Source organism: Rissa tridactyla, chromosome 2 (genome assembly GCF_028500815.1).
Source record: "Rissa tridactyla isolate bRisTri1 chromosome 2, bRisTri1.patW.cur.20221130, whole genome shotgun sequence".
Classification (NCBI taxonomy): Eukaryota; Metazoa; Chordata; class Aves; order Charadriiformes; family Laridae; genus Rissa; species Rissa tridactyla.
This window is the reverse complement of record NC_071467.1, coordinates 15,303,886-15,375,974: the sequence shown is the minus strand read 5'-3', so window position 1 is coordinate 15,375,974 and position 72,089 is coordinate 15,303,886. Positions and strand designations below refer to the sequence as shown.

At 42.9% G+C, this 72,089-nt stretch overlaps 1 protein-coding gene across 1 annotated transcript; it reads left to right on the top strand.

Moving 5' to 3' along the window:
• The first annotated feature begins 37,682 nt into the window (after positions 1-37,682).
• Positions 37,683-58,071, top strand: COLEC10 (collectin subfamily member 10). The gene is made up of 6 exons (XM_054191671.1): positions 37,683-37,985; positions 49,674-49,745; positions 50,698-50,769; positions 52,780-52,833; positions 54,093-54,188; positions 55,660-58,071. Exons 1-6 carry the CDS (start codon positions 37,838-37,840, stop codon positions 56,049-56,051), a joined length of 834 nt encoding a protein of 277 aa, XP_054047646.1. The 5' UTR covers positions 37,683-37,837; the 3' UTR covers positions 56,052-58,071.
• Positions 58,072-72,089: the final 14,018 nt, after the last annotated feature.

Genomic DNA, 72,089 nt, shown 5'->3' with positions numbered 1-72,089 from the left:
AAAGAAAATGCAAGTGAAATGTAAAGGTAGGTAGGTTTCTGATCAAATAACATTTTTGTTTCTTTTAGTGTCGACCCTTCTGGAGATCCTTCGCTTTCTCACATGCTGGATGGTTGCCTGGGGCATGTCACTCTTTCTGAATTGTGTACGTTTGCGCACCATTGCATTTGTCCCAATGACTTTTCTGTGAAACCATAGCTTGTGGTACCTCCTAAGGGTATTCACAGTGAAAACTTTGTGCATCATTTTAGGGGTGTTGAAATGACTGAAATACAGTGAATAAGAGACATACAGGAATTTCCCTCACCAGCAGGAGATGAAGTAAACAAATAAGAAAATACCATTTCATCACAAACCCACGGAGGTCGGAGTTGGGTCACCATGTAAAGCAGTATAGAAAGAAGAGCTTGGTTTCCATGTTCATTAAATACTCCTCTCTGCTGAAACTGCAAGCAAGAATGCTAATTAGCACTTGCCACTCTACCTTGGAACAACATTGTGAGATGTCTAAATATTCATCTGGCTAAAAAACTGTAGTTTCTTGCGACCTAAGTTATTTCTGAAGCAATTATTTGGAGGTAAACAATTCTGCGTCCCCTTTTCAAAACCTCTCTCTCCATCTTAAGCTGTTCTAATTTTGCCAAAAATGCACAATTAATTCTTCTAAAAAATGCAATCTTTTATTGCTACAATAATGTCTAGCACGTTGCTCAAAGGATCACATGACAGCTTAAAATTTTGCACTGAAACTCTGAGCTGACTTCAAAGATCATGTGGACGTACATCTTGTTTTGTCTGTAAAATCACTCCCTGAAAACTTAAGGTGGTGTTCCACTGATTAATTACGAACAGCATAAAAAAAAAAAGTTTGGCCTATCTTGTCAGCACACGTATAGCATCAACTTCTCTTTTATGCCATGCAGTTCACAGAACACAGCTCTGCCACCTCAGTATTGAACCCAGCAGCTTTCGTCCACTTTTTCCAAAGAGACATCTACTCTGTATTCAAAGAAGTGGAGAATACACCAGTATTCTTGGTATTTTGTTCCAATGGTTAACCACCACCAAAATTATTTCCTGACTGTTTATTTTCAGTATCTTCTGATTTAAATTATGCAGACAGTTCTTCCTGATGTCATTTTGAACAACTGAAGCCTTAGTCCAACACCTATTTAAATCAAGGGAAACATTCCTATTGATTACAAAGAATATTGAACCAAGCTCTGAATTATATATAACACTTCTCTGTGGTTTATGAGATGAATGTTAAAGAAAGTGTCTCTTAATTTTCCAGCAGAAAGAGAATATAAATGATAGAGAGAATGCTGCCCTCTCATGGTTTTATGGATGAATGTGTTCTCATAATATATTAAAAATACAAAAATAATATTTTTAGGCTGCTACATGCTGATCTGCTCTCTTTTACCTATTGCACTGAAAGGCAAATTTGCAACAGGCATCGCTTTCTGCCACGATAAATGACATAAAAGCACTGAAAACACAGCCCATTAATGGCAGACGTGGAGGTAATGAAGCACAAGGAGAAAGGGTGAAGCAAGAGACAAGTTTAGGATCACTGTTTTCCAAACAGCTTTGTAAGCTGAAGCTGGCTGGGATGCAGCTGGGTACTCATTTTGTTCCCCCTTCCTGAAACTGGAACCTCGTATGTTCCCGGCATGAGGACTCATCCATTCTCCAGGTGAACTGTTTCACACACCATGCTTCTCCTGCTGGAGAAGTCCTGAGCAGGAGGTACAGGAAGAACTTTCCTAGTTTAAGAGCAAGTCAGTTCAGCCGTGTGTACCCAAATTACTGGAATCTTTTTCCCCTCCAAATGAGTAATCTCCTGTGCATGTATAAAGGAACAGAAATAGGTACAAAGTGACTGCAAGCTTCCTACACATCCTTGGTAGCTGTTGAGCAGTATGGAACGTATCCAGCCTACCCAACATATCCAGCGTATGCAAAGCCCAGGGCAGCTACAAAACTAACCACAAGACCAGAGCTGCTGTTGGTCTTCCGTGCCCTCCATGTGCACTCTCTGCCCCATTGATAATTTGACCTTTATTATCTTCATGACCAATTGAAATTTCACAATGGAAAGCATGACATCAAAGGAGAAGACCCCATGTCGTGATCTCCCTGGAAAAGGATTCCTGCAGCCTATTCAAAGAAGCCGCCTATTTTTTGGTAAGAACTGGTTATCATACCGTATAACCTCAGACCATGAGTTCAGTCATGTCCCACATTCTGCGGAGTCCTTCATGTGCAAAACCATGAAAGAAACCACATCAAGATGTGCAGACCATTGAAATCTTCAAGTAAGCATCACCCACATTTATCTATCACTTCCTTACTAGGAATAACAACATTCTATCTTGACTAACTACTAAACTATGTTAAATTGGAAAAAAAAAAGAAGCATGAAATAACTAGTTATATTTAAACAATTCATAGGCCAGAATATACCATTAGGTCATGTAGCCTTGTCTCCTGCATAACATGAGTCCTTATAGTTCACCTAATTACTGCCAACAATTTAGACTTGACTATAGCATAATCCTCCAGGAAAGCACTGGTGTGAAGATGTTGAGAATTTCCCTCTCCCTTTGGCAGTTTGTGAAGGTTAAATCTCTCTCATTCTTAAGTGCTTGAATATTTCTCCTTCACTTCTCACTGGAAGATATCTGTCTGTCTTTCAGTCAGCATTTTATAACCCCACTGACAAAGTATATCTTAATTTTACAGATGGATCTTCCCAACAGGTGTTACTCAAAGGATTTTTATTTTAATGGAGACTTTAAAAAAAAAAAAATAATGGCTTTGGCTCCACAATGGTATTTCTTAATAGTTAGAGGTGTAGTCATGACAACCTAATGTAAAATAAGCTTTATTTCCGATGGGGGGGGGTAACTCCTCAAGTTATTGCACTGAAAGGGGAACTTCACCCTTAGCACATTGTGAATGATACAACTTACCCATTTTGTCAAAACAGGACTGGGAAATTTCAGTCTGGTAATACTAAGGCTAAAACCCAAATCTGAGTATTCAACACATTTCAAAGTACTTTATTTTGGGGTAGGTTATAATGCTGTGGTGGGATGAACGGCAGCAGACTAATTCTGGTTTCCAGTTGGTCTCGGGGAGGAAAACCTTCTGTCACTTCTATCCCAGTGAACCAGATGCATCCCTCTGAGCGCAGACTGGATTTTACCACTCTTGAGTGTCCTGGAGAAAGTGAGAGTCCAGGCTTCCCCAGTCACTCATCTCTCTCTCTCTCTCTGGTGCCAACATTGTACGTTATGCTAAGCAACTTTAAAATGTCAGAATAAAGGTAGAATAAAAATACACTGTAAATATTTTTTCTCCTCCATTTCTCTGTAACAGTTTTCTGGGCTTCAGGAGTCAACTCACACATAAAACCATATTCAAAAGATCACTTGAACATATCCCTGTGTCCCTTCCCAAACCAATTGCATCAGAAAAGAAACAGGACAAGAAAAGCTTATGACTCTTAATATTGCTGTGTAGACCAAAGCAGGGTAAATATCTTCTTGGTACATGTCTGCACAAGAAGAAGATTCAGACTGGCTAAGCAAGTTTACCTTTTTAATCCCTCTCAAAAGACTCATGCGGAGTAGGTGTCTGGCAAAGTTATCAGGTAAGGCCCACTTTGGGGAAGATGAGAGACCTCGAATTTCCATTCTATGAAGAGATCTGATGGTGGTAAATAGAAAGATGCACCTGCAGAAAATCCACAGATCCAAAGGGAAATATTCCCAGATTTGCATCCTCTCTGACACGTATGATGGTGTAAGAGGCTTGTGACTCATTCAGACACGCGGCTTGCTAACAAGGCTATCTTGTTACCCACGTACTCTCGGTTGAAATTATAAATGTTTCCCTAATAGAGGGTTACACTGAAATATGACCAGTTTGCATTTCTCGTACTACACTGAAAATGCATATAAGCAATGATGCAAGTTAAATAATGTTTGTCAAAAACTACCCTGGCATTTTGATTCACCCAGTCTGCTGGTAAATGTTCTTTCTTCCTCTCCGCAGCTATGCTAAATACAGCATGGCACATTTTATATATTCGGGCTTGGAAAGCATTTAATTCTTTACATCTTCAGAGTCTTAACCAGAAATATACCTTGCCAAATATCTATATTTATGCCAGTGGCTAAACCTAATGTCACGGGGAACAGCTTCAGAAGGCCGTGCCATCCTAGCACATGATATGCAAGTTCTGCAGCCTGAAGCTTTAGAGAAGTGGCTTACGGGCCATATTACGGACTCTCCAACTTCCAGCGCTAGGTGTAGCCAGGCACAACTGCTACTACCAAAACCCAAGCTGATAAGGAGAATAAAAGATGTTGCTCCAGAACATAGTTGCAGTTAGTATTGTCTCAGGCCAATAAAATTTTGAGTCTGTTGCTGTAGAGGACGCTGAGATACCCCTGAAGGGGCTGAGGGGTTGATGCCACAGAGGCATCCACCACTGTACACAAACATAAGCTCTGAGCTAAAGTGAATGAAGAATGGGAAATGGCATTTACTCGTAGTTATCTTTGGGTGCACTGAGCCCCACTTTTCCCTCACTCTTGAGCACGGTGAGGTGCCAGAGAGCGTGCGGAGGAGACTGCACGCCAGTTGTACTAGACTCAGGTGCTCTCACTCTATTTCAGAGTTGCTGCTCTTCTCTGTGAAAATCTGTTTACTAAAATAGCTGTACTGCTGAAACAGCTCCAGAGCTACAAAACAGAGACTTAACCATCTCGTTTACACATGTTTTGTATTATCTGTGCCTTAGGCTTGTTTTTTTACCCATACCTCATCCTGCCTTATTAGTATGGATAAAGGAGATGATGACTACAGAGATTACAAGATTTTTATTCAGAATCCCTCAAGGGTCATTTTGAGCATTTTTGTAGCTATTTATCTACTCAAAACAGAAACCAAATGGACAAATGAAAGAGAGAGGAATGCAGCATTATGCAAAGAAAGGAACGAAAGAACAGGGATGACGTAGTCTGGAGAAGGGAGAAAGTCTCCTAAAAAAGTGAAAAGTAACAGCAAAATTAGCTGTTCCCTACCCATGCTGAGCACAGAAGAGGAAGAGATCAAGTAAAATGACAGCAAGAGAGATGTAGGCTGGACTCTGGAAAAATACTTTCTGCTTGGAAGAGAGTTAAATACTGGAAGAGACTGTGTGGAGAAGCTATGGCTTCAGTGTCATTAGGGTTGTGTGAGGAGAGGTTAGATAAACCTTTGTCAGCAACAGCTGATTTTATCTGGAGACAGCAGAAGGTCTCCACTGGCTTCTCAGGGTCCTTTCTAGGGAACAGCAGCAGTCCTGAACAAACTCCGTCAACTTCTGCTCCCCATCAACTGACGCTGAAATCACAAGAGCTGCAGTAGGTGTGAAAGCCTCAGGAAAGAACCAGGCAACATTTCCGAAAGGTTTAGGGAGAGCCTTTCCAAGTACACCTGAAGACTTTAGGCCTATTATACCCACTGCCACCACACTGGGAGAGAGGGTTAGCAGAGGTGGAGGGATGAAGTCATGTGGTTAGAGGACATTTGCTATTGGATGTTTACACCAGCAGACAGGAAACCAAATTAACAAACTTTTGGCAGAGTTACCAGGGGAGAGCTTTTTATTTATCATTTATATAGACGTATTGCTGTTTTCTCCTGCTAAGCCTGTGTACCTTATCCTCCCAATGCAGTTCCACCAGTCTCCTATAAATTCTTGTACTTGGTGGCAAAGATGTGTTGTGTGTTAGGGGCACATCAGGAGGGCACACAGTCTGGGGATGTTGGTTTCAAAAGGAAATCCACCCAAGAGCTATTTAAACCCGTCCCTTGTTTTTGCCAGTAACACCAGGAAGAAGGCTTACACACAGAAAATTACTTTCTCCTAATACTGGCCTGAGGCCTTTTTCAGAAAACAGAGAAGAAAAATCTCTCCTGGTAGAGCTTCTTTTCCTGTCTCCCTGACAGTGCTTGTGTACGAGGTATAAGAAGCAGCAAGTAGGTGCAGAATAGGTTTGAAATGCTTGATTAGATACAGGGGAAGTGGCAAAGCTCAGATTTTCAAGGAGCTTAAAGCGCAGGGCTGAGTTTGGGGTCTGTTCTCTATATGAACTTCATGAAGTTCAACAAGGCCAAGTGCAGGGTCCTGCACATAGGTTGGATCAACCCCCAGTATCAATATGGGCTGGGGGATGAAGGGTCTGAGAGTAGTCCTGCTGAGGACTTGGGGGCACTGGTGGTCGAAAAGCTGGACTTGAGCCAACAATGTTGTACATTCACAGCCCAGAGAGCCAACCATATCCTGGGCTGCATCAAAAGACACGTGGCCAGCAGGTTGAGGGAGGTGATTCTGCCCTTCTGTTGCGCTCTTGTGAGACCCCACCTGGAGTACTGCGTGCAGCTCTGGAGTCCTCAGCACAAGAAAGAAATGGACCTGTTGGAGCAGGTCCAGAGGAGGGCCACAAAAGTGATCAGAGGTCTGCAGCACTGATGAAGACAGGCTGAGAGAGTTGGGGTTGTTCAGCCTGAAGAATAGACAGCTTCAGGGAGACCTTATTGTGGCCTTTCAGTACCTAAAGGGGACTTATAAGAAAGATGGAGACAGACTTTTTAGCAGGGCCTGTAAAGGGGTAATGGTTTTAAACTAAAAGAGGGTAGATTTAGATTATATAAGGATGAAAAGTTTTACCATGAGGGTTTCCCAGAGAGGTGGTAGATGCCCCATCCCTGGAAACATTCAAGGTCAGGTTGGACGGGGCTCTGAGCAACCTGATCTAGTTGAAAATGTCCCTGCAGGGGAAGTTGGACTAGATGACCTTTAAAGGTCCCTTCCAACCCAAACTATTCTATGATTCTATGACTATTCTAAGAAAGTGGGGGAAGCATTCATGCCAACCAGGTGAGGAAGAGCAAGGGAATACACCTGTGGACTCTTATCACTATAAAATTAATGTGCTTAAATCCTCTGAGCAGCTTTGCAATGGCAGGGGAGCATCTTCTAATAGACCCTTTGTTCAGGGGAGGCCTTGAGAGGCTGAGAGAAACCCAGATGCACATCTGGAACAACAGTCTTTTCCCTGGCTACAGCAATCCCTTCTGGGGAATCAGGAAGCAAGTTCAAGCATGGTTGAGGCTCTTAAATACACCACAGTGCTTTTACCTAAGCAAGGCACATCCTCTGCCCATCCCACCGGCAGTATCAGGTACTAAATTTCCCAGCAATCATTTAGTGTCTGTCATTCTTAGCACACAATTTTTCTAGTGGACCTTTTCATCCTTTCTGAGTACTTTAAGGTAAGACTCAGCCTTTTGTTGCAGTCAGACGTCCCTTCCAACCATTTCTAGGATTCATCTCATGTGCGCTGCAGACGTGCTGTAGGCTCTGCTCCAAATTGTGTTTCAAGGACCATTTGTTTTAGTAATTTCTGGGTTAGTCTGTAACCTCCCAGCACAGCCTAGTCCAGGCACTTGCTCTCCCAACACAAAAGCGTATCACTGTGCCAAAACACTGTCTTCTCCACCCCTTCTCTCCTGGGTGAACTCACTGTCCCCAAATCATTTAATCTTCCCATTTGGCTGTGGGTTAGCAGCAGCCTCTTCCAATGAAACTAAAGCCACTGGCAACCAAAGCTTCATTCCTGGGAGAAACACCAAGAACAGTCCATCCGTCTGTTTCTTGATCATTTGAGGCTGTTTCTACCAAACAGTCAGAGACAGGAGATAGAAGGAAATGTGTTCTTCTGTCACAGGAAATTCAGGGGACAGGCTTGAGGAGAGGGGAAGTAACTCAAGAAGGGAAACAATAAAACATAAAATAAATGAAATGAAATGAAATGAAAAATAAAATAAAATAAAATAAAATAAAATAAAATAAAATAAAACAATAAAATAAAATAAAATAAAATAAAATAAAATAAAATAAAATAAAATAAAATCAGATGTTCAATGCCAGAATCTGAGTGGCATTTATGAGCGCACAGGAAAATACTTGCGTCCATGTGGCCTCAATGTTTTGTGAGTGCAATAAAGCTAAAATGGATTCAGTCCGATCTCGAAAATTCTGCCACAGCATGTTATTGCTAATTCTTGAAGATTAAAGCAGCCTCTGGCTCTCCCTCAGTGGCCCAGTACGTATTGCAGGCTGCCAGAAAATAAACAAGCAGTATTAATTGCCCTCTGTGGTGGTGTTTCTTCCAAGAATGGCTGGCAGTATCGCTGTAGCCATTGCAAGTTCTCGCCAATAGCCACAACTAAGAATTGGACGGGTAATTGTGGCCCCTTTTTTCTGGTTTACTACATTTGCCACAGTTCTAGCGCACCACAATGAATTTGGTACTAAAGATATTAAGACTGCATATAAAATGTTTCTCTTCAGGCATTCATTATCTACAAGTATTGAACAAGGTATCCCAAGGTTAAATTTCACCAGTAACGGTCAGGGATTTAAATTCATGAAACAGTGGAATTCACGCTGGAATCACAACAGCCTTCTCCTTTCCTGTGCAAAGTTTTGACTGATGACAGGGTTTTCCAGTAAAGAAACTTAATGGACCTTCAGTCTTTCCAGTTGAAGACTCTCTTAATTGTGAATCAACTCAGCTGCATTCCATGGAACTGGAGAGACAAATAAATGAAGATGATGCATTCCACTGCATTTTAAGAGGTTTGGTGTGTTGTTTTTTTCCTTTTTGTTTGTTTGTGTTTGTGGTTTTTTTTAATCAGTGCAGTTACCAGCTCAGAGACAAGTTCTCAGCCTTCTCAGTGTTCTTCATAATATATACCTTACAGGAAAACCCTAAGTGTGGTCTTGGATTCAGACTTTTTTATGCTTGTACTCTTTCCAATACTCAGGGGAAACGGGGCATTTCCAGAGCTCCTTCAATATTTATATTTTAGAGGTAATAACTGGTGTGTGAGATCATTGCACACACCCAGCCTTTTCACTTTGAGACTATTTGTGTAAGTTATAATAAAGACAACATGTTTTGCAAACTGCATTGTTTCCAGGTGCAACGATTATAATTGTTCACACTGTGGTTAGTACTTTACACATGTTTTCTCTGATCTTTAGAAAAAGTGGCAAGAGGATGCATTAGGTGGTGTGGAATATCGACATAATTTTCTGATGACAGAAGAAGGAAGGCTTGCGAATGAGATCTGACAGTTCTGAGAAATTATGTGGATAGAAGGGAGAATATGGATCAGAGTATTGAATTTCCATTGCATTCTATTTAAAATGTAAGGAAGAAAAAAGAAACTGCTGAGACACGTAAGCTGTTAATCATTGCCAACTACAGCACATGCAAAAACATTTGATTAGAAAAAAGGTGCAGCGTTTCTCCAATGTCACCAATAAACTTGAGTAAATAACTCAAAGTGTGCAGTATACTCAAGAAGGTAGTGTTCAGCAGGCTCTGTAAGAATGAACAGCGTTACATTATTGTATTTCAATTAGGAGATACCTGTATATTCTGGGAAAACGGTAATCAGGCCCTGTCCCATGAAATTTCAGCCTAATGATATTTAATAGCTGCCCGAGGGGGACAACAGGGGATGACAGACACTGCAGATCTGATCAGCTCGTTTCCTAGTCCTCAGGCTCTGGTTTTGGCTGTGCTAGTTTCTTGTCATTACCACTGGAGCTAGGATTCGAGCCGAGGGAATTTCTGGAATTCAATGTTCATGGGTTACGTACACTCTTTGCTTTTCGGTAGTATGTCCTTTTCCTGATTCATGGCTTGAGACCAGTGGTCTAAGTAAAGAGAGAGGAGAAAAAGGAGGGTGTCATTCCAGCCTCAGCAGTAGCCACTTCCTTGTGCAAACACAGCAAGGCAACGGCTCCCAGCTCTGACTATATTCCTCTCACAGCTGAGCATATTCTGGCTTTGGAGAAGACAATGGAGATCCAGCCCACTGGACATCACTGGCAAGACCACAGAGGCACTGCTTTGCTCAGCCATACCCTGCTTCTGTGCAGAGCAGCCCACCTGGCTGAAGCCCCACAGGCAGTCAGGGAGCAGTCTGGAAGCCTTTGATGGCCATACCATGCCTTCAAACAGTGGCAGCTCCTATGGACCTGGAGCACTGCTTGGAAAGAGAATTCACTGCAGGACTGGCATGAGGATATCTGCAGCAGCAACTGCTTTAAGCATTTACTTATAAGGAGGGAAGCCACAGACTTCTTTGCAGCTGGAGTCTTCTCCAATAGGATGTCCTAAGTCAGAGGAAATGGTGTCTGGTTCCTATTGGATCGATTCTCAAACTCCTTCAAGATTTTAAAGTTACCTAAAATTTTCTGCTGTGAACAGTTAGGTTCTTGTACAGATGTTCACCCTTTCCCTTTTCCCACTAATTTTTGTGGCTAAACCTTTGCTTAGAAGAGCAGGCAACCATAAGATCTGTTACAAGTCCTCTCTTGTCTACGTTGTTGGTCATAATGGAGTCAATAGATATTGGCAAATGCTCAGATGCCCCAAGGCTCTTCTTCTGTTAGAAGAATTGTTAGGTTTTTCCCTTTTCCTTCCCAGTGATACAATGGTTATATTATGGGACCAGAAACCAAAGGTTTCTTCCTGCAACATTTTCTCTGTATGACCTTGGGGAATGCAAGGAAGTGCTGAAGAGTGGCTGGAAGGCTGCCCGGCAGAAAAGGACCTGGGGGTGCTGGTGGACGGCCAGCTTAACATGAGCCAGCAGTGTGCCCAGGTGGCCAAGAAGGCCAACAGCATTCTGGCTTGTATCAGGAATAGCATGGCCAGCAGGAGCAGGGAAGTGATCGTGCCTCTGTACTCGGCACTGGTGAGGCCTCACCTCGAGTACTGTGTTCAGTTCTGGGCCCCTCTGTACAAGAGGGACATTGAAGTGCTGGAGCGGGTCCAGAGGAGAGCTACCAGGCTGGTGAGGGGTCTGGAGACCAGGTCATATGAGGAGAGGCTGAGGGAGCTGGGCATGTTTAGCTTGGAGAAGAGGAGGCTGAGGGGAGACCTCATTGCCCTCTACAACTACCTGAAAGGAGGCTGTAGAGAGGTGGGTGTTGGCCTCTTCTCCCAGGTGAATAATGACAGGACCAGAGGAAATGGTCTGAAGCTGCGGCAGGGGAGGTTTAGGTTAGATATTAGGAAGAATGACTTTACTGAAAGAGTGGTCAGGCACTGGAACAGCCTGCCCAGGGAGGGGGTTGAGTCACCATCCCTAGAAGTATTTAAGAAACGTCTAGATGTGGCACTTCAGGGCATGCTCCAGTGACAGAGATTGTAGGTTGTTTGGTTGGACTCGATGATCTCAAAGGTCCTTTCCAACCATGAAGATTCTGTGATTCTGTGTGTCGCCAAATAACTCTGCCTTTACTACTGGGGAAAAAAACCCAAAGACAAATCCAAACCTTCCTTCTCCCAGATTTAATTAAATTAGGCAAAGGAGGACTTTATTCAGGTTCTTATAAGGTCAAGAAAGACTTTTGGTTGGCCTGGTTTGGGAATGGAGTTAAAGGAATTAAAGTAGAATGCTGCTGTGGGGAATTTTAAAAGGTTAAAATTTTAATATATTTATTTTAAAATCATAAAGGTATACACAGGCTCACATACACAGTGTCTAGCAAGAAATTCTTATGGTTTAAAAAGCAAAACCTTTGAACTAAACCCAAATCTCCTGCAGCAAAAGTGAGAAGAATTTTTGTGTTCAGCAAAGGAAATACCTTGTGCATTTTTCCTTAGTGGAAGCAGCACAAAGAACAATTCGTACCGAACTGAAGCTTTGTGGTGTCTCAACTTTGTTTAAAACACTTTGGAGAGTCCAACTTTACGCTGTCTGGTAAAAAATCTATTTTTTCAATCATTTAGCTGACAGTGTGGTCTCCTTTGAAGGATGCAGAGCAGCCAGAACAGTCAAAGAACAATTGCCTTTAAGACAAGAACAGGCTTGATTCTTTCTTGAAAGGCCTCATCCCTTGTTTTTCAAAATACAGAACATTTCTTACTCACATAGATGAACTCTGGGCCTCAGAAGGCCTGTAAAATTTTGTGGTTTAGCATCTAAACAAGGTGAACGGATACAATTCACACATTCAGTGACAAACCTCCTTTGCAATGAAACTGACTCCTAACATGCAATTAAATGCATGGTTTTGACTCCAAGTGATGCAGGAAAGCTGCGTTTAATACACCTGTGCTGTGGATGGGCACCTGCAGTCATTACTTCTGCTCACAAGAACCAGTACCTTGGCTGAGCACAGCATTCAGAAGGCGTTCTCCTGCCTAGCGCTGTTTGGGATTCATACAAGGTGAAACTGCAGCCATAAATTGCTTGATTCATTGGGTGTGCTCACAACACGAGCAGAGTGCGCTGAGACCTGCGGCCATGGCCACCTTCATTTAAAGATAGTGGGAAGAGGCGAGCCACACAGTAACCCAGAGGTTATGGTACTCGCCTAAGCAGGAGACTTGGCTTGTGGATCTTCTAGGATGATAGTGCCCGAGTCCACAGCTCTTGCTTCACAGGAGAGAGCCTAACCATCAAGCCATAGGACACTCTGAGTAAGGATTACAGTATCACTTCCCATTGAAATCGGGACACTGCAACCTGAATTTGAGATCCATGAGTCTAGAGAGACAGCAATGAGGAGACCTACAGCTGGTAACTCAGCAGTGAGGGAGCTCTGCTTCTGAAGCAGGGCTTAGCTTTCAGGTGTTCAGTATCAAAACACTCAAACTTTTTTTGTCTTTTGACCCTTTTACCTCATGAAAGAGAGCAAATCTTCCAGTAGTGCTGCTTCTTTGTAACGGAGACCAAAGTGTGCTCTGAGTGGAACTGGATTGCAGAGAAGAGTCATTGCAAAGCTTTAAATGAAACATAGGATCATAAAATTATCCTTTATCCTGCAAAAGTTTCCTTTCCACCTGCCCCCAGAAAAAAATCTACATTTCCCTTTACTTTTGTTGGGGATAGTTACAAAAGTCTTAGCGATGGCTGCAGACCACCCATGTGATTTTCCTGCACCGGGTAATTTAAAACTAAACGAGTCCCAGATCTAAGTCATCATGAAGTGTCTAAGAATATCAACATATAAAATTCATGGGTGCATTGTTCGCTTACCACACAACATAGCCAAGCATTCCTTCCTGTTATTGCCATCTTATTATTGGGAAAACGCCCAATCCTGCTCATTCTTACAACTCAGCAGGTTCTTTTAAGCCAAAAGAGTGTTTCAATGAGAGATGACCTGGAGAATTCACTTTTAAGTTTTCGTTAACTAATTTCATGTGACCTTGGCAACAAAATACCTGCTAAATAATTTCATATGACTATGACGATCAATGCAGAACCAAGATTTGCAGACAGTGAGCTGGTAGAAATTGCTGGACCTCAGGTTAAAACAAAGACGCTCATTCTTCTAGGGGGAAAAAAAAGGGATACTACTTTGCCCTCCCTCTGGTTTTGCAATAAACTTTTCCGTTTGTGCTGTGCTGTTTGTGTCTTCTGTACTGGTGATGAGTTAAATTCAACAGACAACGACAACAACATCCTGAACATTTCAAGCAATACTTTATTTTGGTTCAAGTCTATTGAAGTAGATTGTATTAAAGGTGAATGGATGGAAATGAGCGTAATACGCTGAAGAATTAACTCCTTTCCAAGCACTGAAGAAACCGAAATTGCCATTTAAAGTACTTTAGTAGCAGGCTGGAAGGAGCATTACAGAGACAGACAGAACAAAGGGAGAGCTCATTAGAAACTGACTGCAGCGAGCCAAGCAGATAGGCTGGTTGGCTATTTCCAGCTCCAGCTCCTGAACTTTAGTCATTCAGGGTACCAGAACGACTTTTCTGAACTTGTATCTATCTTGCTAAGGGATCGGCAGGTTGAGCCAAATTAGCAAATCTTAGTAGGAAGAAAGTCCACAAGCAAATCCCCACTACATCTGCTCAGCCAACGAACCACTTGATACAAACTGCCTTCACAAAGAAGTGACACCACTTCTGCCATACACCTTCAACCACAACATTATGACTACTTATTCTGACTTTGCATTGGTAGTTTCTCATTGCGTCTACGTTCACAGCCGCCCACACATTGCTACTTCCAGCAAGACAGTAGCAACAGAGAAGTTCTTTCTAGTCTTGAGACTGTTTCAAAGACTGGAGTAGTGGGGAACAGATCTGCACTGCCTAGACAGAATTTGTCTTGGGATCTTAGTAATAAGAAATATCATAAACCCACAATACAGGTTTGGGTGATCTATAAGTAAAAAAATTGCATTTTGGCATCTAGTTCATTCACTTTACTGGTCATTCAGGAAAGGGTATAAATTAGAATCGCTAACTCATTCCTCAGTTCCTCTGAACAGAAGCTGTTGTTTCTCAGCTTATGCATAAGGTAAGCTTTCAGGCTAGAACTGCTATGTCTTGTTTCAGTTTCACCCTGTTACATTTCTCAGGGCAAAGCGAGGGACTGCACGGAGTCCAGCAATAGCTTTCCTTCAGTGGTGAGAATAAGAGAAGCCTTGGCACCGACACATCCATCAAAACAGAATTCAGTGATGACAAACATAAAGGGATCCATTATCTGCTTTCCTGTATGTATTACAGACCTTGGACCTCCCTGGTTTTCAAGATCAGAGAGACTAAAATATGTGGCAGGATGTGAGGCCGTAAGTACTACTCAAATTCTCCATGTAGCACTGAAGTAGGCTGTGGCAGTACCAAATTTTACGCCAGCTTCCTGGGCAGGTGTGCTTTTCACCCTGGCTAAAGGACATAACATTTGCTTAACTCCTGACAATTGTGGAATGCATTGCTAACCTCACCACAGCCTGCCACAAATGCGAACGGCAACCTACGGCAGCATGACAAACCTTCCTCCGTGTCTAGCTTAGAGCCTTCTTCTTCTTCCAGCCACACGCAGCCTGGCAATCATTCAGTCCCTTACTGTCCCTCACCTGCTTTTTGTGAAAACAATATAATTTCCATTACTGGCATCCAAAACCCAATGTTATAAATATAAAAATCAGACGGTTATTCCCTCTTTCTTTATGGGATTTTCCAAGATTGTCTTGGATATATTTAGTATTCATGTGTAATGAGTCAGAATGTCCACCTGTGGTCTCCATAAACCGATTTTGTAAATAGCATTGACTGATGTGACTCAAAAAAAAAAAAAGGGCAAAAAAAAGGCCAGTTTCTGTTTTCCAGTTTTAGTCTGAATTCAAACACTGTCTGCAGTTCCAAGAACTCTGTGGGTTTCATGCTCTGGGTCAGTGGGTGGGGAATACTGGAAAAGGCACACTCCATCCTGCCCCCTTGTTCCAGTGGGCTGTAGGTCTGCAGAAAGATGACTTTATTTTATAGCACAGCAAACCACCTTTTCATTTATAAACTGTTTAATATGCAACCTGTAGATGAGGCCCTGGCATACATACTTTCCTGTGTCCATTCGTCACTTAGAGGTTGCTGTTGAAAAACATTGAATTTTGATCCATCACGAATGAATGCAAAAAATGAGCCATGGTCTGGTTTTTATAGGTGCCAAAAAGCATGGAAGGATGTAAGTCTCGCTGACCTTTCAGTAACACTTTGAAGAATATGGGAGAACAACTTGACTTCAGTGTTACGTTACCTAAGCTCAATTTAGCCTCGTGCTAATGGAGGTGGCCACGCTGTGAAGTGACACCTGAACTGCTTAGTTTGAACTGGAGTCACCTGTGCGTGGCGTGAAACCCTTTGGGACTGCGGTACTTGTCCTCGGTCCTCAGACAGCTGAACTGTGGGTCTGAAACGCTCCTGTGTGAATTGGGAGGGAACTTCCAGGCCTTTTTGGTGCAAGGGAGAAGTTTTGGCAAACAGTAAAAGACTGGGAGCACAGAAGAGGAGATAGCTTGTGTCCTGTTAATAACTGAAGAGTTGCATTAGCTGAAGCTTAGATTAACCCCTCTGGTAGATCAATATCTCAAGTTAAAAGCACCATCATGCATAATGTAGGGATATAATATAGATTTGGGTTTAACATCAACTATAAAAGGATAACTGAAATCAGCTCTGCAATGCAGGCAAGCCCCATCTCCAGAAAAAAATGTACCTGAAATGGGAACTCAGGTTCCTTTTTAAAATTTGGCATTTCTTAAGACATTCTTAAGGCTTTTCTTTAGTTCTTGTCTTAAGATCTAGTTTCATCTGCATCCTTTGTTATCTTTGTACAAAACGAGCAACTTAGTTCTCCTATCGTTGCCAAAGGACTGTATAAAACCAGTTCAGATTAAGGTATTAAAAGGACATATATAAGTGCACAGGTACATGCATTAGAAGGCTGTAAATGTTCAAAAATAACCAAGGAAATAACGTAAAAGGATATGCTTGCTGAGTGCTTAAATAGTCTGTTGACTTTAGTGGAAGTTTTGGCAAAAGCTAACGGCAGGCTGGCCCCTTACTAAAGAGAACTGAATGAAATAATTGCTGATCATGGCAATATCAGCTGTATTTCTTTTAGGTTTCACATGAAGTGTGTTGTGTTTGGGGCTTAGAAAGAGACCCCTAACTCACAGCACATATATCAAAAGGTCCATTAAGACTCACAGAGCTTTTGAACCTGCTCTGAGTTGCAAACTTAATAACACTGCCTCATTTCCCTTCACCAAAATTTTATGAAATTTACAGTTAGCATGTTTGCATTATGAAAGTCAGGAAATGTGATACCTTGAAGGATTTTTACATTAATGCTTCAGAAACACTTGAATCTGGAGCTCAAAGCAAACTTCAAGGCTTGCAAAACCACTTAGGTTGGAATGTATAATACAATAAAAGGCAATAGTCTGCATGACTCCTTGCCAACTGAAACCACCGAGCACCACACAGATCGATTAGGACATGATTCTGCCAGGTGCCAACGTGTCTTGTGAGTCACTGTGTACTCTCAGCTCTTTGAAATCAACAGAACCAAGTCAAAAGACACTCAGTACCTACCGAGATCAGGTTTCTAAGAAATCAGTAAAAGAGTGTTTTCTGCTATATGCTTTGAATGGAAGAAGAAACTCAAAACACCCACTCTCAGACATCAAAATTAATAAAATTACCGAGGAACCAGCATTTCTCATACCGTAATGAATGCAAAGCAAGCAGCTGAGCTAGCAGATAACGAGGCATGTTAATTTGGAATTACAGCAGCATTTGATAGCAAGGCGATGGATAAAGTTCTATCAGCTTTTCCATTATAAGCCACCATAAAAATTTACTGAAAGCAGATATTTGGTGTATGGTTTGGAGCCTCAGAGTCATTCTAAAATTTGTATTCTAAAGCAGTTTCCACTGAAAAGAAATCAAATCAGTTATTATTATGGCATCCTAGATAAAAATTCAACTGAAGTTAAGGAGAATTAAGTTTATTTGTGCTTTTATTACCTAGCAAACTTTGGTCCTAAACATTAATTGCAATGCTTATTATTCCATAATTGTAAGAAAGAGCTTCCTTATTTTAAAAATAAACTGCAAAGGAGTAGTCATTCTTTAGTACTCATTCTTTATGAGTATGTGCTAAGTACTCCTGTAGATACATGTGGCTGACAATTTGCTGGTAGTTTTAAAATATGCACTAGAAATAAAGTATAATAACTGACTCAAGCCAAGTATGTCCTCTATGTGGGAATGGCGTCTTCTGCCTATTGTGCTTTGTGCTTTTTGGTGCCTGTGATGCTTATTTACTGGCGTAGCACAAATTTCCAGTGCTCCTCGGGCGAGCAGTATTCTTATTTGGATATGCACCCCAGTAGGTTGGGCAGTTTCCAAACAGGAAAGCAGTTCAGCTTTTGTTTCAGCAGTGTCACAAGCTAAAAAGGCACGACACAGAAGCAGCAACTCAGAAATCACTGAAATCTAGCCAGGTCCTCTTGGGCATCATGCAAAGCCTAGAAACACAGCAGCTGTTTTAACAGTGGCAGCAACATGACACAGACCAAGGGAAAGGAGTACAGAAGAAAGAAACATAGGCAATTAAAGCGATCAGAACTTTAAGGCAATTACTCAGTTTGTAATATAGTCAGAAGCCAGGAGAGATGCTGCTATTCTTGTGACAAGTGTCATTCAATATTTTGTGGCGTGGAGCGGTCAGGAGTCAGGGCCTCAGGGCTGGGATTTACCTGCAGGAGAGCACCCCAGCAGGGCACGAGTGACTCAGGGTGAAGAATGCCATCTTCTGAATCACAATGCCACCTCCTGTGGCACTTTGTTTTTCCTTTCAGGATTCCCCTGGCTGCCTGATACTAGGTAGATGCTAAGATTTTTAGAAAGCTGAATATTTCTAAGGTCTCGGACCAAGTTTGTGCCCTGTGCAATACAGTCAGCATTGCTGGCTTTGCCTCCGGGTTGAGGCTGAACCATTTAATTTCCTCTAGTCCTTACAAAGGTAGAAATGGTAGGTCTAATTTTAAAATATGCCCTTGTTTTTGTTAAGTGTTGTCTAGCCTTCCGGTACCATAGTAATTTAAGGAGCAGTCAGTGTTTCCATTACGAACTCCTCTTTCAGGGATTTATCATTGCAATAAAAACATATTCTTATGGCAGAAATATACTCTGCATGGATTCTCTGCTGAAGGAAGGTGAGTTTAAGTGTCAAAAATTGTTATAGCAGAGCAGAACACAGGGAAAAGACTAAGGAATTGATTCTGAAAAGAATGTCAAATGCTTGGTTTTAAGCACCTGAGGAATTTCATTGAGTTCTAGAGCTTTGTTTACATTTTAAATAAGGGACCAGAGTAATTAATAGTTGTTAAAAACAATTAATAAACAAAATAAATAAATAAGCAGACATCATACATATGCTTAGCATTCATGCAAGAGCCACATCTGCCCATAGAAAAAAGGACAAAGATTGCAATCCTATTACAGAAAATAGTGCCGTCTCAGTTGTGTAATGAATTTCAGGTGTGGTTTGTACCCTCTGCTCTTGTTCAACTATAAGGAACTCAAGATGTTCAGAAAGAAGATTGTCTCCTACGCTCTGAAGGAGATAGGTTTGATAATCCCTCTTCCTTCTACCTGCTCATAATATCTATCTTACATAGATACAATAGGCATTACAGATTCCAGTTACTGGAAGAAGACTTATGTCACAGAGAGAAACTGAATGATGTTTCTGTAGATAACCAATTCTTCTGCTGAGGCTAGAACTCTAATCCAGCATTTCAGCAGTAGAAATTGTTCCTTCTCTCATTAACACGCTCACAAAACGGTATCTTTTTTGTCAAAAGTATTTCCCTACACAAATCTAACAGAACTGTATCTGCACAATCAGGTGATGCAGGTAGAGGCAGACTTACAATAAAGCCTGAAACTATTGTCTTCCGATACACAGAGCTACTTACTAACAGAAATTTTACTGTGTATGTAGTATGTTAAAGAAGAGCTGAAACTCTTACTTATTAAGAGGATAATTGCAATCATAATTATCAGCAAAATTATATATCTAATGGATATAGTAAAATATTTATTTTGTCTACTGTAGCTACAAAAATTGTATAAGACATACTACAAAAATGTAGGTGTAACAAATGCACAATATAACTTAAAGATAAAACTAAGAGATGGGATACAAAACAGATAGTGAAAAAATATTTCCTGAATGTTAACATCATAACTATAGACCTTGCAAGAAGTAGAGATCAAGAGAAACTGATTGAAAAGCAAACAAACACACATCCAATATTCAAAAAACCTGCCATATCCAACAGATTTAGTGAGCTGTAGGCCAAAGGCATAAGTCTGTGGAAATCAAAGAACAAGGTTTTTGACAAGCAAGTGTACCAACATTTTAGCATCTCCTCTCCTATTGAATTGAGATGTATATAATGATACACAACAGCAGTCATATCAAAAACAAAAATCCCATTTTCAACAGCATCCATTAAACCACATTTTGACAATGATTTTCTTTTTTTTCTGTGTGGTCCATTTTATCTAAGGAAATATCAGAATAAGAACACCCCGAGCATAATAAAACACTACAGCACACTTTAATTACCCATTTAGGTGGGTTTAATATTTACTTCCTGAGCGAAATGAGGAAATGACTGCAGACAGACCTGCTCCTCTCAGCCTTCCTCTTAATGCTGCATCTATCGGCTCTCATACTTCAATCTCATTCCGTGAATTATCTTTAAAAGTACCCAGTTTTAGTATAAAATCAGTATATAGTTTGGCAAAACTGTTACATAATATGGCATGCTGAAACTTAACCTTTCTTTTCTTTTTAATTCCCAAGAGAAATGATCCAGTTCTTCATATACTAGAATGGGGAAAAGTAGAGTTTTCTCCAACTCAGATCCTGACCAAACTGCTCTTCAAGTTCAATTGTAGCAGGCTTTGATCAAACTTACAGACACCTTACTGAAACAATCTTTTTCATATGTTTGGCCTGCAAGGTTTGAGTTACCACAAAAGTTAGTTGTAGTAGTTACTGGCAAATAATTTTGAATAAACTTATAAAAGACCCACAGTATGAAGGCAAGGCAAGGCAAGGCAAGGCAAGGCAAGGCAAGGCAAGGCAAGGCTACAAGTAACAGTGGTAGCTCCACAGGTAAAACTCTTGGGGACAGGGTATGAAGAAGCGTTATGGGCACACAGACTATGGTGCTGTGTTTTAAGTGTATCAGGATTGACTCATATTTCTTGTTTAACATATAAGCTTGAGTGGCTGAGGAATATCAAATTTAAAACAAATTTATCTAAACCTGCTCTTGTTTCCTATCGGAGTCCGAGTTTGCTGGAGAGTTTACTAGAGATGTTCAGGGAAGTGAGAGTCACCTGAGAAATTTCTATAGGAGCTCTCCAAGATAGAAAGAGATGCCTTAATAAATAATCAATTTTTTCAGCTCACCTTTTTAGCTAAGGGAAAACTGAAAGTAAGAGCAAAACAAATAATAACGCTGATAAGGAAGAGTCGTTCAAGGCTGAACACACCAACCCATCCTTGACAGTCTGTGAAATCAGGCAGCTGTGACACTGGACTGACAAGTTTTTATTTCCTTCAGTTAGGTAGAATAAAGGTGTCGCAGGCTTTCCACCTGAACTTCCTAAGGGGATGTCACTTCAGCGCCAACTTAGAATCACAGAATCTTCATGGTTGGAAAGGACCTTTGAGATCATCGAGTCCAACCAAACAACCTACAATCTCTGCCACTAGAGCATGCCCTGAAGTGCCACATCTAGACGTTTCTTAAACACCTCTAGGGATGGTGACTCAACCTCCTCCCTGGGCAGGCTGTTCCAGTGCCTGACCACTCTTTCAGTAAAGTCATTCTTCCTAATATCTAACCTAAACCTCCCCTGCCGCAACTTCAGACCATTTCCTCTGGTCCTGTCATTATTCACCTGGGAGAAGAGGCCAACACCCACCTCTCTACAGCCACCTTTCAGGGAGTTGTAGAGGGCAATGAGGTCTCCCCTCAGCCTCCTCTTCTCCAAGCTAAACATGCCCAGCTCCCTCAGCCTCTCCTCATATGACCTGGTCTCCAGACCCCTCACCAGCCTGGTAGCTCTCCTCTGGACACGCTCCAGCACTTCAATGTCCCTCTTGTACAGAGGGGCCCAGAACTGAACACAGTACTCGAGGTGAGGCCTCACCAGTGCCGAGTACAGAGGCACCATCACCTCCCTGCTCCTGCTGGCCATGCTATTCCTGATACAAACCAGGATGCTGTTGGCCTTCTTGGCCACCTGGGCACACTGCTGGCTCATGTTAAGCTGGCCGTCCACCTGCACCCCCAGGTCCTTTTCTGCCGGGCAGCTTTCCAGCCACTCTTCCCCAAGCCTGTAGCGTTGCTTGGGGTTGTTGTGACCGAAATGCAGGACCCGGCACTTGGCCTTATTAAGCCTCATACAGTTGGCCTTGGCCCATCGATCCAGCCTGTCCAGGTCCCTCTGTAGAGCCTTCCTACCCTCAAGCAGAACAACACTCCCACGTAGTTTTTGGTGTCGTCTGCAAACTCACTGAGGGTGCACTCAATCCCCTCATCCAGATCATCGATAAAGATATTAAACAAAACCGGCCCCAAAACTGAGCCCTGAGGGACACCACTGGTGACCGGCCGCCAAGAGGATTTCACCCCATTAATCACAACTCTCTGGGCACGGCCATCCAGCCAGTTTTTAACCCAGCAAAGAGTACACTTGTCTATGCCATGATTCGCCAGCTTCTCCAGGAGAATGCTGTGGGGGACGGTGTCAAAGGCCTTACCAAAGTCCAGACAGACAACGTCCACAGCCTTCCCCGCATCCAGAAGGCGGGTCACATGGTCATAGAAGGAGATCAGGTTGGTTAAGCAGGACCTCCCTTGCCTAAACCCATGCTGGCTGGCCCTGATCCCTTGGCTGCCCTGCACTTGCCGTGAGAGCTCGCTCAAGATGATCCTCTCCGTGATCTTTCCTGGTACTGAGGTCAGGCTGACAGGCCTGTAGTTCCCCGGATCCTCCTTCTGACCCTTAACTTCACTTCAAATGCTGGCTTAGCAAAAGTCACACAGAGATTTTATGCATGTTGTACCTATTATATACACTGGAAGCAGCGCTACCTCTCTTGCCATGGTATATGTTTCTCCCAGGAAGAAAACTACCTACTTTCATCTTGTACCAAACATGCCTGCTGAAGTGACTAAAGTCACAACTTGTAAGAGTTCATCTGAAGCATAAGGCAAGCGCCTGGGTAAAGCCTCATCCCTTTTACACAGTAGAAATGCAATAGCCTGAGTGCTTTGTGCATCTTCGGCACCCAGGACCAGGACTGGATGCATCCCCAAAAGAACACAGGGTTGCACTCATTTTGCTGAAATAACCAATAAACTACCTTAGGACACTCTGATGAACAAAAAAAACCTCCTAACAGTTTTTCCTATGGAGGGACAATGCTGTTTCTTTAATACTCAAATATATCAAAATGGTGCTTAGGCACATTCAGTCTGAAAATGTTGTCAAGTGCCATGCTGCTTCAGACAAAGAAATATTTTACAGCAGTATCTTCTCAAAACTTAAGTCGCTTTTAACCAGTAGTTCATAGTTACAAACAACAGGAATGCACATGCCTTTGGGCACTCGCGTCAAAAAGCTTTTACTGAGAAGGGGTCAACACACTCAGATCCAGCAAAGCACTGCCAATGCAGAAAACTGTGTCATATTTAGTCAGCGTGTTACCACGAACAAGAGCCATTTGGGAAGGGCTCTGTCTAAACAATTCAATTCCATCTTGGGGAAGGACTCTGTCTTAACAGTTCAGCTGCATCTGTTCACCTCCACTGACACTGCAATACACAAAACGTCAGAAAAAGATCCTTTATGGAAAAGGAAAACAAAGTAGGGCTGAAAACCTGTAATATATTGTTATTAGATTAATCTTAGGGCTAGACATCCACATGAAGGAAAATTCATAGGAAAGAGACAATCTGCCATAAAAGCCTACTCGGTAACTAAGCAAAACGCTGGATGTCTGCGTCTGCTTGTGTGATGCAGCAGGTCAGCGACAAAACCAAAAACAAGGTGTAGGTTTGCCAAGCCTCAGCTCAGCAGCCTGCTGCAAGACCCAAAATAAGAAAATGTGTCTATAATATTTAGTCTTCTTTATGGCTGAAGTTGTTTTTTAAAAGTTCTTCATAATTTGTTTCGGGGGCTAGAAGGGTTATCTTCCTATTGATTTTAAAATATCTGCCAGTTTTCTCACAATCCTGCTCTACTGTTAAGTACAAAGGCTGAATTTCTGCTTACAGCCCACACATTATTTGCTTTTCTCCTTCCTATGCCTTGGAGTTTATACTAGCCTTTAATTTAGGTACGTGAAAAGTGGCAGGTACATATGAATGGATGAATTGGATCCATTAAGTGCCGTACTGCTGTATTGGTAGCCCACAGCCCATTTACATCACTGATCCTTTCAGGTTATTGGATTCAATGGGCTTTTTTCTACACTGTTTATTACTTACTGAAGAAAGAGCGTTAACAGATTGCAACACTGGCAAAATCAAACTTTCAGAAGTTAGGAAATAACACATTTGCATTTGCCCAGATAGCCTAAATTTTGACACTTTGTGTTCAGGCTAGGCATGAAATGGAGAACATTCTGCAACGCTGCAGAATGAAGGATACTTGGGAAACCCAAGGCTTGGTACTTCCTAATTTCAAAGTGTTGATTTCATAACCAGATCTAACTTCATAGGAATCAGGGCCCTGGGGAAGAAAGAGGCCATGACAAAGGCAGCTGAACATTGTAGCAGAACACACAAACTGCATTTGGGTTGGCCAGACAAATATCTGGCATTTCCCAACTTCAGAGGACTTGATTTTCCACCTAAAAAAAAGAAGAGTGAGTTTCAAGTGTGCGGTGCTAATTTATTTTTTAAAGAAAGCCTACTCTGTTCACACGCAGCCAGCTCTTCATCATCGTCCAGAGAAGTTGTGGATGCCCCATCCCTGGAAGTGTCCAAGGCCAGGCTGGATGGGGCTTTGAGCAACGTGGTCTAGTGGGAGGTGTCCCTGCCCATGGCAGGGGGGGTGGAACTAGATGATCTTTAAGATCCCTTCCAACCCAAACCATTCTATGATTCTATGATCATCGATGGGACATCAATGCTGACTGCTTGATAGCTACACAGAAGCCAGCTGCTGCAGAAACCAGATGAACACCCTCAACTACCAGCCACACACCCTATTCCCAGTGAAGAGAACTGGTGGAAGAGGGGGTGGACAGAGCTCCTAGAGCAAAGGGGCAAAGGAGGGAGGCTCTCCCAGCCCCCTTTCCCCAGAGAGCAGCTCCAGCATCCCCATAACCTCTCCTGCTGTGCTGGCTGCCAGGGAGCTATTGGCACGCTGGCATCAGCTTGTGGTGCTGGCAAGCTGCCACGGCACCCCTGAGCTCTGGTAAGGAAAGGTGGGAAACATCTCTGGAAAAACAATTTTGTGAGACAAAATAGATGTATTTTTTTCTCCACTAAGAGCTCCCTCCTTTTGTCCTGCCTGAGGAATATGCACACACTCCTCACATAGCCATATTTCAAAGCCCTGTTGGAAGCACCAAAGATGTTAAAACTGCTCAGGATGAAATAACAAGATCCTTTTATGCTGAAATGGGCCAGGGCTCCCAGGCGTGCAGGTAGGCCAGCTGCCACCCCGATGATTAAAGCAATGTAAGATACAGCCTACCACAGTGCATCAGGTTGGAGAAAAATTTCCTCCTTCATTTCCTCCTTTCCTCCAGTGCAGACCCACGTATGGGGTGCCCGTTGTTGGTCCAGATTATCCCAATAAAAGTGCTACCACTGACTTCAGGATGAGAGGAACCCTCAGCAGGTTTCTTACCTGGTCTCCCTGAATAAATCAGAATTTTAAATGTACAAAGCAAATGCTGAGTGTCTGCCACAGCTATTACAGGAAGACAAAAAGAATAATGTCACGTAATGGCACATATCTCTCCCAAGAAGCTTTGATGTCAGGAAACAAAATACCCAAGTACAACTATTTTTCTAAAACTTGTTCATCTTTGGGGGTTGCCAGAGGAAGGTCTTTTTTGCGTCCCAGGCCACCACAAAGTTGAGAGACGGAGAACAAGTGATCGTCCACGTAACTCTTCTGTGAAAGTTCTGGATTTTCCAAATGGCCGTTTACAGTTACATGTTTATTCATTTTTCCAGTCAGTGAGCATTACAAAAATAAAGGACAGAAAAACAGAGGTTATGCTAATAGTTCCCAAGTGACCATCAAGAGCATGCAGTTTCAGTCTCTGATGCAGATGACAGTAGATTTTCTCAGGAAGCTCAGGGAAGACACAGCCCGGGTTTGTGAAACTGCCCAGAAGATAACGATTTGTAAAACTTGTATCTATAAAGCCAAATCAACAACTGATTCTTAGGTGATTCTTTGAATTATTGGTAACATTCATCACATTCTCTGACAGACACCTACTGTAATAGTCATAGTGAGGTAGTAAGGAATTTTCCATCAGAGCTGAAAAGTCCTTTGGTGAGTAAACACATCTATGACTTAAAAAAAATTCTTTCACTTGAAGGAACAGTACCAAATTTCTGATCTTCTGACATTCAGACATATTCTGTAGTTGAATCTGGCATTTAGGCATTTTTTCTTTTTTATTAAATTTTCTGTCTTAAGAAAAAATCAAGTCAAATTACTAAAATTCTATGCACTTGACTAAATCCTGAGAATGACGGCCCATTTTCCTGCTCTCCAGCACGATTCACTGAATAATCCCATATGTAGCTTTGCTCCAGCAGTAGTAGAATAAATTGCTTCCTTGCTTCCTTGTTGGGATGTTGATAATAGATAAGCTGTTCATCAACATTAAACGTAACAACCCTTCTTTGTGATTTCTCCTTTTTGCAAACCTCAGAAACTTCTGAACCAAACTTAATGCAGATTGATGAGCCATGCCAAAAGGAAAGCACACATGGACACAAAATTGTATCGTTGGGCAAAAGCACAGAATTATCTTCACTACAAATGTTTCTGCATAAATCTCACTATCTTTATCATATTATTTGTCACGTGAATTCACCCTGTACTTTTTCTGCTTTCCAAAGTAAGTGAAAAACAATCACATGGAATGGAAGGACCTTTGATACATCCATTCTTATGTTCTTCTACATATACCTGTTCCCTTTGTGAGTTTATGTCATTCTGTTGAAATGAACTTGGTGAAGAGGTGGAGTGGGTTCTTCATATTTAAACACTTGATTTTCCATGCTGTATAATTCACAAAGGATTTGGTACAAAACTGAGGGAAGGTAATGTGAGTTTTTCTACTTCTCCATCACAGATCTTTAACCCTTCATTGTCTTTCTGACCTTTCACCTGTAAAACTGCTTCCTTGGAGTCATGCTTTTTCATTCGTTTGCATTCAAAGAACCAGTGGAGAAGCTCATTCCAGTTCTGTAGCTTCCCTATATATTTCTCTTTACCCAGTTTCCTCCTTTCCTCCTTCCTCTGTTGCTCCCATCTCTTTCGCAATTGCATCATGCATCCTTCTTAAAATCTTGCCAGATGCCTGTCCAGTATAACAAGGTAGGACTGAAATTTCTACCTGGCTTTCTTATTCTCATTCACGGTGGAATTTGTTTCCCCCACATATAGGTATAAAAACAAATGCTTTGTGGAAATCTATTGGAATCAGCTGTCCACTCTCCAGAGTTATGAGATACCACAGCCAAAGGAAAAATACAGGCACAGCTCCTTCTGGACCCAAACTGTTCCCAGGAACAACAGCATAAGCAACGTTGTGGCGTTGTGCCTAAACTCCTTAGTATTGCTGGGCCCAAGCTGACTCACACAGGATCATCTTAGCTCTCTCTGTAACCACTGCACTGCTTGATCTGCAAACCAAATCATCTTCCCATGCATAATGGAGAGATGACTCTTTGCTTTATCAAGCAAATTGGCTGTCTCATCTAAAAGGTTATTCAGGCAAAATGTTGAGGTTTTATTGCAAATATCTGAACTCAGTTTTTTCTTGAGAGACATTAAGGAGCATCAAATTAGAACAATCAAGGTCACTAAGGACAACCAGGCAACAACTCAGCCACCTCCCTACATCAAAGACAGAGGTAAGACTAAAAAGCCTCCAACTTAAATAGCCGTGGAGTTTGTCAAGAACACTATATACTGCAACAAGCTTAGGAGACCTCAGGACTGTTATCTAATGGAAAGCAAACCAAGAAATGTATTGCTGTGTGCCAAAAAATTTCACTGGTAAGAAGTGTAACACTTCGGGATGAAAGATACTCTTTAACTGAGATACACCGCATCATAAATCAGCTTTTAAGATATAGGGTGTAGAACTAGTTGGCATTTGGGCCTAAAAATGATATAAGTTACGAATACTTCAAATGCAAGTGTTTATTTAAACAGGCACACATATTAAATATACTTTACTAAATATACACTGCAGAAGATCCAGCAGGTTACAAGACAAGGGTAAGTAGCCACTGGAACGGGGTAGTTGTTGAGTTGTTGCGTTTTTACTCACTTGAAGTAGTTAAATAGAGATGATACATCTTCCCATCACCACCAGCAGCTATGAGCAGGAATTGCTAGTGAAGTACCAGGGCTTATGTTATGTAGGAGGCCAGTCAGGATCATCATAATGATCCCCTCTGGTTTTAAAAGCTCTGAATGCTATATGTAATCCCTGTAATTAATCTAGCTCCATAGGCTTCTGTTTACGAGTCAGTTATTTTGGCTGTCTGTATCAGGAGAAATAACTAGTTGCAGCCAGTCAGGGTTTATTGAAAGTAGGGAATTACTATTTGGAGCGAAGTCTGTTTCTAAAAAGCCTGCTGTATAAGCCTGTGCTCTTTGGAAACACCAAAGTTGATCTCTATGACACATCCTATTTGCCGAAAGTTTACGGTAGATTGACTCATGCAGTTTTATGTTGTGCTCTGTTTAAAATACTATTTTTTTTTGGTTGAGTGGTAGCTGTTTCAGTGGTTACCTTTTGGTTTGATGGTTTGTTTTTATAGGGCAGAGAAAGTTTACCCAAATTACGAGCAGTTGCCAGTATTGCCTGAAGAAAAATGTCATCCTGACATTGATTTCTTTGGGGAATGAATCATACAGCTATATGACTTTTAGCAGTGCTGTCTGTCTAGATTTGTGATCTTTTTTCTTTCTTTTAGTACAAAGTTTGTCACTTGAAACAATGTGCGATGTCTCGTCTTAAGCATATTTATAGTTTTCCCTCTGTTTACTAACAGTTCTGTTCTGTGTGTCATTCGTGTCTGGCATATGCATCATCAGTAATTCCATTTCAGCACAGAAACCCGTAATTTCACTTTATATTTTCTCATATGCATCATTTTTGTGGCTATGTTTTATCCATGATGGGGCATTACAAGGAGGCCTTCTTAATGATAGAAACCATAATGTGTCCCAAATATAGCACAGTATGGATAATTGCAGACAGGGGTTTAGGGGTATTTTTGGTTTTGACAATTAATGACTGCCTGCATGAAAGTTTTAATGCATTGCATCACATAAAAAGCAACCAACAGAAAACCAATGGCCCATTCCTTTGGAGAGTTCCCTTGAGCTTAGCTAATCCAAAGAAAATCAAAATGGCCAAATCTTTAAATCAGCACAAAACCTACGTAATGAATACAGCTTTATGGATTTCTTCAGGCCAGATCCTGCTCACTCGAAATGCTCCATTTAAGAAGAAAGGGCTGAGGAGTCCCAGGGGCAGCAAAATCAAAGCAGATGTTTCTAGTCTGGTTCTAATCCTATGTAATTAGAATAACAGATAAATCATAACTTCTCATTTTCTCATCCCTGCTTTCTTTTTAAGATCGCTCAATTCCTTTGTTTCCTTGCTCTATTACTGTGTGTCCCTGTTACTTACTATTTATTAAGTGATGGTTGATGCAAATCTTCGGAGGTATAAAGCCATCGTGTTTGCCATGATGTTTAAGGGCCCTAGTCTCACCCTTTGCCTCCTAGAAAAAGTGCAGCTCAGCATTCAGTTTGTGCCTCCATCACCCTCCCCACCACAGCATGGAGAGACACTCACTGAACTTGCGCCTGTCGGCATGGCACAGGATGACGGCGCGTATGGTCATCACATCTGAGGGAGTCAGCGCTGAGGACACACTGGCATCTGCACACAGGGGAAGACTCACAGTTACTGACTCATTCCCCGCCACAGATCCTCCTCAAAGGAAAACACGTGCTGTCTGTGAATCTCTTCCTAGTGCTAACAGGCAGTAATTCAATTCCAGATCGATTAAGTCTAGAAAAAAAAAAAAAAAAAAAGTTATCATTGTAAAGAGGCCAGTTCCAGCTGGGGAACTGGCATAGGCAGCATTGAGCAGGATGTCAGTCTAAATCCACTTCCAGTGCTCATCTGTACCCTTGTGAAATTAGCTTCCCACCTCTGTGAGCAGGCACCGCGCCATCCTACTGCATGGCAGCCAAGCAATCATGCGCACGCACTGACTGTGGGCAAGAAGGGCACGAATCCAAGCCCAAGAATGTGGATGCAACAGCATGGCTGGAGCCTCTGCACAGATTCAACAGTTAATGGACCGTGTCAACAGCATGAAGCTGGAATCACCTCAGAGATCAGCCAGAACAGCCTCCTCCACGGTGTGAAGTCATTTTTATCACCAAGGGATCAGGACATATATTGCACAAGCAAAGAAGGAGGAGAGGAAGGAGAAGAGCAATTGGAGATTTCTTAATGATGGGTTGTGCATTCAAGCTCTTCCTGCCCTTTGCATAGTCCTTATTCTTTTGATCAGGTCATTGGTCTTTGGAAAGAAAACATCTGATCAGTGATGCAGCACTGTGGATGCTTTGCATGGCAAATATCTTCTGTGTTATAAAGCCAAGTTAGAGGAACCTTTCCCCATTAATCCATCAGCTCACAAGTTCAGGTTTATTCTTAACTGCTTCTGGCTGGTTATGGTCCAAGGGGTAAGACCTCTCCACCAAAACATAGGACAAAAACCTGCCAGGATCTACTGTTTCCTCCCACCACATGCTCCTCTGACGAAACTGCAAGCACCTGGCAGATTGTGGCAATCTCTGGTCCCTTAGACCGAAAGTGACTGTGAATCCCAGAATAAAGCTGGAATTTCTAAAACCCTTGGAGAAACAACAATGCCACATAATGTTTTACTGACAGCGTTGGACATAGTCCGACGCTGTCCTTGGAGCTGATTTAATGTTACTTCTAAATGTTACTTCTAAACTCATAAATTCTCTTGAATGCTGTCATAAAAGCCCACACATTAAACAAAACCGTGCACCAATTTTTGGTGATGAGAAATACTGTGCTGATTTATGAGCCTTTCTTCTATATCTATGCTTATATTGCTGCAGCCAGAGAGCAGGTAGATTAAAAAGCAAAGCACCCAAGCAGGGGTCATTTCCTATGTGGGGATGAGACTAACAACAACTTGAAGTTTGGGGGAATCCTACCTTGGGGAAAAACGCTGAAAGCTCATTGGTTCCCAACAGTTCCCATCGATGGCAAAATAATTACTATTCAGAAATCTTTCTATAAGCCCCGTAGCTCAATTTTTTCCTTGCCAGGGGTGGCTCAGCAGTAGTTCCAAGTGATGTGAATTACTCCAAATGGTAGAAATCACAGCAGTTCTTTTTATCCAGTCTGTGCTAGTGCTGTATTTTAGATGTTAAACTACTGTTAAACTAAAACCCAGCCGTAATGACACCACACTGTATACCTAAGGAAGCATCCACAATTCAGAGACACGCATATGAAGTGTAGACTGGAATCCAGCCTTCCAGTTTTCCAATCACAGATCAAAAGCTCCAAAGGTACTAGCAATAATCAAAATTGAGCAGAAAAACACCTTCATTTTTTTATCTTTCTTCATTACACAAAACATGAAGTTGTAGAATGTTTCATTCATTATCAGGTTAAAAAAACCCAAAACAAACAGCTTTCTGAGCCTAGACTGAGTGAAGGGTAGTTTTTTCCTTTGGTTTTGTTAGGCTGTCAAGCAGAAAATATGCCACCACCATCACCCTCCCTCCCTTTCACTAGCAAACATTCTGGCAGACAACAACTAGGAAGGTGGGAGAATGAGGTTCAAAGCTTTCTTTTTCTTGCCAGAAAGACACCCACGCAGACATGAAACCAACGTTATGATACACATTACACAACACTGTGCGTCCCCAAGCACCAGGGAAGCAACTCAGGAGGTAAGACAGAGTTCACTGAGCAGGGCTGATGTCTGGAGACACATTTGCTAGCAGGGTTCGGGCAGTGACCAGGGCCAGCAACTCCAAGCAGCAAGTCAGCCCCTTCGAAGCAGTGAGCAGCCACTGTCATCACTGATGCTGTTTAGCACCACATCAAAAAAAAAAAAACAGAAACCTGGAATGCCTTTTTTAGACTATGCACATATTATCACATATCTATGGGCTAAGAGGGAGCTCTTCAAGCTTTCTCTGACTTCCTAGAGAGCCTTCCCTTTTCACTGTGTTTCGCTTTCCAGCTTCCTTGCATCCTTGACTTCCCATTTTCCTGGATGAACTGGTAAATGCTCCAGGGCAGGTAGCTGTCTCCTGGTTTGTTGAGGCTCCTTTTGCAAAATGCTGAAGAACATCCTAAAAGCTGTTTGGCTCTGGCTCTGTCTGGAAAGTGTGCAGCAGAGTTTGGACTAAAGAAGAAGAAAAAAAGGAGAAACTAATTATAAATCTACACAATCTATAAATACGTGTGTTCAACCTGAAGGTCAAACAGGTAATGTAAGGCACAGCAGCTGAATGCTAGGACCAGGAGACTAAGACCCTGTAGGACCGATAGAGCTTGTACTTTCAAGTTTTGCCGTTGCTCTGCGCAAGGAACAGGTTTCATATAAAATCCACAGGCCAGCATATCACTTAGGTACCACTTAGTCATTTGTGTGTTTTATCCTGGGCACAAGCTTAGCGTCTGCCATCTCTTGTGACTACGCCCCCCACCCATCACACGGCTTTCTCCAGAGCACCCCACACAGTTCACCCCTTCAGGGAAGGGTCGTGAGCACGTCTGCAAGCACAGCTCAGCTTTGCACTAATACAAGGCTTCATACAAGGCTCTGTCAGTCTGTGCTTTTCTGTCAGTGACGTTTCTGTTCTCAAAAAATGGCAAAGAGAGCAGGATCAACCGTTTTCAGTTTGTTGTGGTGGGGAGTATGCCTATTCTCTTGGGGCAACTCGTGCATAACTTTGCCGCTAAGCCCTACTATAAACTTAGAAAGCAAACTCAAAAGACTGCATGCCAGTTCTATTTCAGTTCACAGCAGTGTGTTTAGGTCTGTTTCTAAATATAAACACTTTCATTAGCCATGCAATCCTCTGTTTAATTGCTTACATGATTTTATTATTTTTTTTAGAGAGGAGCCTCAAACCAGAATAGGAAGGGCAAAACTGGGCAGGACAGAAGTGCGATTCCAGGCAGAACATTACATTTGTTCCCTATTTCTGCAGCCCAAAATAACAACTCGCCAAAGAGCATTGGGGATGTTCAAATTCCAGAGCCAGAACTAAGCTCTGTGGCTCAAGACATGATGTGATCTCTAGGAGGAGATTGAAAGTCAGAAACGCCTGAGATAAGAATGTAAAAATCCGAGGCTGAGTACATGCCTATAATCTCTCATGTGTAAACAAACAGTTAAATTTGTGTCAGGGAGCAGCATGTTCAGTTTTCTGAAGAAGACATGTTTCCCAGAAGGAATTACATAAATATTTATGAAAATGAAGCAGGAAATATTTTCCCAGGGTAGGACACTGTTCAGCACTGCATCAGGTCAGCAGAAGCAGGGGTTTATTTTGTCAGTCTTCCCCTGGAACTGAATCATTGCCCTCTTGTTTGCAAAAATCTGTTCTGACACAGGAAGAGGCTGCACTTACATAAACACAATTACAAACCACACTGAGCATTTCACTTTGTATCGCATCTCTGAATGCATATGTGAATGCCTTACTTTTTTGGACAGCTTCTGTGAGTGGTTGCATGGAAAACAATAGCAAAAGGTGTCTGTCTCAGGCCTCTCAGGAAGGCTGATGCCATATGAGTAAAGTCAAAGGCGTCTTCAGTAGAACGGAAAGCCTGCAGGCTAACTGTCAGAGAAGTATTCTCAATGAAAATGTTCACAATAAAAGTGCTTATAACACATTCACTGTGAGCCAGTAAATTCTTGCAAAGTGCAAAAGATAGAAATGCAAAGTTGTAATGTTACAGGGCTACCTGAGTGAGCAGAAGTTACACAGAACTGAGGTCTGTTTAAAAAACAGGGTACAGGGTTCAGTGCTGCACCTCATAAAGCGTCCAGCAGCTCTCTGAATCTGTGGTCTGCAACACGAGCTCCGTCTGAGATTTCGGTGCTGAGCAGTCATTCTGCTCCCTGGGCACCAGCTGTCTCCGAATCCCTCATGCCTCGCAGCAGACACTTCCAGCTGGAATCTGGGTTAGCTTTTCTGTTTAAGGGCTAAAAGCTGAGGGGGACTGGAGTGGGAAAGGAGAGTAGGAGTATCCCAAGATGGGGTTGTAAGCTCTAAAGCAGACCTAAGGTTCTCCTAGAGCACCATCCCTGTGTCAGACCAGGGAACACTCATGCCCATCCCTCAAGGTACTGAACTCAACAGAGAGTCAAACTCACCAGCAGGAAACCAGGGAGATCATAGTTGATAGGGGAACATGTATTTCTACACTGCCGAGGCTGATGAAGCCCCTGAAATATCCAAAAAGAATTACCTAAAATCATTATAGAGTCCTACAAGCTCTGTGTACTGAACATAGAAGCAAGGAGATTATGGAGAATTTTGTCCTTAGTTTGGTTGGTTTTGTCAGTTATTTGCAGGCACATCAAGGTCTAGTCATTGTTTATATCTTACTCAGAGAAACAACAACTGGTGGAGACTTTGTTTACAGACTCAAGTGTGGTGTCAAAACCAAAAATGACGTTTTAAAAAATAGCTCTAGGATTACTTTCCTCCCTACACTTGGCAAACCACACATTACTGCTTTTCCTCTTCCATTCTCCCTAAGCTTTGCCACCGTGATTGATGTATCAGGTACGACAGGCTGAAACACTCCAAATTGTCAGGACTTCTGATACCAGGAGAACTGAAACCATCTAGGATCCCAAGCAGAGAAATATTGCGCTTTTTCTTTTTTTTTTTTTTACTTCAGATGCTCACATATTTATTCAGTACAGTAAGGTACAGAAGAGGAAAGTTCTCCTTAATACTAAATTGGGGCTAGAAAGGATGCCAGTGCACTCTCAGCACTTCTGGCTGATCAGCCCATGGTTATAAGCAGGACGTATTAACCTGGACTCTGACACAGGATCTAGGACTCTAAGAATTATTAAAGTTGGCTGTAGACACCTTTTGATGAACACTATTTCAGGATGTTGTCTGTACTCCTTATAGTCTATTGACATTTAACTACTAACGTCTGAAGAATAAGCAAGTGAAGGTAATACAAATTACCAAGGAAGTACTTGGACTCCAAGGAGGCAATGCATTACACAAAGGTTACCTGACTACTGCTTATCTCAAAGGAACGGAATCTTTCAGGATTTTCTTTTGTGTCTTCTCAGGGTTTCCTTGTAAAACATTCATGCCCTAGGAAATATTTGCTCTATGTCTTTTACGTCTGGACAACGCTGCCTAGTTTGTTTTTCTCTCTTGCCTACAGACTTTTCTCTAAGCCTGATTCAATGAGAATTAACATGCACAATAGGCAACGTGCCTCATTAAATCTCCATCAGCAGTGAAGCTGCTTGAAGATTTTTCAATGAAACTGGTTTGATAAATACCGTTTTGCCAAAACACAAGCTTTTTGTGCTAGTATATCAGTTTTGATGGATTGCCTGTTAAGGCAGGTTTCCTACCTCCAGGACAGGATTCCTGGTCCAACATACAAGAAGACATAACTGATTAGCAAACAGCCTTGTAATAAGGCAATATAACCTTAAGGCTCTCGTGCAAACACTGGTTTGAATTATGCAGAGAAAGAATTTGAATCTGGATCTCCTACATTTTAAGTAAGTGCCTTCATTACCAAGTTCTTGGATATATTAAACTTCATTTGTCACTGCGTGTTTAGGGTTTTTGTGATTGTCATGGAGGAAAAAAAAAGAAAGGACGTTCTTGATTTATTTTCTAATGTGGAATGAGAACATTTGTAGATGATCACAGCAACAGTAGTATTAGAAAAATGTTCCCTGCTTAGTCCTGGTCAGTGACTGAAGTGGTTAAAACAAATGATTTCCTCTCTCACTTTCACTTACCCCTCTTTATCCCTGATAAATAACAAAGAAGTCACTGTAAGTCTCTCAGTACTGTGGAACAGATAGCATCATTCACGTCAGTTCAGCAACATTTCCCAAAATGCCTCCTCCAAAGCTAAGTACACTAGCTTCCCACTCCTACGCTCTCTATTCTTGCTCTTACATTGACCTCCTGCTCACAAAATGGAAAGTGAAGAGAAGAAAAAGATAAATAAAACAGATTTACAGTGTACAAGTCAGAGGCACAGTGCCCAACGCAAATCACAGAGGAACAAGTTTATTCCTGGTACAACTCTATCCATCTATAATCCCAGCTTTCTCTTTCCTCCCCCTCTAGCTGTGGTGTATCTGTTATTAAGGCCACATTTGAGGGTGTTAGTTAGATGACATTCTTTAGGAGAGAGACCGCTATTTATTTCTGAAAAGTACTGTATACAGTTTAACAAAAAAGAAAAGTGTTTTGAAAAGTGGGACAGTCTGTGACCAGGCTAGAGAGAAAAAGGGAGAGGAGTGTCTTGGCCCCTCTTGGGACTTTGGCCAACATTTCATCCCAGATGAAAGCTTGAAATCAGAGCCTTCCTTCAGCCTTTAAGAAAAGGTACTCCCTTTTACATCAGTGCTGCTACTTTTTCTGTCTACCAACAGGCAGAAACATTGTAGGGCTAAGGAACTGATGCTATCTTGAATAATGAGGAAAGCATCTCAAAGCTATTAGAGAAAATATATTTTTTGCCTACAATGGAAAGCAAACATGCGCTCTCACACACTAGGCAGTTCGAAAGCATAGTTCAGCTTTTTAAGTAGCTGTCTCCTTCATTGTGTAAGAAACCAGAAGTTGACAAAATTCCTGGAAAGATTACAAATACTCATCTCCCCTTTCTTTGCTGACAGGCTACCTCAAACGGTCTGCTGTCCCTGGTTACTGTACTTTCCCTGAGAGAAAGCTAGAGTTTTTTCTAGGAAGGGTTTGCACATGGATGGATATCTGTTACAGCTCCTTCCAAAACGATATATAGCAGTTTTGCATGCTACCTGTTCCTCCATCCAGGAGGCCTCCTACATGTGGTTTCAAAACCCCAGCACCCAACTGCAAACATGGCAGCTCCCTCATGCAGATATGAACCAGAAGTAGCTTCCTGGATGACCCAAAGACGACATTGCACTGGGACCTACGCTATACCACTGTCCTGATGTATGGTCTCTCCCAGTTAGCAAGGAGAAGAGAAAGGTGGTCTGGGAGGAGCTATTGCAGTGATTCAAGCTCATCCTACTCTGTGGCTTCAGTCCTGAAGTCTGCCCTTCGGTACTGTGTCTATCAATATAATCTGGGTTTGGAGCAACTATAGTGGAGCAATCTGTAAGCATAAAACTATCATTTGTGGGTTTCTGGCTCAAACACCCATTGACAATACCAGCTTTTCATTCCCTGCTGTGGGAGCTACGGGTACATGGCACCCAATAGGTGTGAGATAGGACCAATGACTTCCACCCACAGCAGACTGGCAGTTCATCTGTTGTCACTAACAGTCTCCTTGGAGGAAAGCTTTTGTGGAAAAGCCTCTCCACATGTTTTATGGAGTCTACATTACTCTTCCAGCACAAAACCAGCCACAAGTATCCTATAACTAATTAGTACTCACTTGGATACTATACTGAAGTCTTTTGTCTCTTCAGTAAGTGAAAAGCTGGGCATGAAGAGTTAGTGCCGAAAGGAACAAAAAATGACAAAAGAGATATCCCCATATATTGAAGAAATTTTCCATGGCAAAAGCAGCTAAACATCTCACAGATAAGAGATAAATTGGAATAAACAGCTGTCAGTGTTAAATAAATATCCTGGATAATGTGCAGGACAGAAATAACTACAGCATCGTCAAACTCCTTTCTTCACTTTATTTAGCTGTTCTTGCATGTAGCTCCCAACTTTGCACTGCTTCAGTTAGCGGAGCATTTATTTTTGAATCAGCTGCATTTGTTAAGACTGTAACAACGAAAGGCATTTCCTGAGAGGCTGCAAGGATGAGCAGCAAGAAAGAACAACAGCTAAGGAAATACGGGACCCTAGTAGTGCTTTTTATCTTCCAAGTTCAGATTTTTGGTTTTGATGTTGACAATCGACCTACAACAGATGTCTGCTCGACACACACAATTTTACCTGGACCAAAAGGTGAGGAATATCAGGTTGCTAATGCTGAGACCAGTGCTGATAAAGGCTGATTTTTAAAAATAGAGACATGGAGGGCTTATGGCGTGGGCTGGGGATGAAAGATGTGAATTATTGCGGACTGTACAAGCATCTAGAAAAGCAGAACTGCGATGGGGTAAAGCGATGAAGCAAGGAGATTTGAATTTGCTTTTGTTCAGTTTCAGGAGCAGCGTCACATACTCTCATATAAGTTAGAGTTGTCCTTTTGCATCTTTCTCCAGCCACGTAAATCTTCTCTTACTTTTTGTATTCATGACACAACCAGTACAGCTAGCAGCCATAAATTGAGTGACTTTGTCTAAAAGTAAGCACCTATTGTGAACTGGTAATGGTTCACTTTGCACCTATAGGTAGAGGGAGAGATATACAATATTTAAAATGACTGAACTGTCATTATTTACAAATGCTTACTTTTAAACGCAGCTCTGCTGCGTTCATCAGACCTGATCCATCAGCTCCTGTTGAATTAAACAGGACCTTCACTACGGATTTCAATGAGAACTAGATCAGCTCTGGCATGTGCAGTTCTTTTATCTTTAAAACACTTTGCAAATATCTGAAACCAAATTTTCTGCATTAACTTACTTTTTGTGTAACACAACTAACGTAAATGGAACTGCCTGGAGGGTACATCAGCCAAAAATTAGGTCCATGACGTACAAATCTATCTTGTAATGACAGATCTAAAATATATATTCCACACCATGGCTACTGCAGTTCAAACTATTGCTTTCTTTTTAGTAATTCATTGTATTTTTCTATAGGCTACAGACTGAGAGCAAAAAATGCAACTGATTTAAATTTTAAGCAGAAAAAAAGATTATCAAGTCAAAAGCACCGCTACAGACTCATTTGTTTTTATGATGGATTATTCAAATGCATGTTGCTTAAAGGACCATTTTTAATCAGCAAGTTAATTTCTTTATGATTACAATCCAAGCTTAAACTTTTGCTGCCACAGCATAAATGCAGAGAGATGTAATGATCCCCAAGGGAGCCAGTGGGAGTTTGTTTAGTTAGTATCTGAATAATGGCAGGCTGGAGAACAAAGTTTGACAGGATTGTGTTTAACAAGTCACAAGGCTAATGAGGTGGTCTGGTGACAACACGAGAGTAGCTGGGACTCCAGCTGGTTTCTGTGGTCTAGCTTGTATAGGAAGCATTTAAAGGTTAGATATTATGGTTCTTTGCAAGTGTGATACTGAGAAAGCCAGGATTTAGTCATTGCCAGTCCTACTGCCTCCCAGCTGACACCAAGACACAAGAGGAGCCAGGCAGTATGTTGGCACGGTCCTCACTACTGCTTTAAAATTAGATTACCATGCCCAGGATCCATGATTGGTAAAAGGAGTATTGAGTAAATCACCTCCAAATTACTGGCTCACATCCATTGCAGGTTATCAAATACATTTTGTAGTCTATGTGATGTGATCCTATGGACTAATTTCAGTTCCTACCAGAGTTGAGCTCATCCAGGACAGTTACAAGCAGCTCTCAATGGCACTGATTGTTTTCATTGCCAGTCAGCTGGGCAATTAAAGACTGAGCATGCTGGGTGCGTGAACTGTCCTGTTACTCCGCAGGCATCCCTTGAAGTCAAGGATGAAGCATGCTGACCTAATATGGCAGAAGAAAGTCTGTCCTGCTGCCAGACTTCCTCTATCCATCTTGTGTCTAGGGACTCAGAGCACATGATCCCCAGCCTAGGACCACACCACAGCCACAGGCAACAGTTTTCTGCTCAAATTTTAGCCCTGACAATGGACAAGCCTCTGACTTTTGTTGTTGTAAATTTCATTTTCTGTGCTAAACCGGTTGTGCCCCTTTGTCCACCATTCTCCCAAAAATGGCGTTTGACGCACCCTGCACAAGTTTCACCCCTCACCCCAATCTGTTCAGCATCTTCTGCTATGGTTGAACACAAGACAGAGATGCTGAGCTCGCACAGTGTGTTGGCCAGCCTTTTCTACCACCACAGGCCAGATCCCTGTTGTGGCAACTTCCTCCTTCCATATGAACATGGGAGCATCTAATGGCCAAAGCACCTAGAAGTGCAAGGAAGTAAAAGATATTCAAAAGCTGTAAGACTTCCTACACTGTCCCACCTCACCTATCCCAGTGCAAGGCAAAAATTGTCCTGTAGGCTAGATCCAGTCTGTGGGCTACAAGTGGGATGGTTGCCAGTGCTATGCAGCAGCAATACTGCTGTTCCCATCACACAGGAGAAATCTGAGGGAGAAGCAGGATTGTTTGGAGAGGCGCAGAACTCATAACCCTTTATGTCTTGCGGTTGGAGGTTGCATTACTCACTTCATCATCCAGGCATTCATAGTTGCTACAGAAGCAAGCACGCAACCTCTCCGCATGCTCACCCTGAAAATCACCTGTTCAAAAAGGGTCATTAGTGTTGTGAAAATTGGCCACTTCTTGTACAAGCCACTTATAACTTGTCCAAGTTAATTTGTGCAAGCCAAATTCTTCCCCTTCAAAAATATAATCTTTGTTATGCTCATACCTGAGGTGTCACAAGAGAAGTATGATATGAGTGATGGGATGAAAAGAAAGGGTAATTCCAGGCTGATTATCAGGAAAGTCTTCAAACTGGTTGTGACAGTCCCACCAGCTCTCAAAAAGCATAAGGCAAAACCAGAGGCCTTTGTACATAACACAAAGAGCTAGAAAATACTCTGGAAGGATGCAGTCTCCCAAGAACCGAAGGAATGCAGTAAATGTCCTGTAAGCCTTTGGCACTTTCTGTTGCAATGGTAGAAGTCAGTCTGAATTAAACTGCTCAGCATCTAGAAACAAACAGGAGTTTAAGTCTGACCTCTGGTGGTTCTGCGTGATGCAAACCAGGTGCCTTGCAATCCCCTCCATCTACCTGCTGCTTTTCCATCGCTGGTGCAAGTAAATGGAAGTTAAAGTCTGTCTGTAAAGAATCCAAAGAAATTTTCTAAACACGTACTCTAGAAAAAAGGAAAAAAAGAATAAGAGAAAACAAAAAGCCAGCACTCATCTCCCAGTTTCCTTTCCCAGGCAATGCTCAAGTCTCTTCTCAAAAAGAGGGGATTATTTTCAATGAACAATCCTAGTGCAATAGCTGTCTTGTTCTGCCTTCTGAAAAAGCTTCTAAGGTACACAGCAAGCTGGCCTATATAGCCGTTAAAAACAGAAATATGCGAGGTATTTTCTAGGACCCTTACTGAAATACCCTAGGAAAACAAAAAAGAAACAAATCTGTACTTTGGACCAAACCACATTTTGATATTCAGAACTAGTGATCTTTGGTGTTTGACCTGAGATGTTTAGGAACAGCTTGGTCTTTGCTGGAGTGCTTTGGCACAGGATATCTGAAAACTTACATTAGGTAACGCTGATCCACAGATGAGTAATGAGGACAATAAAGGCTAAGCCCTGTACTCCGTCGACTTCTTGGGACCAAAGAGAACCAGATCAAACATAAACAAAACAACGAATTTCCCACGGCAGCCAAGTGCTTGGCCTAGCAAAATTAGTCATGGCCCTGTTGCTTCCTTTCCACCCTTATAAACCTGTAAGCAGGCTGGCTGTTGCTGCTGCTAAGAGGGGAACTGGGTCTGTGGGGGGGCAGCAGCTACTGTGGTGAAATCAAAAGCCCCAGTTGTTGGTCCATGCCCTGGCAGCGTCAGGAACACCAAGGTCTGCTCCCCTGGGCTCTCCCTTCAACCGGTGTCCCAGCTCTGTCCTTTCTTATTGCTTGCACTCGCCTGGAGACTGCAAGCTCAGTATTGTCTAACCTGCACAGAAAGTTTTAAGTGGGCTGTTGACATAGATGAGATGGGATTTGAGCTGGTCTGAGTAAATCAATAAGCAACAACATGAGGGCAGAAATAAGCAGAGGGCCCAAAACTCCCATTAAAAGCATGAGCAGGGGGAGAAGATGATTGGGGCAGGGGCTGGCTCTGCAGAAGTGTGGAGCAAGGCTACAGCTGATTTCACGTGGCTTCCTGGGAGCTCAGTGCTTCAGAAGACTCGCTCTAGATCTTGCTATCTGTCCCAGGTCCCGGCTCATTTCCTTTGAAATCCAGGCACAGGAATTTCAAATGTCAAATCAGATCCAGGTTGAGAAACTGGAATGAGATGACATCTGAAGAATACTGGGAGTTTCCCATACCAATTTAGATGTAAAGCGTTTCCTTATTATTATTTCTGACAAATGATGCTTATAAACTCCATGACATTGGCTGGCACCTCAAAATAGCATTTACTGTGGTCTCCGGTATAGCTGTCCATCTCTCAGCTTTAATTGCGCTTACGCAATTCCACTCCTGGAAAATCTCAAGCTCTCTCAGAAACCAGATATGCTGCTATCCGCATTTTCCTTCTGAAAATATAAAATGCCTTACCACATCCTATAGGCTGTTCAAACCTATAACTAAACTTCCCTCTTAGCGCCTCACATTTGATCTGAAAAGCCCTTTAATTTCAACACATAATTCTATTTTTCATGTCTTTTAGACTTCCTCATTTTAGCGTATGTTAAGTTTCTGAAGTTTATCAGACTGAGTTACAAAGCATGTATGTGGAGACTTCAATACATAAATTCAAAAGATACTGGGGGGGAGTCAGTCTGATTCCTCACTGAAGCCACTGTAATCCACGGGTCTCTGAGATCATGTCAGAATGGCAGAAGAACAGGCTGGGAAAATTAAATTGGGCAGACCAAATGAAAAGAGAATCAGGAGCAATTTAAATTATTTCTATTTTATTAAAGAAATAATGTATGTCCCACTCATGCACAAAGGCCCAGACTTTCAAATAATACAAGTCATCAGGGCTTCACTGAGCCTACTGAAGGCTTGGGTCTGGCTCATGCAATGCAATAGAAGAGGGTATTTCTACTGAAGTCAATATATATTTATAAGTGGAAAGTGGAAAAGCAAGCAGAGAATCCAGTTTATTCTTGATGATTCTTTCCATTTCACCAGGGAAGGCGACTGAGCCCCTGTTGTCTAATTTGGAGCTGGGTGAAAAAAATGGCATGTCCAAGAACTTGTGAGCAAAATGCTTCATTTCTTGCATTGGAATTTGTGGAGCCCTGCATGTTCCTTCAGGACACCTGGAGAGTGGCTATAGGTGCAGTTGCACCCTACAGCTGCACGCTTCTGTGAGGGTTTTTGGCCATCTGACCATGTGGTCCTTCTTTCACCTTGTGCTGGCTCGGCTGTTTACTCACCAGACTTTTCACTGAGCTGATTCATCTCACTCACTAAAAACGTGTTTGCCTTACTGATATTCCTCTGATGAATGAGTTGAATTCCTTCAACACAGGGTCAGAAGAGTGCTCAACATCAGGCAGAGGGGAGGGAGGCGTGCAGGCCAGTTGGGGGCTGAAGGGAGGAGGAAGGACAGGGAAGAAGACGTCGTGTCAGATAGGCAGATGTCAAGAAATCCTGTCCTCACTAGCCATATATAGCTTGAAAGCAAGAATCCCCACTGCCATGGGAAATTTGCCAAGGATCTAAAGGACACTGAAAGTGAAATTAGAGGAAATTTTGAGTCTTTCCATTGATGTAGCTGTGACGTGCTCGTACAGGGGAAAGGCGAATTGGGCTGTATTTGCTTATTTCTTGGGAGTCTGCAACTCCCTCTGGTGACAAAACCTCTCAACAGAGATTGTGCATGTGCAAATGCTGCAAAGGTTCACTGTGCTCAGGGTCACTCCGTGTCCATAGGCTGCAGAGCTAATCCTGTGGCTATCTGCAGGCCTCTTCCAGGAGGGCAAGGCATTCAGTTGCTCCTGGAGGACTCTCAAAGCTTCAGAATTACGCACATGTCCTTATCCCTTTAGTTTAATATCCAGGATGGACAGAATCACCTGCGCTCTTCAGCTTCTGTCTGTGGAGATGGGGAGGGTCCCTGTGCCACCTCAGGTGGAACTACAAGCATGAAACATGGAGCTCAGCAGAACTGTCATGCATGATCAGAGGGTAAAACCATGTAACGGATTCCATACAAAGCCTCTGTGGTGGGGCATTGGCTATGCCTAGGAGTGCTAAATGCATCCCAAGGCAAGCAGTGAAAAGCATCCATGTGCATACTAGTCAAGATTAACCCTCCTTCCCTCCATCACAGCAAATCAGTCATGCCCCCAGGGCTTCTCAAGGACTTTTTGGCCGGTGGTGGGCTTTTTTGAATTCAGAGTATCTGATGTAGGAGGACAACTGTGCTGTAGCCCAGCATAAGTGGTGTTTCTATCATTTGAAAGGGTGGGGATGCCCTGGAGCGTGGAGGAAGGTCTACCTGCAGAAGAGAGGCTGAGAGAGCATTAACATTTCTGCAGTATTTTTGGTCAGGAGACAGGAACTGGGGCTGACCTGAGGCCATGACTTGCCAGCACACCTGGCAAAGTATCTCAGTAAAACCCTGAGTGGAGCCAGGGAGTCTCTCAGCTGAATGCCAAGTGAAAAGGCTACATGCTCACAGAGAAACACATGCGTAAACCCAGCTAGGAGCCTCCTCCCAGCTTTAGCCCTTAGGCAGTCTGCAGACATGCTCTCATCCTGATGCGGGGCTGCCTCTACAGGCAAGTGTGGACTCCGTAATCCTCCAAAATTACACCCTGATTCTCCAAGGACCAGGGTCAGCCCTTGATCACAAGACTTGGAGAGTCACTAAACATATGTGAACAATTTAACCTGAAAACTTCCTCCATTCATGAATACAAACTAGATAAATTGCCTACAAAAGATTCAGCAGGGAAATCGAAGTCACTTGAAGGTCAGTAAATTCTTACTAATTAAATTCTTACCAAATGTAAGCTCTCAACATCGTGTTGTTTAGTGAAACTCCTAAAAAGGCAGAGCCCCTTTCAACTGCTTAAAAATCCTGCTGATTATTAGACCTTCAGCATTTTCCTGAGCTTGTTTATAAGATAAGGAAGGACTGGGGTTCCCTCTCAATTACAATTAAAATTCTCTAATGGCTGCAAAAGTCATTTACCGCGTATGGCTTCTGCTTTCCTTCTGTCTTGCACAGTCCCAAGCTGCAAGAGTCTAGTAATTTATTGTTCCATGTGTTCATTTTAATAGTCTGGTATTTTAAATCAGTGACACAGAAGAAGTGAATCAGCTTGAGGGAATACTAACAAGGTTGAGAAATGTTCTTGCTTCAGCTACTGGCTCCAAGTGCTTCACCCATGCTTCAAATGCCAGTGAAGTGCATTATCTGACATCCTTGCAACCACAGTTTTTAAGGTGACAATCTGCTAATTAGGTTAAAACTTAACCTGACACTGATCCAAGTGTAAAGCAGCACAAAGGAGAGGTTAACCTCTAGGTATAGACTACAAGCATATGAGGTCAGGGATCAGAGGTTTGGGTTTTTTTTCCTGTAAGAAAACTCCTGTTGCACAAAGCACAGTAGTACAAAATTCAAAAACCCAGTCCCGAGTGCTGGCAGGAATTAGATTTTTTTGCTGGCAGATTACAAAAGAGTGGCTAATATAGTAGGATTGTCTGTCCACATGAAGTCCCAGAGGAAAGGGAGAAATACTTCTTATAAATTAGAGACGGAGCCAAATCAACCCCTGCCCAAAACAAAGTCAACCAAGCTCTCACGATCGCTCCGACTTCGTTGCAAATCATAGAGAGACCACAAGGGGGGAGCATAACCCAAGAGTTCACGTTTCTTGCAAAAAATTGAGATCGCCTCAAACAACAGCTAAAAGGGGACACCATGCTTTTGTAATTACACCACCATATTATCAAGCATTGGGCTTAATCCAGTCTTAAATTAACACTTGCTTCTACCCGTGCTTTGTAATGGCCTACGCATTCTCAGCTGCAATATGGGGAGAAAAGCAGATTTCCCTCCCTTACAGATAGGCAAATTATTCTTCTTCCCATTTTCCTAAGTAGGGAAACTAAGGCAGAGTGTGGTAGGCTGCTTTACACCAAGATGAAACAGGTAACAGATCTTCCTTCCCTCTCCTTTAGGCCTTTAGAGGGCTTGAGCAAAAATTGGAACTACATAAGGTGTTAGCAATAAAAATTGAGACACTCCCTAATGTCTCAAAATCTCCAAAACAAACATTCCGACACCTTTTAGCCCTTTTATGTGTCGACTCTCAGCCTGATGGCCCACACCGGGCAACCCCTAGCTTCATCTCCAGCAGCCCTGTGCGTGAAAAGCTTGCTCCAAAGTCTCTCAGGAAAAGACACTGTAGCTTTCAGTGGCTCGAAATGTTGAAACTGAGATTAGAAGAGACCATCTTTGGAAAGTAATCACAGCTTCTCCACTCGTATATTGACTTTCTCTCCTTGGCTCTATATCTAAGATTAACTGTCTAAACAGTGTTTTTTACCCCCAAAAAAGGCATCTTTCTTGCAAAGAGGTCTGTCTTCCTTCTGCAGCAAATAACAGTCTCTCTAGAGCCTTTAACCAAACAGAGCAGCCTGCAAGCCCCAGGGAACGTATTAGCTAGCCTGAGAGAGGTGATGAGAACTGCCAGAGTGACAAGCCCTGATTTGGAACATCAGCAGGACTCTGGTTTGCTCTCCTGCATGACACAGGCCAAAGAAACTCCCTCAGAAGTTTCTACACCAGACCCAGAGTTACGGCGTATCTTACACAATGGAATTCACTGCGCTGCAAAAGGCTGGACATGAAAAGCCTCCTACGTCTCCCTTCCCTCTGGAGAGTGTAGTCCATTTGTTAAATATCCCCATGTTGCATTCTAGTCAGGACTCATCCAGCTTTTCCAGCCTTTGAATCACACCCTGCTTCCTTTCTATTATCACACATTTCTCCCCCTGTATGGGTTTGCAGACTGTGAGCAGATCAGCTCTTAACCTTCTCCTGGAATTTCATTTCACAAGCCCTTTGTCAGCCTCTGGGAATCTTTTCTGAATTTCTGAACTACCGAGAAGTGACTTTTACACTTTTCTCAAGGGTTTCCTAGATGGGTTTGGAAAGGACAATTTCTTGGTTTCTCAGTTGTAAATGTTGTTAGCACAGAGGTCAACAGCAAAATTAAACCGTACATTCTCTGTCTCTCTCTCTGATGATCTGTAGACAAGAACCCAGTACAAGCAGGCATCCTTCCATCAGCTCCAGGCTCAGACCCACAGCTTCAGCTGGATATTTATGGAGCTTGGCTTTTGGAAATAGATACTGACTTTTCCAGTATTTTTAAGAACCATTGAAAACAGAGATCTTTAAAACTTCTGTTGCTGACTGCTTATAGCCTTTTCCCTTCCTACTTTGTCCCATAGCAGCTGGTGTTAAAAACAACCAAAGCACCTGAGTGAGCCAGCACACAAACCGTGTCTTGTTTTCGCCTTGGCCATCCCTCTAGCAAATGCTTCCTCCCTCTAACACAGACTGAAGTCCAGCCCTTTATCTTCCTCAGCTTGGACCACTGACCATCCCCCCCAAAGGGCATCCTGACTGACGCCATGAGTGTCCTCCACGAAACAGTCCCAACACTGAATGTTCTTTTGACATACAGGGAAAGACTCAGCTCAGGCCCCATAACTGACATGGAAAGGAGCCAAACAGCTAATACTACATTTTATATGCTGCAATTAATATGCACCACTTCTCATCTGTCATCACCCCACAGAACAGCCCATGGTATGCTACCTATGGCTACAGAAGTAGGAGAAGGTAAATCAGGAATGATTACCCTCAGCACATAGTTAAATCATCAACCTCTTTCACAGAGGATATTATAGGGGCCAAAAATATAAAGCGGTTTAAAAGGCACAAGGCTGTGGACGTTGTCTGTCTGGGCTTTGGTAAGGCCTTTGACACCGTCCCCCACAGCATTCTCCTGGAGAAGCTGGCGAATCATGGCATAGACAAGTGTACTCTTCGCTGGGTTAAAAACTGGCTGGATGGCCGTGCCCAGAGAGTTGTGATTAATGGGGTGAAATCCTCTTGGCGGCTGGTCACCAGTGGTGTCCCTCAGGGCTCAGTTTTGGGGCCGGTTTTGTTTAATATCTTTATCGATGATCTGGATGAGGGGATTGAGTGCACCCTCAGTAAGTTTGCAGATGACACCAAACTGGGTGGGAGTGTTGATCTGCTTGAGGGGAGGAAGGCTCTACAGAGGGACCTGGACAGGCTGGATCGATGGGCCAAGGCCAACTGTACGAGGTTTAATAAGGCCAAGTGCCGGGTCCTGCATTTCGGTCACAACAACCCCAAGCAACGCTACAGGCTTGGGGAAGAGTGGCTGGAAAGCTGCCCGGCAGAAAAGGACCTGGGGGTGCTGGTGGACGGCCAGCTTAACATAAGCCAGCAGTGTGCCCAGGTGGCCAAGAAGGCCAACAGCATTCTGGCTTGCATCAGGAATAGCGTGGCCAGCAGGAGCAGGGAGGTGATGGTGCCTCTGTACTCGGCACTGGTGAGGCCTCACCTCGAGTACTGTGTTCAGTTCTGGGCCCCTCTGTACAAGAGGGACATTGAAGTGCTGGAGTGTGTCCAGAGGAGAGCTACCAGGTGGTGAGGGGTCTGGAGACCAGGTCATATGAGGAGAGGCTGAGGGAGCTGGGCATGTTTAGCTTGGAGAAGAGGAGGCTGAGGGGAGACCTCATTGCCCTCTACAACTCCCTGAAAGGAGGCTGTAGAGAGGTGGGTGTTGGCCTCTTCTCCCAGGTGAATAATGACAGGACCAGAGGAAATGGTCTGAAGTTGCGGCAGGGGAGGTTTAGGTTAGATATTAGGAAGAATGACTTTACTGAAAGAGTGGTCAGGCACTGGAACAGCCTGCCCAGGGAGGTGGTTGAGTCACCATCCCTAGAAGTATTTAAGAAACGTCTAGATGTGGCACTTCCGGGCATGCTCCAGTGACAGAGATTGTAGGTTGTTTGTTTGTGGGGGTTTTTTGTGGGGTTTTTTTGTTTGTTTGTTTTTGGGGTTGGTTTTTTTTAGTGTGTGTATGGTTGGACTCAATGATCTCAAAGGTCCCTTCCAACCATGAAGATTCTATGATTCTATTATTACAGTAGTGCAGAGATTTCTCCAAGTGAGAGCAAGAGAGATTTCTCAAATGAGAGCAATGATTTACCTCTTACAGATACTCTGTGTATGATATCTTGAAAATAAAGCATTGGAGTAATTGCAAAACACATTTGCCATATCAACGTATAAATCTCACCTGTCAAAACCTGAAGGCAAGACTTCTATACCATGTGCTAAGGTCTACATTAAGACCTATTTCAACATATTTACATTCCTCCCATTCCAAAAGCATCTGCATACCTTGAACACAGAGTCACTACAAACAGAGTCACTAGGAACAATTACTGAATTCCTATTGCCTCCCCTGGCAGTTCTCCCATGTGTGTACAGGTGTCCCAACAGAGGAAGACTGGCTTATTTATCTGCTTTATGGCTAATAGGGTTTAAAGGGCAGGAATAGAAGTTGGTATTGTATAATTCTTATGTTGGAACAGCCTCTCTGAAAGTTTTACTTTTTCCTGCTGATGGCCAGATCCATCAGCTCTTCTCTGGAAATTTATCCCACGGCTACTGTATCTTCAATGTGAAATAAAAAGAAATGAGTAGAAAAAAAACCTGAGAACTTTACTTTCTGAGGACATATAGTACTTACTGCTCTGAGAGAAATGTACCATGATGCTTTATTTTCTGTTTTTTTGGAAGGGGATGAAGGAGAAAAAGGAGATAGAGGAGAAGTGGGGAAACAAGGGAAGGTTGGACCAAAAGGACCAAAAGGTATTTATGACAGTTTGTTGGCTATTACTGGTATATGAATATCATTATACACCACTCTACTGGTGCATATGATCATTGGTGTTTAATGCTTTTCATTCCTGTTGCATCAGTAGATTTCACAATCCTGTCAAACATTAATCAGTGAACCCAACAATACTCAGAGAGCTTGATGCAACTCCTACCAATACATAAGACAGTTATATATAGCAATAAATTTAGAGTCATGTAATAAACTAGTACATTTATTGCTGCTCTCCCAAGTGGCTGTCATAAGTGAGATCCAGAAGACCCAGATCATATGTATAATCATTACCCAGCTCATAAGTATAATCAGAAAGATTACTGCTCTTTTACTGAAATGATCCTTTATTTGAAACTGAATTTCGAGTTACTTCCTAGTAATACATCAGGATGCTCAACAAATTTCAGTCTCAGTTGTCCCTATTTTGCAGAAAAGCAAACAGAGGCATACACTGAGAAACAAAGTTCCTCTGATCAAGCAGCATCTGAACTGAGAACAAGGAGTTGCAGATGTCTCAGGACTCAGCCCTATTAAACATACCCCATATCCATATGAAGAGTGAGCTGGGCAGACCATTTGGAGGCACCAGATGCAATGGTGTCAGCCTTGTTTGCATACTGTAACTCAAAAGCTTAATTTGTCATTAGAGTTTAATGATACTGTCAACGAAGAAAGACCATGGATACGCATTAAAGACTAATCAGGAAAGTTTTTACTTTTATAGAAACTTCAAAATCACCCTGTTACTATTGTTAGAATAAAAAAAACTTTTCAATTTTTAAGTGCATTCATATGACTTTGCTTCTTACCTTAAAAAGAAGATCAGATAACATAGAAGGGAATCAGGTAACCAACCATTTACGAAGCATCTTAATGATGTTAAATTCAGTGTGCAAACTGAGACTCTTTTCCTCTTATTTCTTCTCTCAGGAAACAAAGGACCTGTGGGGGATATTGGTGACCAGGGAATGCTTGGGAAAATCGGTCCAATTGGTGGAAAGGGTAAGCTCTGGTCTGGGAATTTTCTTGTTTTTTCCCTCAAGGTAAATATGTGTTTTGTGAGCGTTCCATGTATGGAGTAATATCAAATAACAGCTGTGACCAATGCTCTCTCCAAGTAAAGTTATGCATAAAGATAGGTGATGAGAGTTAACTGAGATATTCTTATTTCCCACGTGCAATATACTTATTTGGCTAAAATAATTTGCTTTATGTGTTAAGATATCAATCATATTTGATGGTAAAAGAGGTAGGGAGAAATCTGGCCCTTGTGAAGTAAGTTCTCTGAATGCTATCAAAGAGAAAGCCAAATTTTTGCCTTTGCTTTGGACACTGAAGGCCTAAGTCAATATTCTGCTGCTGTTCAGGATGCCACACCTTGTCACCTGCACTGCTGTGGGAGACAGGAGCAAGCAATGCACAGGACAGCTAGGTAAGGAAAGGAAAGGATTTTAAGAGTTTTAAGACAGCACTCACATAGCCAGGGACAACTACTCCTTGCAAATCAATATAGACTCCAAATCTACCTGGACAATAATTTCATGAAATTATCCTCTGGTTGTCTGAGAAGAGACTCAGCCATTCCTTTCCGGTATTCCTAAAGAGGTACTTAAGAAGGAATATTACTTCTGCCACAAGGAGACCTGCCTTGAAAGCAGAGCAGGGACTCCACCATCCCCAGGGGAACTCTGTGGTCTGTAACCAGCGCATCAACCCAGGCATGTGGGTGAGTGGGTGGAACCATCTCTCCTGAGAGCTTCTCAAGCCAGTGTTTTTAATGAACCTCTGATGGCCTCTAGCCAGCCTCAATATCAGAGCAGAACAAAAGAATTTGGCTTGAGGGACTCATTTTCAGAAGTACCTAGACGACTGAAAACACTGTTATCTCCTAAGATATCTTCAATCACCAAAGGAGACTAGAATTTAAGAATGCCACAAATTGCTTATCTTTATCTGTAGTAAACCAATGCTCTGAGCCCTTAAATCAAGCTTTCTCTCGACTCAAATGTACAATTTATTGTCCCCTTGTAGTTTTCGTCATTTTCTTTCTTTATTTGCAGAAGCAAAGGTCACTAAGTCACTGTTTAAATCTACCATTAAATATTCAATTTGTTAATGAAGCAACCCTGAAATTTCAGCTTATAAGTGTGCAGAGTGCCAAACAATATTAATTAAAGTGACAGCCAACTCCTAACTTCTTTTAAAAAAAGGCAACCACATAAAGGAAAAGGCACATCAAAACACAGCCATCAAAAAGGCAGAGCAAACATTAGCGTTTTTTGACCTCTGAAGGTTTTAATTCATAAAGAAAGAGCTAACATGAATTTCAGATGAAGTCCAGCTGTTGCTGATCCAAATTACAGCTGAGATTTTTTAAAAAGCTGGTCATCTCCACTTACATAGAAGCGCAACATTTGGAGAAGTATTTCTATCATTTTTATGATTGATAGAAGAAGGGGAAAGCAGTTGGATGACAATAAATCACATTTCCATGAAGTATATCTGAAATGAAACGCTGCTCCTGACTGACCTCATTTTGTGCAGGTGTTACCTGCTGCCCGCACACGTAACCTGCTGCACACGTGAATTCACTGGCTTACTGCACATCAGCCTCATCTGGTGCTTCATCCCATCACGGGGCTACTGAAGCCAGGGAAGGGCTCTGTCCTGCAAGGCAATGAGAAAACCCAGGTCTCACCTCCCGTAGATTTCTTGAGTGCTTTGAGCCTCTCAGGATCATTGTGCAGTTTATATTTTAAGCAAGTGGTACCAGGAACCAGCAGCACACGAGATGCCTGTGTTATCAGTGAGTTAGCTATTAAAGGGTTCTCCTTACTTTCATACACCAGAATTAATCACGGTTTGTTTGACTTGGCACATCTGCCAGTACAATACATCAGGCCTTCCTGTCGGAAGCACGCTGTTAATATATTATTAAACAGGTTTTTCAGATATGCTCCCCTGACATGTGCACTGTCTGAGATCTGAGCTTATATTTTCCTCTTTATTCAGGTGACAAAGGAGCTAAAGGCTTATCGGGGGTTTCTGGAAAAAAGGGAAAAGCAGGTATGCTACGTATCCTTCTCTGCAGATTGGTCAAGTCTGCTGGGTCTTTGATTTCAGGATTGGTTTGTCTGGAGTTTCATAAAATTTTGAGGCCCATGGACAAATCTGAGAATAGATGAAACAAACAAGAAGAGACTGAAAAAGTTTTGTTTAGCAAAATGAAGGCTTGGGTAGGGACATGACTGATGCCTATGAATATACCAACACACACAAAATATGGAAAAGAGTTACCTAAATTAATGGGCAATGTTTGACATTGTAAAAACTAACACATAGACAGGCCGGCAGTACATTTATACTGGAAACTAGAAGAAAGTGTCTCAATACCAAAGCAATGAAGTCCTCTAAGAGTTTCCTAATAGGAGCATGGGGACAAAAAAATAAGTGACTGTAGATAGAGCATTTGCTTACAGAAAGAGAATTGGATCTGATGACCCAGAAAGTTCTTCTCAGTCCTAATAACCTTGCATGTTTTCCTGCCTTGAATGTTCTGTTTTTAAGAGATTTCATATCCAATGCCAGTTTAGTTCTTAATGGGAAACCATCAGCAACAAATTTTCTTCCTGAGAATAACAGAGGAACAAAAAAGCCCCATACCAAGCCAAATTTCAGTTTACCAACAAAAATATAACTGAGACTTCAGTGCTTGAAATCTATTGATTATTTGAGTTGGTATCAACTATTTCTGCTGTGCCACAGCTGCATGCAGCAGTTCACTAACATGGTCCTTCTACCAAAGTTTTGCCAGTCCCACCTCTGTGCATACTCACAGAACTCCTTCACTGAGAAAACAGCAGTTCCCCATTTCATGGAGGCTGTTGTTCCTATGAAAAGGCCGGGGAACCAGCGCTGTTTGTGGTTACAAAGGTAGACCTTTGGCATTCAGATGTAACACTGTAGTGATGACCATGACAAGCCACATCTCCACAGCTAGATGGAATCAATGACGAGAGGGGCAGAGGATGTGCAAATCCTACACTGATGGGGGTGGAAGGAAGATGGCAAACTCTTCCATTCATTTTTTTTAAAGTAGGGACCTTTAAGCCAGTTAGCATGGGAGTGTACAGAGACAAAATATAAAGTGTTTTGATCAACAGAAGTATGGCCAGCGGGACAGGGTGAGACTGGCTCTCCACAAGTGGAGGCCAAGTTTTCAGAAGGTTTGGAAGTGGGCTACAGCCAACCCTCTACACACACACACACACACACACACACACGCTTCTGAAGAGATAAATCCTCTGTCCTTTGCATTGTATCAGGCACGGTCTGTGACTGTGGAAGATACCGCAGAGTTGTTGGACAAATGACTATCAATGTTGCTCGACTTAACACATCCATCAAGTTTCTAAAGAACGGTAAGAATCATTATGCATTTGATGTGATTTATTTGGCTCCTATAACATTTATCAGTGCTGCTGTTCTACCATTGCTGCTCTGTGGCAGCATCCATAGATGACCCAGAGAGAGGGTCCCACTGTGCAAAGCACTCCGAGAACACACAGAAAAGTCTTGCACATGTAAGGATATAAGCGGCAGATGACTAAAAGCAAGAACAATACAGAAGTGATCAACAGCACAACATAAAGAATTGTGAAAAGCACAAGGCACAGCTTGCTAACCACCGCTGTCAGTCTGCTCAGGCTCAGCGGCCACTCAGGCAATGAAAGGAAAACGCTTGTGCAAATCTGCTCCAGAAAGGTGGGAAAAGCAATAAGAATCTCTTGGTCTTTCTGCTGCACTGGAAGGCTGCAGACACGGCACTCCGAGTGCTCCCCTCAGTGCGAGCATCATTGTCCCGTAACAAGGGACCAACACATGGGTTATAAGAAGCCATGTTTGCAGAGAGCGCTGGCAGGTGGACAGTGAAAACTGCACCCACTGCAAGGAAGGAAGCGCGTTTCCCTGCATCGCAGAGATTTTGAGAAGGCTCCACCACTGCTTCTAGGACTACGTCTGTATCAGTAAATTTAATGTGTTTGAGACTGTTCTCTGGCACTGTGGGCAACCAGCACAGAACGGCCCTCATCTATAATATTAAATCCTACAAAACTGAATGCCATATTGTCAGGAGTGTCCCTCTGCTAACTCCTAAACTGTGCCTGGAGTAACTCCTGAATTGTTTGGGTGAGTGTTAGTTGCCCCAGGCCAAAGTTCTGCTCAAGACTATTCCAGCGATCCATAAGCAGGGACAATCAACTTCCAGTTGCCCAGGCATGCGCCTTGGCACTGCTTAATTCACTAGGATATATGCTGGTTGAGAAGTTTGCCTTTTAGAGATGCTGAGCAGCCACAGTTTTGTTCCTAGACAATTCCACTTAGTGGCTACAGCAGCTCTGAATACCAGGCTGTATTTAAAATGTCTTATTTTAGCAGTCACATTGATTTTCCTCTACATGGAAAGGGCCTGAAAAGCTACCTACACCCCTGTGTTTCTGTCCCAGGGCATTCTTTCACAATCTGTATTGAAAAACATGCAAAGCAATGGGAGTGATCGAGAATTAGACATTGCTTTGCCCATTTAGCACGCCTAAATTTGATTTGTACTAGATACCTGTGAAGTAAAACTTAAGTGTCACAGGAGACACATGCCAATCAGGACTGAATAGTTCTTGTCCTAACGTGTGCAAGGTGCTTGTCGGGCCCATTAGTAGCATCAGTCTCTGATCATGTTCTCATCATTCATCACAAATGCAGTGGTGGGAATACTTTTCCTCTCTCCCTTTTATTAATTCAAATGTAAAAATCATCTCATTGTCATATTGGAACAGAAGCACCTTCAGTATCTGTTGACATGCCATTGAGCTTTTTTTTTCCCCCCTTTTAAAGTTATAGCAGGTATCAGGGAGACAGACGAGAAATTCTATTACATTGTGAAAGAAGAGAAGAATTATAGAGAAGCCTTGATCCACTGCAGGGACAGAGGAGGAACACTGGCCATGCCTAAAGATGAAGCAACCAACGCCCTGATTGCTGACTACATCTCCAGCAGCGGCCTCTTCCGAGCCTTCATTGGCCTGAACGACATGGAAAAAGAAGGACAGTTTGTGTATGCAGACAACAGCCCAATGCAGAACTACAGTAACTGGAAGGAAGGAGAGCCTCATGACACAGCTGGCCGCGAGGACTGCGTGGAAATGCTCAGCACGGGAGAGTGGAATGACTCTGAGTGCCAAGTTACCATCTACTTCGTCTGTGAATTCCTCAAGAAGAGGAAATAAAAGTGCCACAGAATGTGCCTGGCACCTGCTGTACATACAACACCTCCTCGTTCATGCACTGTAGGGAGAGCAGACAACCAAGTACAGGGCTCAATCACTTGAGCCCCTCAATCACAAGTACAGGGCTTCACCTCACCGAGTTAAGCAAGAGTGATTACTGTTAAGATGGTAGTGACCATAAAGTCAGCACAGGTCTGCAGGGGGCATCCAGACAGTTGTGAAGTTTTATTTCATTTCTGTGTGTAATTTTGGGTGGGCATGTCTATGTGTAATTTAGGGGCAAATTCAGAGCACGTAGAGGTGAATAAGATTTCACTAATGCCAGAAATAGTAAACTCACTGGTGTATTACTTACTGATGTGCTTCGCAAAGTCCACAGATGGAAAGAGTGTGATCTTTACTCATCTTTGACCTACAAAGGAAGTCCCAGTAATTTCTCTGGTGAATTCAGAGCTGGAAGAGCAAATTTGTAGTTTCTCTTGAAAATATCCTTGTTAGAATCATAGAGTAATTTAAGTTGGGAGGGATCTCTGGAGGTCATCTGGTAGAATCTTCTATGCAAAGCAGGGACAACTTCAAACTTAGAAGTCGTTATACCCTCCTTAATTTGGCTGTGCAATTACATTGCCTGATATGCAGGGAAGGACTCACTTATCTCTGCTTCCCACTCCATCGTCCATCAGGCTGGTCTGAGGTGTGAGGAATTAACTTAGCAACGGCACTTCTGCATGCAAGACTGCGCAGATTTTAGGCAACTTGAGAACAGATGGAGCAGTTCCAGCCTCTGATGTACCCCAAAATCTGTGAAAAATATAGAAAAGTATAGCACAAAGAGAACAGTGCAAAGGGAGCAACACTATTGCTGTAGGTAGTGTAGGCACATGTAGTTTCAGTTGCAACAATGTGCATTGCTCATTTAAGAAGTGATTCTAGGAACACGTTAACTCCCTAACTCAGTAGCCAGTGAAGTTTCATGTCTAATGCTAAAATCACCTGCACCTTTGTGAAACAGGAAGCAGCTACAGAATAGGCTTTATCCCCAAGAATCCAGATTCAGGTGTGGTTGAGCAACTTGGTCATGAACTTCAGCAGGACTCTCCACAAATGATGAGCAGTAAGCATGAACGCTTTACTGTCACTGCCCAGATACTCAGATCTCCATGTCACTATGCCCACAATTTCCACTATGCCTACGTTTTCCTATCTTTGATAATACTGAAGGAGCTCTTTTCTTCAGACATAACTATTTTGCCTTCAGAAGTGAGCCTGTTCTTAGTCATGGTTCACCTTTCCTCACAGCAGGAGATGTCAGGAGAAACCGTAGGGCTCCTGCAATGAAGGTCTAAAGATTTTCTTTTCCACTTGACACTAAAAATGAAGGAATGATACCTGGAGGCTAAGGAGAATGCTAGACACTAGGCACGGTGCAGCAATGTACCCTGCGGTTCACTCTGAGCGCCAGTTGCACATAGTCTTCCTCTGGGTATGTGAAAAGCTGGACATGCCATCAGCTAGTAATGCAGAGGGTCAGCTCAAAGTCTCCCTTCTACACTTGCCTAGCACTGCAATGGCAACTAGACAACAGTCATACTTCCTCAAGCTCAACCTCAACAGGAAAATCCTCCAAACCATTTAGCTCATTGTTAGTTTGACTCCAAGCTCATCTCTGAGCAATGACCAACGCAGGAGTATCCCAGGAGACTCTGTGACTCATAACGACTCTTGTAATCCAGTTTCTCTGCTACTTGTTCCTCCAGAAAACCACTTGTTTCTACCAGCAGTAAATTATCTGTGTTGCTACACACCCTCCAGGGAACTAATCAGACCCATGAATGACGGGGTGGGACCACATTTCTTTTTATCACTCCTCTACTATGCTATGACAGTATTTGGGTAAAGAGATTCACTTAGCACAACATAACTCACCCTGAATTGTTCCCTTCCTAGGAATTGATATTCCCCAAAATTAAGCAGAATTACACTTTTTATGATCTATAGTAATAAACTCATTTAAGCTAAACACTTTGGTGTTAGAATCATTAATGGGTAAAGATTTAATGACTAATTCAAGGCACAGTTTCTTGAGGAAATGCAATGCTTTTTAGAAGTTCAAGCCTAGGGCTGCTAGCCTCACTCACAGCGGGTCAGTTCTTACTAGTCCTACAGAAGTGGCACGGTAACATCCCTGTGGGTAGGCACAATCACACTGATACCTTCTCCATCCCTCATCTTTACTTCTGTCCCCAAAAGTCACTAAAATATGCTTGCCAGACCAGGGGTCCAAGTTCTGGAACCCTCTGGACACACCAAGACCACTGGCTGACAAAATCCAGAGGTGTCCTTAATGCTATAATTGTCACAAACAGGCTGTTTTCCTGATCTTTAGGAGGAAACTCAGAGCTGGGAGAAAGTGGAAGAGGAGCAATAGACCAAGGTCTGCCCGAGATTGGACCAGGCACTTTCTTGCATGTACAATATCAGGGAATACATGTCTAAATTGAAACTCTGGTCTCTTTTAGGAAGGAATGACTGTTGCAGTCTCTCGCTGCATGGCTGAGGAAAGCAAATAACTTCTGTTGGGTTTCTGCAATGGAAAGGTGGGAACTGCCCATTTCTTCCATCCTTCACCTCTCCGACCACACCAGCTTCATCCTTTCTTAAACAGAAAAAATAGACAAAACCAACCTTTTTACCCACTATGTGCTCATGTAACATTGGGCAAAGCTATACCAGCTGGAACAAGCAGACCTGGCGTGGCTGTTCCTTTGCTAACTACAGAAGAGGGGCAGGAAAGAAGCACAGCACAGATGTTCGACCTAGCCAGGCATAAGTGAGATCAGGTGTTCATGCAACCCCTTCCTGCAGCACTGGGTCCTAGTTAATAAATTTTGCCAAGAAGCCTAACTCACAGGCCAAGCCAAATAAAAGAGGCTATCCCACACAGGAAACCTGGCAGGTAGGTCCATACAGCTCTGCACCATGCCATGCAGACACAAGCTTGAGCCTGCGCTAACTCAAATATTATAGCTGTGTTTTGCAGAAAAAATATTCATGTTATAATTAAGAACTTGGGCTGTATCACAGGTTTCACTGTTAGCCAATGAAAATTCACTGTGGTGGGTAAAGTACCTTTGGTTTCTACATGAAATGGATGGAGCCAGGAGCACAGGAAATGGTGTCTGACTATTTAGGATTTATGGTCTGTTACAGCTCGGCACCCAAACCATTTTACCCAATCGCAATATTATGTTTTTCCCATGTTTTTTCTTTTCAGTATTTCCAGTCTGAACCTTTCTTGTTTCAGTTTATGCCCACTGCTTCTTGTCCACCTACCTGTCACCACTGTGAAAAGCCTGGCTTTGTCTTCTCGAAGACACCCTCATAGGTCCTAGAAGGTCCTGCTATGAGGTCCACCTGAAGCCACCACTTCTCCAGGTGGCTTCCTTAGCCATCCGGTTCCCTGAGCTCCTCTTTACATGGCTCTGGCTCCAACCATCTTGCGGGCCCTCGGCTGAACTTGGCTCCAATTTTTCAATGCCTTTCCTGTACTGGGGGCTCAAAAGGACACAGTGTCTAGACATGGTCCAACACGTGTTAAGCAGGAGGATAATCCCTTCCCTCAAGCTCCTGTCTGTGCTCCCCCTAGCACAGTCAGGATGCTGTTAGCCTTCTTCGCTGCCAGGGCACGCTCCTGATGCACGGGCAGCGTGCTGTCTGCCAGGAAAGAGCCTTCTCAGTAAAGCCAGTCAGCCCCAGCCTGTACTGATGCAAGGGCTCGGCATTCCCAGACAAAGGAAACTTTGTGTTTGTCCTTGCTGAATTTCACAAGGTTCCTGTTGGCGCATTCCTCCAGCCTGCCTCGGTCCCTCTGTATGGCACCCCTGCCTGCCAGCTTATTTACTGTTCCCTCCAATTTGGTGTCATCTGCAAACCTGATGAAAGTGGACTTCATCACCTCCTCCAGGTTATTGGTAAAGATGTTAAACAGGACAGTCCCAGTATATAGACCCCTGTAGCACTCTACTTGTCCCCTGGTAGAGAGCAACTCATTAACCACTCTCCTCCAAGCCCAACCATCCAACCAATTTTTAGCCATCCAGACTATAAAATCCTAACTCAGATGCAAGAATGTTGTTGGAGACAGTGTCAAAAGCCTTGCTAAAGTTGAGGTAAATGATATCCACTGCTCTTCCCTTATCCACAAACCCAGACATTTTATCATAGAACACAATCAGGCTGGTCAAGCACGACTTCCCCTTGGTAGAGCCATGCTGGTTGTTTCCAGTCACCTTCTCCTTCATATGCCCAGAAATGTGCTCCAAGAGGACCTGCTCCATTAAGTTCCATGAGGAGCAAAGCACTGTTGATCATCTTATAGTTCCCTAGTTGCCTTTTTGAAGGCTGCAACATTTACCTATTTCCAGCCATTAGGAACCTCCCATGATTGCCATAAACTTTCAAAGATGATAGAGTGGCCATGCAGAGACATCAACCAGTTCTCTTGGCACCTTGGATGTGGTCTGTCTGATCCCATGGAGCTTTCCAGTCACTCTCTCAAGTAATCCCCTACTCAAGCCTCAGCTACTGCTGGTAGTTCTCTTTGAGCCCTTTCCCTAAGCACAGAGGAATGGGATAGCCTGTTGGTAAAGGCAGCAAAGAAATCATTGAATACTTCAGCTATATCTGTGTCTGCTGTCACTATATCACCTCCTCTGTCCAGCAATGGTCATGTCAGATCTCGAGATCTCGTTAGATCTCGAGATCTCTCTCAGAGATCTTGTTAGGTTATACATGGAGAAGATTAGGAAGGCAAAAGCCCAGCTGGAGCTCAACTTGGCCACTAACATTAAGGACAACAAAAAAAGCTTTTATAAATACATCAACAAAAAGAAAGCCAGGGAGAATCTCCATCCCTCACTGGATGCTGGGGGGGAAAGTTGCAACCAAGGACGAGGAGAAGGCTGAGATACCTAATGCCTTCTTTGCCTCCGTCTTCAATAGTCAGACCAGCTATCCCCAGGGTGCTCAGCCTCCAGAGCTGGAAGATAAGGATGGAGAGCAGAACAACCCACCCATAATCCAGGAGGAATTAGTCAGTGATCTGCTTCTGCACCTGGACGTACATAAGTCTATGGGGCTGGATGGGATTCACCCAAGAGTACTCAGGGAGCTGGCAGGAGAGCTCACCAAGCCTCTCTCCATCATTTATCAACAATCCTGGTCAACAGGGCAGGTGCCAGATGACTGGAGGGTGGCTAATGTGACGCCCACCTCCAAGAAGGGTCAGAAGGAGGATCCGGGGAACTACAGGCCTGTCAGCCTGACCTCGGTACCAGGAAAGATCATGGAGAGGATCATCTTGAGTGAGCTCTCACGGCAAGTGCAGGGCAGCCAAGGGATCAGGGCCAGCCAGCATGGGTTTAGGCAAGGGAGGTCCTGCTTAACCAACCTGATCTCTTTCTATGACCATGTGATCCATCTTCTGGATGCGGGGAAGGCTGTGACGTTGTCTGTCTCGGCTTTGGTAAGGCCTTTGACACCGTCCCCCAGAGCATTCTCCTGGAGAAGCTGGCGAATCATGGCATAGACAAGTGTACTCTTTGCTGGGTTAAAAACTGGCTGGATGGCCGTGCCCAGAGAGTTGTGATTAATGGGGTGAAATCCTCTTGGCGGCCGGTCACCAGTGGTGTCCCTCAGGGCTCAGTTTTGGGGCCAGTTTTGTTTAAAATCTTTATCAATGATCTGGATGAGGGGATTGAGTGCACCCTCAGTGAGTTTGCAGATGACACCAAAAACTAGGTGGGAGTGTTGCTCTGCTTGAGGGCAGGAAGGCTCTACAGAGGGACCTGGACAGGCTGGATCGATGGGCCAAGGCCAACTGTATGAGGTTTAATAAGGCCAAGTGCCGGGTCCTGCATTTTGGTCACAACAACTCCAAGCAACGCTACAGGCTTGGGGAAGAGTGGCTGGAAAGCTGCTTGGCAGAAAAGGACCTGGGGGTGCTGGTGGACGGCCAGCTTAACATGAGCCAGCAGTGTGCCCAGGTGGCCAAGAAGGCCAACAGCATTCTGGCTTGTATCAGGAATAGCGTGGCCAGCAGCAGCAGCAAAGCGATCGTGCCTCTGTACTCGGCACTGGTGAGGCCTCACCTCGAGTACTGCGTTCAGTTCTGGGCCCCTCTGTACAAGAGGGACATTGAAGTGCTGGAGCGGGTCCAGAGGAGAGCTACCAGGCTGGTGAGGGGTCTGGAGACCAGGTCATATGAGGAGACGCTGAGGGAGCTGGGCATGTTTAGCTTGGAGAAGAGGAGGCTGAGGGGAGACCTCATTGCCCTCTACAACTCCCTGAAAGGAGGCTGTAGAGAGGTGGGTGTTGGCCTCTTCTCCCAGGTGAATAATGACAGGACCAGAGGAAATGGTCTGAAGTTGCGGCAGGGCAGGTTTAGGTTAGATATTAGGAAGAATTACTTTACTGAAAGAGTGGTCAGGCACTGGAACAGCCTGCCCAGGGAGGTGGTTGAGTCACCATCCCTAGAGGTGTTTAAGAAACATCTAGATGTGGCACTTCAGGGCATGCTCTAGTGGCAGAGATTGTAGGGGTTTGGTTGGACTTGATGATCTCAAAGGTCCTTGCCAACCATGAAGATTCTGTGATTCTGTGTGTTTCCCTTTCTTGGCCTTTTTACACTAATATAGCAGTGTAAGCTCTTCTTGTTCATAGAACAGTTTTTGTTGGAAGGGACCGTCATCTAGCCCAACCCCCCTGCAATCGGCAGGGACATTTTCCACTAGATCAGCTTGCTCAGAGCCCCATCCAACCTGACCTTGAGTGCTTCCAGGGATAGGACATCTACCACCTCTATGGGCAACCTGTTCCAGTGCCCCACCACCCTCATTGTAAAAAATTTCCTCCTTATACCTAGTCTGAATCTACCCTCTTTGAGTTCAAAACCATTACCCCTTGTCCTATCGCTACAGGCCCTGCTAAAATGTCTCCATCTTTCTTATAAGCCCCCTTTAAGTCCTGAAAGGCCGCAATAAGGTCTCCCCAGAGCCTTGCCTTATCCAGGCTGAACAACCCCAACTCTCCCAGCCTGTCCTCAGAGGAGAGGTGCTCCAGACCTCTGATCATTTTTGTGGCACTCATCTGGGCCCCCCTTCAACAGGTCCATGTCTTTCCTATGCTGAGGACTCCAGAGCTGAGTGCAGTACTTCAGGTGGGGTATTACCAGAGTGGAGCAGAAGGGCAGAATCACCTCCTCCGACCTGCTGGACACGTTCTTTTGATGCAGCCCAGGGTACGGTTGGCCTTCTGGGCTGCAAGTGCACATTGTCAGCTCATGTGCAGGTTTTCATCCCCCAGTACCCCCAAGTCCTTCTCGGCAGGGCTGCTCTCAATGATTGTTGTGCTTCCCATCCAAGTCTCAACTGCATTTAAGCTTTGGATTTCCTGAGGCTACCACTACATACTCAAGCAATGTTTCTAAATTCTTCCACTGCAGCCTGTCCCTGCTTCCATCTCCTCCATACTGCCTTTTTACATTAGAGCTCCACCAGCTTCCTGCTTAGCCACGCCAGTCTACAGATAAATCTGCTTGTAGATGTACAGTGAACACAAAACAGCTGCATAAGATCTTGCTTTGACATAGCAGGAATACTTCAGTGTTCTTCCTGATCTTCAGTGTTCTTCCTGCTCTTGGAGAGACAGGTTTTTATGATCTCCTATATTCTGAAGATTGTAACTTCACTCAGTGCAAGCAGTAACTCCTGCCCTCCCCAGGTCCAGAATGCACATAAAATACAGATGCTCATGGTAAATATAATGTTTTTAAAAGTAATTCTAATAAAAATGATCACAGAATCAATATATCCCATTAAGAATGTATTTTCCTCAAACATTTCAAACAATGCCACTCAGGCATTAAGCAAATCCACTTCTCTCACTGCATTTAATCACCTTAAATCAATCACCTTAAAAAAAATAAATTAGCATCTAGAGAGCAATGGAGTGCCACAGTCCTGATCATAATCACACGAGTATATTTAGTTTCACATTCAGTCTTAAATTGTAGTTGTAGTTCAACTGGCTGAAATGGTTATTAAGAGATGTAATTTGACACTGTGTATGATGATAAAAATAGTAAACGTGTCACAGAGAGAGGTTACATATGGTTATAATTTATGGTTATTTGGAAAGCATTGCTCTAGATTGTCTTAATACGTTTGCACAGGTACAAAAGCCATGAATTGTCATTTCTTTTTTCCTCTCTCTTTTCTTATTTATTAAAGTCATACGTAACCTACTCAACATGCATAAGAAAGAATGAGCAAGATCAAAGCAACGGCTTAATGTGGGCCGCTTTTATGCTTGTGTGGTAAGGGAGAACAGCAAATGGTAGAAGAATTCTCTGCCTACCTGCTGTGTGCAGTGCGTCCAGGGCTCCACCCGCTCCTGGCCTGGAAAGGTTTCTCCATGCAGAGATTTCAACACAGGGAGGAAAAGTTTCACTTGATTTTTGTTAAGTGGGTGGGACCAGGAACTTGCATCGCCCTGTTTTGCAGGCAGCAATAGCAGCCTACCGAAGCATAGTCGCTAACCACACAAAAATCATTGTGGCTGGGAAGTGTGTGTGATCACGTGCATTTCTGAGTTCTGAATCCCCAAGACCATTAACATCCTCGGTGCTATACCTACGCTTAAATCCCATGGAATTCCTGCACCTAATCAAGTGCAAATCTACAGATGTTGGGGCAGTAAAGGGGCTGTAGCTCTTCATTGGTACGATGCAGTACAGCATGAGCACATCTGCAGAGCCATGACCTTCTCATACTGTGCGATTTCAGTATATATCTTCCTCTGTCCACCCAGACACAAACTGCATTTGTCTTTGCTTACGTGTTTTTTTCTTAAAGTAGCCAGATGCCAGTTATTACTTTGGTCTTACTTTCAGACATAGTTCAATCCTTAAAAGTACAACAAATAAAAGTAATGTTTTTTTGGAAACAGATTTCAGTCATGAATCCCCTGTTTATTTTTTCCCCTGAGTAGATGTTTCAAGCCTTTTCTATCTTATTAACCTCTCAGCAGTGAATTGTCTAGCAAGAGATGCTAATTTTCCCAACTTCATACAACAGAAGTCTTTATATCAGTTGCCCCACAACATTCCCTGAGCACGTGGGGTACTCTACCATGTGGAGGGTGGAAGGAGCAACAATGATGATCAGTCAGTAGAAGATTAAGTAAAACTGTGCAGAAAAATGTGAATACAGAGTTGGCGGATGCCTGGCATGTGAACTGTGGAATTTATTTCCCACTGTGAGCCAGTTTCTAGGTCTTGAAAATGCTTTAAATCTTGTCAGAGGAAATCTAAAAGGTTGTCAGTAGATCCAAACAGAAATCTTAATTCAATAGCTTAGGAACCCCAGAGCTTTCTGCAAGTTCCCGTATGCAAGAGAAAGCAGTTTATCAGGACCTGAAGAAGTAGAATACATTTTCTGCAAAACCAAGGACAATTACAAGCCTTTCCTTGTGAAAGGCAGGCTTTTTCCACTCCTGCTTTCTCAGATATGAACCTTTTCCGGTGCAGACGCATACCAGTAGACCCACTAAAGTTTAAGCAAAGAATGTATATCACTGCACTGCACTGTTTTCTCCTTGGACAGCACAGTGTGTGACAGATGGCAGAGACCGTGCATGCCATGCCACTAAAAGACTCTCATAAAAGAGAAAATAACAGAACAGTAAGAATAATAGCAGAAGAACTCTACATCAAAACTATCCAAGTAGCCAAGAGAGTTTCGGAAACAGAGGAGGGAAGGTTATAGAATAAAGACAGGTATCCTTGCTTATCATCCCCAGTTGTTCTAATTACATGTATCTCATTAACTTCTGAGGATTCAGGCCGTGGTTCCTCCCAACACATAAGGATCTGATTCGTAACGGAGATGTCACAGTGCATATTCTATCATCAGTCCCTATATTCATCCTCTTTTGGTCATTACAGACAGGTAATTTTCTGTGTGCATGGAAAAGGGTATTAGCCTGTTCCTAGTCCAATGCAGCTGAGGCTTGCTAGAAAAGCTGGGAATGAGGGCCAGCAGCTTGTACTAGTTGGAACAAAATGGAAACTAGAGGAGAGATTTGGAAAACATTGAAGAGAGACCCTGAGAAGCACAGCCCAGCATTGGTCCAGAGACCAATGCTGGGGGAAGGAGGTATAGAAAACCTTGCAGGAACACAACACAATCCTACACTGAGAAAGATGGGGAGGGAATACGGGACTGGATCGACAGGATGAGGGGTAACAGTTTTAAACTAAAAGAGGGGAGATTTAGATTAGATATTAGGAAGAAATTCTTTACTGTGAGGGTGGTGAGGCACTGGAACAGGTTGCCCAGAGAAGTTGTGGATGCCCCATCCCTGGAAGTGTTCAAGGCCAGGCTGGATGGGGCTTTGAGCAGCCTAGTCCAGTGGGAGGTGTCCCTGCCCATGGCAGGGGGGTTGGAACTAGATGATCTTTAAGGTCCCTTCTAACCTGAACCATTCTATGATTCTATGATAAGATGTTTTGAATTTTGCTAATAAGGTTAGCAAAAACATGAAAATAAAAATTTTCTATAGAACAGCCAGACTGGGACATGCAAAGATGTCCCTGGAAGAAAACAGGTTGTTTAGGCTTGAGGTAAAGTTGCCATTCAGTATCAGGCAACCAAAACGTGGGTAGATGTGGATGCCACTGATCCCCTGAACAACTGCTTTGTGGGGCTGGAAGGACTCTCGGCAGAAGACAATCAGTTTGGTGCGCGGGAGGCTGGAGAGAGTTTTGTATCCACCATAGATCCAAGAAGGAAGGAAGGTCTTATATTTACTTTGTGTTTACCTTACCACAGATCACGTGAGACTGTGACTCAGCTTTAGAGATACCACCTGCACTACTGACTGGCGTGAGAGGCTGAGGAGCTCAGAAGTCTCTGGAAGGAAGCTAGGGCAGGCTGATATGGCTTCAAGCCTGGATAGGTTTGCTCTAGGAAGTTACCCTGCTAGGCTTTGAAAGAAAGACAAACACAGCCCAGACTGTTATTTGAGTCATTTTAAGCAGCCTTTATATTTACTTCCAAATCACTACAGAAAACACTGAACTAGTTTAGTCCAGGGATTTCTCTTACCTAACTTTAGTTATCTATAAAGTAGACGTGCACATCAGGCCCAGCCACCACAAACTTCTTTTGCAGTCAAAAAGCAGACACAAATGATTCAAGGATCTATTTTCTATACTTACTTTAGTAGAAAATAAATTGTTTCTCAAAGGTGGCTATTTCTTACCTGGGGTCTAGCCAGGTAGCTCAGCGATACACATAGGCACTTGGTCAGCTGAATCCCACCCTGATCTCTTTCACTGTGCACCAGAAACCCAAAGGGACTGCAAGCAAGGTTAATTATTTCTTTCCAAGTATAGCTAGATTTAGAAGTGTATGAAGACAACATTAGTCCTGTACAAAAAATTACATCTTCAAAGTGCCACATAAACACTAAATACACAGCAATCAGAATATACTATCAGTAAAATAATGCACTGAATACTGACCTATTTATTCTTTTGCTATTAGGTAAAATTAATGAGCTGTGTTTTTTGACCACTGATTCATCCTTCTTCCAAATACCTGTGGATTAAAATTTAAGCTAGTTAAACAGCTCCACAAAATTACTGTTAGGCAGAAAATGGCAAGGCAAGTATTTGAAATGCACTGCTACATACTGTAAACACTCGGAAGGATATGTGAACATAAGATCCCATCCCAAATCAGATTCCAGAGTAGCAGAGTTAAGTTTGTTTAAAGTTGCAGGGAGGCTGCTGTTTTCAGTTTGTTTGGTTTTATTTTTTAATTACTGCCCTGTAGATAAACGACAAAATTTTCCTGGTAGCTAATTCATCATCCCTTTCCCCCCCCTCATCCAGCATCTCTCAGAACAATGTGCAAGTCCACTGTGAGGAGTTAGTTACTGTAGAGGATGAAAACACTCACTACATAAGAAGAGCATGAATTGGATAGATATCAGGAAACAAAGCACAAAGTCAGACACTAATGAACACAAGGAACAATTAGCAGCTGTGACTGAATTAAAATATTCATTAACATTATCTGTGTGAGTAAATTCTGTGGTTGTCACACTGAAAATCATAAAGGGAAAGTGAGATAGTTGGTCTTTAACTTATTTTTCATAGTCTAAACCACAACTTAGCAGCGTGAGGACAGCACAAACCACCTTCCTTAATGATTCGTAAGTTAAAGGATGCTAGCAGAACCACAGGTTGTTTTCTATGCAGAAATTGCATACATAATCTGTGTAATATTTCTTCACTAAGAACGCCAGGCTAACAGGAATGCAGTTTAACTGGTTTAGGATTTATGAAAGAAAGGAAAAAAACCTCAAGCCTATTTGCTTTCCTGTGAATCAAAACCTACTTGATCAAATGCTTAAACTTACTAAAACATTGTGAAAGAACCTGAGGCTGGGTTCAGTAGGAACTGAGTGGCTGAGGTAGGCCTGAAGAAATATATTCACAGGAATTCCCTGTTTATAAATACTTGTCAGTTCATTGCATTTGCAGCTGAGATTCTTCCAGCCTCTTCCCCAGAATGGGAATCTCATGCAGGTGGGAGTAACCACGGATTTTCACAAACTCATGTTTTTTTTAAATACATTGTTCTCACGTGTTATACTAACTTCTGATGTTGTTTCAGCACTTGGTGAATCAGAAACAGTTACGCTTTAGAACTTGCCATCAGTAGAAGGACTGGTTCTCGGAGGATGTAAGCACAGCAGCGGGTGACATTTCTCAATCTGACATCAGAAAATTGTGCATTAGAAATAGGGTTTGTGTTCTGTAAGGGGCATCCAGCTCCTGCAAACATCTGAGTGCCCTATGGGAGTTTATCATTGCAGAGGACAGGCAAGCTCATAATCTAAAATTCAAGGTTACAGAACACGTATTTATGCTTAATCTAAGTAACAAAAAATGAGACAAATGCTGATATATTGTGACCCATTCATCTCTATTGAGACTCTTGGAGTCTGCCAGGATGTAAAACGCTGTAAACTTGACTCAATAAAATACATTCCAGATACTAATTTCCCAAAACCCGCCTGTACATAAGAACATTCAAACACCTTGAATCTTCAATTGAACCATTTGAATTTCATAAAGAAATCAACATTCTTTCAGTATAAACAGATAATCACTGTGATTATCTGATTTTTCCCTTTATTTAATATGGGCACAGCAGCACAAGGTGTCTACAGGTGCAGAAGCGCAGCTCACACCACAAGAAGGCTTCTAGAGGCTACGTCAGCCTTTCTATCTAAAAGAAAAATCATAATAATGGTGTTCCATATATCATCTTAAAAGAGAAACAAAGTCCGTGTGCTGTACATTCCATAAAGAACATAGCACATGGCAGTGTATCTGGATCACAAGTTTTGTGTTTTTTTTTAAACTGATCTGTTAGTACTGAAAATTAATTAATTTCCGCACAAGGCTAACCAATCAAAGAGAAAAAAGGAACAGTTTTGCTTTGGTCTGCCCCACTCTGTACCCTCACTTTGACTAGCTCTGATGCAAAGGATGCAGAGGGAAACCACAGCTGGGGGAAGAGGATCATTTAATTTGGCAGCAGCTCAGTTACACCCGCTTATGTGTGGCTTTAACTACCACGAGAAAGCTCATAAACACCAGCGGCACAGTATTCTCAGAGGCTGGGGTCAAAGACAGTTTTGAGATGAAGCATAGTCAGTAAAAGGATTACAGGTCTGCCCTGACAGCGATTTTGTTGTTGAAGAGCTTCCTCTCAGCCTTGTAACTCGAATAGTTACTGTAAGTAGCAACAGATGCCAGTAAAATAACACCCTGCTATTGTAAGCAAACTGAAACTAACTACAAATATACAGAGGCTATTTATGATTCACTTAATGATGCCTGTACTTAAATTCAAATAGCTCTTTACCATCCTACTACCAGTCATCAGATAAGGCCTAATTATGTGTATATATTCTAAAACTAAGATACATCCTTTTTATTTACAACTGAATTTACAACTCAGAGTGAGTTGAAACTATAGACTTGCTCCTTTTGCAACAATGGTTTTATGCTATTTCAAAGCATAACAGAGTATTTGTATGCAAGCATATTTTAATTTGTCTCCCCGCTTCTCCTTCCTGAATTCATTCATCACAGAAAGAAGCCATCACTCTCTTTTGCCTGATTATCCTTTGCCTTTTATTGGATTTTTAGCCAGGAATTCGCTCAATAAAACAAACAGCCCCCAAAAAGCAAACAAACTGCAATGGAGGAAAAAAAGTGACTCCCTGTCAGCACTGATAGTTCATCAAAACACTAGATACGTACTCCCGACCAGCAAGAGATAAGATCGGAAGCCAACGCGTTATGATTAAAGATTCGTACATCAAGACCTGACTGATGACAGAGTGAGAAGAACCCCATGCTACCAGCAGTACTAATGGCACAGTGCTGTGCTGCCTCCTGCCTTGGCAGCACTTAGACAGCAGGTCCTCCTGCCTGCGCTACTGGATTTGGGTTCTTCTGCGACCAGGTGAACTGTTCCCCTCTTACACCATGGAGCAGGAGGGGGACAGAGCAGAAAAAACAGTAAGTATTGCTGCTGTGCAAGTCTACTGCCTTCCCTGTGCATTTTTGTCTTAAACAACCACTGGCACTTACTCATCCCTCACCTACAAGAATGTTACACTCCTGTCTGTAGTTCCGAGACTTTCACATTCCCTGCTGGGGACGATCCATGCAACCCATTTTTCCTTCTGGCTCACCTGTGCCAAGAGCAGCACATTGACTTGCAACATTTTCCCACTTGGTGACTTTGCTCTGCTCTGTCCTGTCCCTCCCCACCCACCCAGCCTCGTGCACCATGTGAGTTCAGGATCCCCCTCTCTGCTATGATGAGATTTTGCATGTTTACCTTTGCTGCACACGTGTAAGAGGAATTTCTTGGTGTAAATGAGAGGCGAACTGGCCCACTGACTGCATATTATACAGACTGCTATACTGTTAGAGAACTGCAGTGCCAACAAGTCAAACAAATGAAGTATTGGCATCCTTAGAAACATAGAAACGGCATTATCGGAACAGGTCAGAGATTTCGTTTTGTTCTCAGTAACACAAGCCTGCTCCAACAAGGAGGGTCTCTGGCTCGATGTCAGCCTCTTGGCTGCGTGGTGCCTGTGTGAAAGGACCCTCAGACTCCCTTAACCAGCCAGCAAAGGATTCCCTGCTTTAAAAGGCACCCTGAGACCATGGAGAGCCAAAGTAGCCAAGTCAATGCCTTTCCTCTCACAGCTCTAGGCATAGAAGACACTTCTGCAGGAAGAGGCCACATCCAAAGTACCACCACAGGATAATGCGCCAGCCAAAAATCACTCCTTAGAGCAGCTCTGAGACCACTTTAAGCTACTCTGGGGACCGATTTGGTAACCAGCCATCCCTGGGGCTGGTGGACCAAACAGGTGGCACATTTATCTTCATCTCCTCTTTCTGGCAGGCATCCCAAGCTTGGTTTAACTGGATCAAGCAAGTGATTTCAACAGTTATTTTTCCCTTAGTTTGATGATGCAGAAAGGGGCAGCATGCAATCAAAAGCCTGGCCCTGCCTGTTGAAGTGAAAACTGTCATGCTGCCTCCCAAGAAACCTCAACAGTGTGGTGGTATTTGCACTCTAATTCATAATATGCACTGGTCCAACCATGACACTGAAATTCTGTTACCACTGAGTCAATACACTATATAAATGACGCTAAAGGGTTTCCTTATCATTCACTTTATGCAAACCAGTTTTATGCCTATTTAATTTCACTGGCTAAAGAGGAATAACTCCTGAGATTGCACCAGTATGAGATTAGACTCCTACATGCAATTTCCAGGAGCACATTAAATTAATTCATCCTTAAACAAAACACTCTGTGTTTTACATAATCAACTTCAGGCTTTCTATTTTTGATATATAACTAACT

Coding starts and splice junctions, on each gene's coding strand:
- COLEC10 (XM_054191671.1), top strand. CDS start 37,838: ATGAGCAGCAAGAAAGAACAACAGCTAAGGAAATACGGGACCCTAGTA. Junction 37,986..49,673: donor AATTTTACCTGGACCAAAAG/GTGAGGAATATC, acceptor TTTTTTTGGAAG/GGGATGAAGGAGAAAAAGGA. Junction 50,770..52,779: donor CGGTCCAATTGGTGGAAAGG/GTAAGCTCTGGT, acceptor CTCTTTATTCAG/GTGACAAAGGAGCTAAAGGC.